The sequence below is a fragment of the Zootoca vivipara genome, chromosome 1 (genome assembly GCF_963506605.1).
Source record: "Zootoca vivipara chromosome 1, rZooViv1.1, whole genome shotgun sequence".
NCBI lineage: Eukaryota > Metazoa > Chordata > Lepidosauria > Squamata > Lacertidae > Zootoca > Zootoca vivipara.
The window spans coordinates 86,025,668-86,096,918 of NC_083276.1; the positions used below are offsets into that span (position 1 = coordinate 86,025,668).

At 44.8% G+C, this 71,251-nt stretch overlaps 3 protein-coding genes across 6 annotated transcripts; 2 read left to right on the top strand and 1 right to left on the bottom strand.

Moving 5' to 3' along the window:
• The first annotated feature begins 2,800 nt into the window (after positions 1-2,800).
• LOC118091574 (C-X-C chemokine receptor type 1-like) lies at positions 2,801-4,284 on the top strand. The gene has a single exon (XM_035128706.2). The coding sequence runs from the start codon at positions 2,810-2,812 to the stop codon at positions 3,899-3,901; it is 1,092 nt and encodes a 363-aa protein (XP_034984597.2). The 5' UTR covers positions 2,801-2,809; the 3' UTR covers positions 3,902-4,284.
• Positions 4,285-7,910: 3,626 nt separating this feature from the next.
• On the top strand, positions 7,911-14,475 carry LOC118091650 (C-X-C chemokine receptor type 1-like). The gene is made up of 2 exons (XM_035128816.2): positions 7,911-7,996; positions 11,374-14,475. Exon 2 carries the CDS (start codon positions 11,392-11,394, stop codon positions 12,487-12,489), a length of 1,098 nt encoding a protein of 365 aa, XP_034984707.1. The 5' UTR covers positions 7,911-7,996; positions 11,374-11,391; the 3' UTR covers positions 12,490-14,475.
• A 4,976-nt stretch (positions 14,476-19,451) lies between these two features.
• On the bottom strand, positions 19,452-46,116 carry RUFY4 (RUN and FYVE domain containing 4). Of its 4 annotated transcripts, none has more exons than XM_035127960.2 (12): positions 45,945-46,115; positions 42,519-42,582; positions 42,121-42,227; positions 33,679-33,807; positions 31,530-31,636; positions 30,405-30,548; positions 29,727-29,790; positions 26,816-28,816; positions 25,745-25,851; positions 25,190-25,336; positions 24,376-24,507; positions 19,452-20,827 (listed from the first exon to the last, which is right to left on the bottom strand). In XM_035127960.2, exons 2-12 carry the CDS (start codon positions 42,562-42,564, stop codon positions 20,725-20,727), a joined length of 3,087 nt encoding a protein of 1,028 aa, XP_034983851.2. In that variant the 5' UTR covers positions 42,565-42,582; positions 45,945-46,115; the 3' UTR covers positions 19,452-20,724. The 4 variants fall into 4 exon arrangements, with proteins under 4 accessions (XP_034983851.2, XP_034983842.2, XP_034983859.2 ...); XM_035127951.2 differs by having other exon boundaries at positions 45,420-46,115; XM_035127968.2 differs by having other exon boundaries at positions 44,802-46,115.
• Positions 46,117-71,251: the final 25,135 nt, after the last annotated feature.

A 71,251-nucleotide genomic window follows, 5' to 3' on the forward strand; every position in this document is an offset into this window, starting at 1 on the left:
AGACAAACAATTTCTGTTTCCTACCAAGATGTCCAAATTTATATTGAACTCAAATCCACAACATAATTTATAAATCATACAAAAAATAAGAATATTGGTGAATGTCACTATAGGTTGACTTTTCTTTGCACTTAAATGAGTTCAGCCTGGATTTTGATTATCCATTGAAAGGAGTAATCTCTCCAGTATTGGCTGTTGCCCAGCATTAAATCAGAGAACAGAGGTCAGTGCAGGAAAATATTTATGCATGATGCAGCCCATAGTTTTCAGCTACATTGGGTATTAATGCAGACCTCAGAAATGAGACTTGCATGGCAGAAAGCAAACATGCTGTGCATCTTGAGAAAGAGGTGTGCTCACACTTCCTATTGCAAGGACAGCAAAAGCAACGAAGTTATTGGCACAGATTTCCCCACATTGCCATAAAGATGAAACTTCACATACATAGTTTTGCTACACAAGCATATCCTCTCCACAGGAAGAGAGCAAAATAGCATGTGTGTTTGTTTTGCAGTGTATGACAGATGTTTCAAAATTATCACGTAGAAATAAACACTTGATCTGTTTTCACATATGATGGTGTGCAGTATATACCAGGTGTAGCCAATGTGGTGCTCTGCAGATAATGCTGGACTACAACACCCATCATCTCTGACCATTGGCCATGCTGGCTGGGGCTGATGAGAAATAGAGTCAAAGGCCAAAGAAGAGTATTATGTTGGCTTGCCCCGGTGTACACAGATATAAATTTCCCCACCACGGGTAGGTTCGTATTGCAAAGGGAATGTGTGGTAAGTGAGGTGGTCCTCACAGTAGAAAGATGGCTGTTACTTTTGGGTAGGATTCAATTACGTACTGGCAAATTCAGGTCGCACATTATGATTCATCGGGAGGTTTTGCACAATAAACCAACTTCTCAAAAAGATCTGATTTCTGTCATAAGGAAAGTGACGAGGGAAAAAAATCCTAGAAAGGGTTGAAGCAATGTCATCTCACTATGCTGCAAATGAATTGGGAGCGAATGGCCTGACATTCAAGCTACATAGCTGGGGTCTTTCTGGACTCTAGCTACCATATCTATGTTGTCATAAAGTTCCACTTTTGTATGGAAGGAAGCCTGGTTAGTTGCATCAAATCAATGCATTTTTTTTTTTGGAAAAGACAGCCAAGTATATATTCGCATAACTAAGTGAGGTGGCACCTCAGGCTCTCTGGACATTGACACTTTCCCCAGGCCACACTCTTTCCCAGTCCACACCGCTTATCCCCAAGCTGCACCCTCAGCAGTTTTCCTTTGTGCCTTTCCTCAAATGCCTTTTCCTGGCTGGAAGATGGGTTTGAGCTGCGATAATAGCTCTTGCACCCCTGGACAGGGGACAGAGAGATGCATGGGGGATTATGTCTAAACCTCTGACATTTCCCATGTAAAGGTAAGAGTCACACCTGCTGCTTCACTCACATTTTCCTCCTGTCCCGTCCATCACCAGTGAGCCAGTCATGCCTTTTCCCAGAAAACTCCGTACCATTTCCTCTTCACCCCATTTCCCACCCTACCCCCCAAAATACTCCCCAACAGAGATTTAAAGTCACAGAATGGATATATATATATATATATATATATATATATATATATATATATAGGCTGTTAGACCTTTAAAGTATGTTCTTCCAAGTGAGTTCCAACATGTCCTCTTAAAAATATTTCCAAATTCTCCCTCTTTTCCCAGTACAGGAAAAGACCAGATATTTGGTAGGTTAAAAAAACAGTTTATTTACAAACTCTCGAAAGGTCAGAATCATGTGCTTTTTCATACACCAATCAGAAAAGTTGCACAGGCAGTAAAACGTAGCTTAGTTACAAAGTGATAAAACTTCCAGAATCCTTACCAAGAGGTTGGTAAAAGCCATGAGGTTGAGCTGCAGTAACCAGCTCAAACCTCCTTACATGCTTAGTTCACAGGTAGACTAAGGCTAACAAAGACTTGATTGCCCATTTCCTCCCAAGGTAAGGGGAAGTGGCATAACTAAGTCTGACTGGACAATGTACTCTATGGTATTAACCCCTTCATGAATTAATCAGACTTAAGTATTTGGAGTATATGAGGCTGGTTATCCTATGTTCTCCTTAACATGAGAACTGTGGGAGATTATTGACTGGGAATTCAATATTAACAATGGACTACTTCGCAGGCAGAATCAGAGATGCAAGATGTATATTTTTGGTTTTAATAATGTTTCAGTGTTTCACTTTTAGTTGCATTTAACCTCTTAGGGAGAATGAATGAAGGGAAAGGTTTGGTTTCTGTGTGAGGTTCCTGTGGGCCTGCATTCTACAACCTTATGCTCTCTAAGCCATAGACAAGAAACCCTGTCTAGCCCTCAAAGTGGCACAAATGGCCCTCTAGAATGTTATTCTAAGTTTATCATGAGTTAGCCCCAGAGTGTAAAACCAGCTATCCTTGACGTTTCCTGGGAGAAAGGAGAAGTAAGGGAAGTGAGATAAAGGAAGGAATGTCAATAGCCCGATAAAGGCCTGGTTGCCAGGGCAACGGTGAAAGAAATGCGACATTTTAGACCAATGGCCTGGACACATTTAGGCCACTCCAAGGTGATTGCGGGCGTTAAGATACCAATATGGAGCCATGTGTGTTTTACTTCTGGTGAGGTGTAACTTTTTGAAGCATTTTGAAAATGACAATGATAAATTTATCCATGTATAACAGATACATTACCTCTTGATCTTAATGAACTTGTTCATGTGTCTGCTTTGGCTTCAAACTCTACGCAGGTCCACAGCAAGACCTCAAGGATGGCAAATACATATGGGCTCTCTGATTTGGATCTTTTGGACCTAGATCTAGACGCTAATTACGCTAATTACTACGGCACTTTCAACCCTAACAGCGTAGCAGCAAAAGCACCCTGCGGAATCGATGTTATGCCCCCTGTGTTCAAGTACCTAGTGGCATTCATCTATGGCTTCACATGCCTTCTGAGCCTGGTGGGAAACTCCCTGGTGGTTCTGGTGATTGCCTACAACAAAGGAAACCGTTCTGCCACAGATGTGTATCTTCTGAACCTCGCCATTGCTGATCTCCTCTTTGCACTCACCTTGCCTTTCTGGGCTGCAGATAGAGCGCATGAATGGATCTTTGGCACTCCGATGTGCAAAATCCTGTCACTCCTGAAGGAAGTCAACTTCTACAGTGGCATCCTCCTGCTGGCCTGTATCAGCATGGATCGCTACCTGGCAATAGTTCATGCTACTCGGGCAGTCACTCAGAAGAGGAGCTGGGTCAGATTCGTGTGTGTCGGCATCTGGCTGTTCTCCTTCCTCCTCTCCCTTCCTGTAATTATCTTCCATGAGGCTTTCTTGCCAACTGAGAAGATGAAATGGGTTTGTTATGAAAATATTGGAGGGAATCAGACATCTGACATTAGGGTGAAACTGAGAATCCTGCCACAAACGTTTGGCTTCATTCTTCCCTTGATCATCATGCTCTTCTGCTATGGTGTGACGGTACACAGACTCTACCACACCAAGAACAGTCAAAAAAAGAAGGCCATGAAAGTCATCTTGGCTGTGGTGCTGGTCTTCCTGGTCTGTTGGCTGCCCTACAATATTTCTCTGCTTGCTGATACCTTGATGAGGATGGCAGCTATTGGTGAAAGCTGCGGCCGCCACCGCAGCATTAATGCAGCCCTTTCAGGTACTGAAATCCTGGGATTTGCTCACAGCTGCATAAACCCCATCATATATGCCTTCATAGGGCAGAAGTTCCGGAACAACTTCCTCAAGATCCTGGTAACAAAAGGCCTCATCAGCAAAGAAGCCTTGACTCGATTTAGAAAGGGTTCCTCCTTCTCATCCACCTCTGGCATCACCTCTACAACTCTTTAATAGGCTGGGGGGCGGGGAGAAAAAAGAAAGGGAGGAAAGGACTGCTCAAGACAGAGTATGTCCCACCACTGTTATAGTGAAGGTCTTTGTAGGCTTCAAGAATCAGGTTCAAAGATGATACCTCTGAAATGCTAAAAAAAAACCACCAACCACTGTTTTCCCCAATATTAGTGGAGATTCAGTAGTGCTTATATAGAGTGCCTTATAAACAATGTCCAATCAATCTCCTGTTCTCTTACCACCATTCTGTCTAAAGCAGAATGCTGTGACAAAACTTTGAGTGGATGTAGTCATCAATTTAATATGTGGTTAAATAAAAATGTGATATATAGAGAGTAAGCAAACTACATTCCCTTTCTACCTTTAATTCATTGTTTTATAGATCTGTCTTTAGTATAAATCGAATATATTTATACATCTTGATAGAAATATGTTTCTGCTGTAAATTGCAGTGCTATGCTTAAAGTCAGTCATGGACCCTCTAGCAAATGCTTTATGTGCATCCTTTGGCACAAACAGTCCTTTTTCTACACTCACATTAATTAGAAAACAGATGTTTATGCTTTTTAACACTTTATGGTAACCCTTAATCTTGTAACAAAAAATAATTTGAATTCTGTTTTTTTCTTTCTGTGCAACTGTTATTTATACCATGCTAAAATTAAATATTGATTTCTGTTCTAATTTTTAAACACCTCTGAAAACATTAGTATGCTGCCAAGGTTTTGGTGGCAATATAGAAAATATCCTTCTGTAATAACTTAGTTCCTGAAGGACAGATCCTGCAGCTGAGGCTCCAATACTTTGGCCACCTCATGAGAAGAGAAGACTCCCTGGAAAAGACCCTGATGTTGGGAAAGATTGAGGGCACTAGGAGAAGGGGACGACAGAGGACGAGGTGGTTGGACAGTGTTCTCGAAGCTACCAACATGAGTCTGACCAAACTGTGGGAGGCAGTGGAAGAGAGGAGTGCCTGGCGTGCTATGGTCCATGGGGTCACGAAGAGTCAGACACGACTAAACGACTAAACAACAACAACAACAACAATAACTTAGTTGACCTCTGGTTTTAATTTTTCATATGGTTTTTATCACGTGGTTTTATGTATGATTGTTGTAAACTACCCTTTTTCTGAACAGAGGTTTATACATATATATTTTTATGAGTAAATAAATAAAAATCTGAGATAACTATGCTTCCACTTCTGCCAGATTGATATACAGTGGTACCTCTAGTTACGAACTTAATTCATTCCGGAGATCCGTTCTTAACCTGAAACTGTTCTTAACTAGAGGCGTGCTTTCGCTAATGGAGCCTCTTGCTGCTGCTGCACCACCGGCACACGATTTCAGTTCTCATCCTGGGACAAAGTTCTCAACTCGGGGTAACTCGGAGGTTAGCGGAGTTTGTAACCTGAAGCATTTGTAACCTGAGGCATTTGTAACTCGAGGTACCACTGTATATGTCAGAAAGGTAGCCCTGCACTGTGAACAATATTGTATGTTGTTATGTTTTTCTTATGAACTCTTAAAAGTCTTTTCTTTGTTGTTGTTTTCTGAACAAGCAATAATGTCTTGTGGCATCCGAAAGAATAAAAAATTGCATAATGGCATAAACGTAGGTGTGTGTGTGTGGATACAGGGAGGTCAGAAGAAATTAAATGCATACAGTACGGAACGGTACTTGCATCATTGAAAGTAATTTTTCACAAGAGCAGTCCCCAACAAATATAGGTTGTATTAGCAAGTGAGAAAAAATTATCCCCTCATTTCAGCTGGATGTAGGAACACTAAAGTTTCTATTTTAATTTCCAACCAATGACGTATTTGCACATTTGTTAGATTTCATGTGTTCGATTTGAATCACTTGCTCTCCATGTCTGTAGTTGATGCTTAATGTGTCATGCTTAATGACATCACTACGACCTGCCTCTGTGTGTCAGGGGTTGGACTGAGGAGGAATGGTGGGGGCTGCCCCCCTTCTTCTGAACCTTCCCAGGAACAGGAGGACAGTATAGATTTAGAACAGTGGTTTGCAGAAGGTCATAGTTCAGAGGCTGCAGAGGGGAGAAGCTGGGAAATATTAGGAGAGGAACAGCAGGAAGAAGAAACACCAGGGGAGAGAGAGTTGACAGACTCAGTGTCTTTGGAGAGCATTCCTGACCACCCCCCAACCTAGGACCACACAAGCATTGAGGATAGTGGAACAGAAAGCTCAGAGGCAGAAAGATCAGATTAGCCGACATAAGGGTGATGGAGAATAGGAGAGACGGAGGGGGTTGGACTTTACTCAGAGCAACGCCATTATCTTAGGGAGACTGCATTCCTTCATGTCTCTCTGTGAATTGTGGAATAAATTACTTGGTAAGAACTCCTCTTGTTTATCTGCTTCTTGGCTGCCACTGTGGGAGGGATCATATTCCCTAAAGCCTGACATTGTGGCATTACTAGGGCCCTTAGGTTTCAGATCTGGGCCCTGAAACCCCAACCTCGCACTCTGGCAGACCCTTCCCTGTCTCTCATGCAGGGTTTTTTATGTTTCATCCATCGCCTTCTTGTGGGTGCTCTCATTTAACCCATAGTAGAGGACCTCAAAAAACAAAACAGAAGCAAAAGTAAAGTGGATAGAACACAGGAAGTAAAGCTCATGAAAAATAAAAGGAGAAAGAGCAACGAGAAGTAAATAAATTGGACTTCTGATTCTCCGTCTGTTAATTATGTATATAAACATTATTCAAAATATTCAGCATTCAGAATAGTATCCAGCTGTAATCCTGCTTGTCAATCTGCTAGGCAGTATTCTTCCAACCTTCAACCCCAGGTATCTCATTCATTTCCCTTTCCACACAAAATGTCCAAAAGGGGCTCCTCAATTGTTATTATTGCGAAAAGTCAAGACTAGTCTTCCTCCAGTCCAGTATAATGACTTTATCTCCAAGAAATTCCAACATCCATTATTAGAATAATAATCCATAATTAATACAGAGTAATAATCCATGGTTATATACAGCTTTATTTCCAATGGATGCAGGTGCCATAGCTTTCCGCCTGTAACTTTTTGTAGCAGAATTCTGCAGTTCTTTTGTTTCACTTTTGTTGCACTATAGCATAAGAGTGCCCCTCCAGATGGCAATAATGCAGTAATTTTGGGAAAGTGTCACAGACCAACTAATAAAGTGGAATGATGCGTGGACAGTCTGGTATAAAACCACTACTATTGCACTGTTGTTGTGTCACTGACAGGCTGAAGAATATGCCTATGAGAAAACACCAGTTAGGGTGTGTGTGTATGTGTGTGCCAATAATCTAACCTCTGTGTAAGCTTTGTGCAAGCAAGTCTGAATAAATGAATAGCTCATTGGCATGAGCCCTAAGTCACTATAATTTGTTTTTACATTTAGAGAGTGAAGTTGAGAGATAAAGGCAGTGATGGAACGCAAGTCTCCAAGCTTTACATCAATCTGTGTTTCTCCTGCACAGCCCTGGTTCTCAGATGTGGATCTCACAAGTCCTGTTGTGTAGCACCAAGAATTTGCACTACATGGTTGCAGTAGGATTTTGTGGATAGGCACTTAGCCATAATTTGATGGGAGGTTGGTAAACATGATTTATGTAGGGTTTACTCCTTATCCCTTTCTTCTCCCAAAATTCCCCCCCAAGGTTTAGGAACAGGGTTTTCTTTCTCCTAGGTGAGCTACCTACCCAGGTTGACAAGCCCTATCTGCCCCTCACTTCCCTCTACAGCATGTGCAGAAACTGCCTTTTTGACCAATGAACCCACTTTTGGTCTCATTCGCTCAATCCACCAAAGCCTATCTTCGCATACAGGGGAAGTTTGCACTGCGAACTAGTATCTTGTTGCGGTAATCAAAGTGAAGGAACTGAGCAAGCCACCTACTAGTATACTTCTCATAGTTGGAGCTGTTTCCTGTTATAGTCATCCACAGACCATTCCTCACCCCCCTCTTAGGTAATGTAACAAAGGGTTTGATGTGCTCTGTGGAGGGAAGTTTTGCAAAGGCCAGTTCCTCCTAGAAAACCCGAACTTTCAGCACCTCATGTTGGTGTCCTCAAGACGATTCCCTAAAGCAAGCAGGTAAGTGGGTGACTCTGCCTAACTTTGCATAGGACTAAGGTTGAGGATGAGAATGATGATAAGGACAATACATTAATATATTGGGAACAAAGCATCGATAGGCAAAACCTGGTATTCCAGAGTGCTGAAGTTCTAGATAAATGTCTAACAAGCTAGATGATAAAAGTTAAGTTGCTGTAGCATTTTGATGGTGAGATCCTCACTGTTCATCATGATTCACCTTGTATTGCAATGCCAGTTGGCAGACTCGGACCTTACTAAATATTTTTGTGCAGAATATTAAACCATACATCTCTAAAACCCTTTTTCCATGTGATATTATAGCACTTCATAATTTATAATTGAACTGAGAGCATACTCCCAACCTTAAATAATAATTGGAAACAAAACACAAACTCGGATGTCTAATACTGTGTGCTACTGTGATGTTTAAATATTAAAGTTGTGTTATAATTGTTGTAGCCCATCCTGGGACTTCGGGATGAAATGCAGGCAAAATAATAATAGTAGTAGTAGTACTGGTAATAATAATAATAATAATAATAATAATAATAATAATAATAATAATAATAGATAACTTTGAATACAAAGTGATGCACCTGATACTGAATTGCAGCCATCTCTGATGTGGCGTAGATGGTTACAAGCAGATCACATATTTGGAACTAATACAGAATGACTTCTGAGGTGGAACAGCTATCTAGAGAAGGATCCTGCAAGTGATGATGAGCTATAGACAGTACCATCGTTTTCAACAATTGTAACAACTATTTACTACAGCTGTTGCTGCTACCCCTCATAAGCCAAAAAGACAGGTTCCTGGCCTCAGAGAGCTTACAGCATAAATTTTGACTGGGAAAACCAGAGAAAGGTGAAGGGGAAAAGATGCTGCTCTTATATTTTTGAAGGGAGCAGCTAATAGTTCAGGCCACGCACACTCTCTCTCACACTCACACTCACACATCCCGAAAGTAAAGCTGCCTCCACAGGAGAGCACCTGTTTATACAGGAAATCATTGTCAGGTATTCAACAGCAGCTGCACCTCTGCATGAGTCCCCTTATGCATTTTCTAGGACTTTGTGATTACACAGACTGGCATTGCAATGTTCCACGCAATTTTTCCCGACTCTTTGCATCAGGGATGCAGACCAAACTGTCATGTAGTGCCTGGCTATGTAGCAATTATGGGGTATTCCACTGGACCAGCGAGCAAAAGGGAGTTTACAGTGTAGTGTCAGCTCCGAGAAGCATTTAATCGCAACAGGAGGCTATCTCAGTGGCAGCTTCTGAGCCAAATCATTTCTGTTCACTCCCATGTTACAGCAGCATTTTAGAAACAGAATGTCCAGATCCACATCGAACTCGTCACCAGGCTAATTTTACAAATCATATGAAAGATAAGAATATCAGGAAATGTCACCATAGGTTGGGGTCTTTTTTTGCAAATAAATGAGTCAATCTGGATTTTGAATATATACTGAAAGGAGCCCTGTCTCCAGTGTTGGCTGTTTCCTAGCCTTAAAGCAGAGAACAAAGGTCTGTGTAGGAAAATCTTTATGTATTGGGTATTAATGCAGACCTCAGGAATGAGACTTGCATGGCAGACCTTCTAAAGCAAACATGCTGAGCATCTTGGGAAAGAGGTGTGCTCACATTTCCTATTGCAAGAACAGCAAAAGCAACCAAGTTATTGGCACAGATTTCCCCACATTGCCGTAAAGGCAAAACTTCACACATGTAGTTTTGCTACACAGACATATCCTCTCCACAGGAAGAGAGCAAAATAGCATGTGTGTATGTTTTACAGTGGTTATGACAGAGGTTATCACATAAAAATAAACATTTGATCTGTTTTCACATATGATGATGCACAGTATATGCCAGATGTAGCCAATGTGGTGCTCTGCAGATAATGCTGGACTACAATGCCCATCATCCCTGACCAGTGGGAAATGAGGAATGGAGCAAATGGGAGAGGAAGTTCAAGATAAATGGAGAGCACCATGCTGCCTGCCTCTGGTGTACACAGACATCAAATTCTTCACCACATCTAGTTTAGCCTCATAAAAGGAAAATATTGTGCATTAGTGGCTCCAGTGCTATTTTGCTAGAAAAAGATGTTCCAGAACTCACCATGAGCGCCTCCCTTCTTCTCTTATAATGACGCCCACCTGAAAGGTGCCGGAAAAGAGTTCCGCCAGGTTCTAGCTGAAAAAAGCCCTGTTTGGTCCTCAGAATAGACAATAGACTATTCTGCTATTTTAGGGAGAGACTCAATCATGTACTGGCAAATTCATGTTGGGCAATTTTTGACTTTTTGTTACAGTATAAGGAAAATGACTGTGGAAAGCACCCATAAAGCTTTGGAAGCAATGAAGCTTTGAATGCTCAGTAAACAGGTCATCTGGAAGCACCCAATATTTTCCAAATAATCCCCCGTTGCAGAAATTCCCATACGTTATTTTATTTTTTGGCTGCTTTAGTACCTATGTGAGCCCTTTGTGTGTGCAGGAATCACAGATATCCGTGATCGATTACACATTTTAAAAAATAAGCACAATAAACACTAACAGAAATGAAAAGAAGGCGTATAACTAAAACTAGAAAAAACTTTAAAGATTTTGGAAAAGGATTTGTTCTTGGGAACAAAATATGCTTTTAATAATTATATTATGTCTCTGCTGCTGCAATCTATGGCCTCCGTGGAATGATAGAAATCCCAGTCTTTGTTTTTATTAGGAAAAATAGGAGAAATGGCCATGCATTCAACCTGCATAGTTGGAATCTGTCTGGAATTGACCTATCATATATATGTTGTCAGAAAGTTCTTGTGTGGAAAGAAGCCTGGTTGGTTTTATCAAATTAATTTCACACACCAGTGATGGGGAACCTCCTCTTGCGAGAGTCAGCTGGTTCCCCCAAGAGCTCAGGACCAAAAATGGAGCATCCTGATTTTGAACAGTGAGATATTGAAGGGTATGGATAGAAAAAAGTAGATCTTTTTCCTCAGTGATCTCTCCTTGAATCAGTCTGAAGACAATTCCACTCCTGCCCCAAAGCAAACTCTTGTCACTTGTGGCAGAGTTTTCTGCACGTGGCACAGTATAATATGGATTCCAAGGGCTACTCCATTTAGCAACAGGTTTTGCATGGTAGCAGGAGATGGAATTGTTAGATGAGTGCCAGGTTCCTTTTAGCTCTACTGTTTGGTTCTTGTGTAACATCGACTGATATGCAGGATTGAAGATGCAGCAATTTTAACTTCTTTGTTAAAATGCTCAAGCACTTTGAGAATGGTTAAACTTCGATTGGGTCCATGTATAACAGATATAGAACCCCTTGATCTTAATGAACTTGTTCTTGTATCTCTACACAGATCCAGAGCAAGACCTCAATGATGGCAAACTCAGTTCTGATATCTGATCTGGATTTTTCGTACCAATATCCATATGATAATTACAGTGAATACTCCGGCACCTTTGACCTTAACGATATAGGAGCAGCAGCAGCACCTTGTGGAATTAATGTTACACCAGATTTTTTCAAGTACCTAGTGGCATTCATCTATGGCATCACATTCCTTCTGAGCCTGGTGGGAAACTCCCTGGTGGTTCTGGTGATTGCCTACAACAAAGGAAACCGTTCTGCCACAGATGTGTATCTTCTGAACCTCGCCATTGCTGATCTCCTCTTTGCACTTAGTTTGCCATTCTGGGCTGTAGAAAGAGTGCATGAATGGGTCTTTGGCACTCCCATGTGCAAAATTCTGTCGCTTCTGAAGGAAGTCAACTTCTACAGTGGCATCCTCCTGCTGGCCTGTATCAGCATGGATCGCTACCTGGCAATAGTTTATGCTACTCGGGCAGTCACTCAGAAGAGGAGCTGGGTCAAATTTATCTGTGTTGGCACCTGGCTGTTCTCCTTCCTCTTCTCCCTTCCTGGGATTATCTTCCGTGTGGCTTACCTACCACCTTATTTCTTCAAGTGTGTTTGTTATGAAAATATTGAAGGGAATCAGACATCCGAAATTAGGGTGAAACTGAGAATCCTGCCACAAACGTTTGGCTTCTTTCTTCCCTTGATCATCATGCTCTTCTGCTATGGTGTGACAGTATACAGACTCTACCAGACTAATAACAGTCAAAGAAAGAAGGCCATGAAAGTCATCTTGGCTGTGGTGCTGGTCTTCCTAGTCTGTTGGCTGCCCTACAATATCTCTCTGCTTCTTGATACGTTAATGAGGTCTGGAGCTATTGGTGAAACCTGTGACCTTCGCAACAGCATTGATGCAGCCCTTTCAGGTACTGAAATCCTGGGATTTTCTCACAGCTGCATAAACCCCATCATATATGCCTTCATAGGGCAGAAGTTCCGGAACAACTTCCTGAAGATCCTGGTAACGAAAGGCCTCATCAGCAAAGAAGCCTTGACTCGGTTTAGAAGGGGTTCCTCCTTCTCATCCACCTCTGGCATCACTTCTACAACTCTGTAATAGCTATGTTTGTAAGGAGGTCTTAGTAGGCTTCAAGAGTCAGACTAAGGTGATACTACTGAGATGCTTTTAAAAAAACCCTGTATACCTTCAGGTATAGGGTGGTGTAGAAATAATAAAATAAAATAAAATAAAAATAATCTGCCAGTATTAGCTTAGATTTGGCAATGATTATTGATGACAATCCCTGCATGCTTGTCACAAAAGCAAATACCGTATATTCCGGCGTATAAGATGACTGGGTGTATAAGATGACCCCCCAACTTTTCCAGTTAAAATATAGAGTCTGGGATATACTCGCCGTATAAGAAATACGACCCAGTGTATAAGACGACCCCCGACTTTTGAGATGATTTACTGTACCTAGGTTAAAAAGTAGTCTTATACGCAGGAATATACAGTACATCTATTTTCCTCCCAGAAAGTTTTTGTGATTCAAATAATCTGAACATTTGCACATCAGGTATTGTACACCCAGAAACATGTATAATGTTCTTAAATATAATTCTGTGCATTAAAACCAAGATGGCTGCCGGTTTATGTCCAGTGCAGATAATATACAGTTCTTTGATAAATGGTAGCCAAACAATATCCTGTTCTTCCATAGCCATTCTGTCTAAAGTAGAATCCTATGACGAAATTCTGGGTGGATTTATATGCTTAACAAAAAATAAGATATATGGAGAGAAAAGAAACTGAATTCTAAATCTATCTCGAATTCATTTTTAATCATTCTTTTGTAAATCTTTCTTTTCTTTACTTTAAAATGAATTTGTTAATACATCTTGATAGAAATATGATTTTGCTGTAAATTTGCCTGTGGAGCTATGAGTCAATGCAATGGAGAGAGGGTGGTAATAAGGAATAATGCACAATGGCCTTTAGGGAAAAGGCCTGTCTCCATAACTTTGACCTGAGGTCTCATATTTCCCTAATTGTTAGGGTATGTTCCCATTACTGCTTAGTCCAAATCCAGTGTGTCCACTGCTAGTTTTTGAAGCTGCATTCACACGTTATTTACAATTAATATTAATCCTGTAGTTTCTTGACATACTGCTGTTTGCTGCAGTTCTCTCAAAACATTTGCTGTGTTTTAAGCTGCTAATGCGAACATACCATGAATTAAGGAATAGGATGCATTGATCTGATTGCCATAATTCACTTGTGTCAAGGTAGGTTCATTGTGCACTGTTTCCGCACACATCCAGAGCCAGTGTCAGGGACTGGGCAGAGAAGGAGGAGTGGTGGAGACCCCCTCCCCATCCTGACCCTTCCAGGGAGGAGGAAGACTGTATAGATCAGGCATCCCCAAACTATGGCCCTCCGGATGTTTTGGTCCACAACTCCCATGATCCCTAGCTAACAGGACCAGTGGTCAGGGATGATGGGAATTGTAGTCCAAAACATCTGGAGGGCCGAAGTTTGGGGATGCCTGGTATAGATTCACAACAGTGGTTTGCAAGAGGTCACAGCTCAGAGGCAGATGAGGAGAAAAGTTGGGAAATAATAGGAGAGGAGGAGCAGGTAGAGCCAGAGCAGCAGCTGGCTGACACCTTGTCACTAGAAAGCATCCCAGAACCTGGTGAGCCTTAAAAGTAGGAGAGCAAAGAGCTCGAAGACAGAGGACACTTAGTGGCCCCCATAGAGGAGATGATGATGATGATGACAAATGGAGATTCACTCGGGACAACGCCATTATCCAAGAGGCTGGATTCTGTAGCCTCTCTCTGTAAAGTTTGAAATAAAAAAGGACTGTAAGAAACCTTTCCTTGTCTTTCTAATTTCCTGGGCAACCAGCCGAGAGCTGCTGACAGCACCCTGACAGCCAGAAATGGAGAACTGATGGTCTAGTGTGAGCTTTAAACAGTCTACATGGCTGTTGATGGATGATATCTCAGGGATAAAGTTTCGGCCCTTTGCAAATGTTGTAGCTAGCTGTATGAAATAAGGTCTGGCTGATGTTATGTAGATATGTATTCCTACAAATTCTAAACAGGTGACATGTTACCTTCCCTTATTATATAAGATGTTGGCCCAATAAAGAATCCTGTTTTAACTATTCCATCTCTCTTATATTTTCTACATGGACAGCACCTAGTGAAGTTGTCATTAAAACACTAACAACAAAAGACTTTTACAAGATTATACACTGATACCTTAAGTTGCATGTTTTCTAGTTGGTCACTCATTTAGAATACTTAATACCTATGCCCATTTTTGGGCATGGGTTTGGTTGTCTCTCAAGATTTCATCACTAAACCAAGTACTACAAGGGTTCCTGAGGTAGGGGCAGCAGACTTCATCACCATTTGAATACTGGGTGCCATTTTGAATCAAGATGGTGGACTGAAACATGGATTCAGGATGCCAGAGCAGCTGTTACCCAACTGGTTTTTGAGAAAAGCCCCCACATCCTCCTCACCTACTGTAAACAGCTGACATCACCCTCACCCATCACAGCTGAGAGATGCATCCTGGGAGGGTGATGCTACATTTCAGATCTCCTCAACAGGCACTTCACCTATTTTTTTGATGTGATGGTTCCAAACTCTCAGATTACACTATCCATTTAAAAATCACAATATTTTTTGTTTCTAAAAATTCCCAGGTAGCATCAGGCACTTCCCAATTGTGTGTGTGTGTGTGTGTGTGTTTGTGTGTGTATGTGTGCACATCTGTGTATGTATATGTGTGTTTGTGTGTGTATACTACACAAGAACACATCAATTGAAGCTTCCAGGCACATGAACATCCAATGGATAATACACATTTGTGCATGTAACATATGACATTCTGTGTATGGGCTTCCCACTATTTTGTCCATGGAATTGCTTTCCATACAAGTAACACATTTAACTTAGTGGGACTTACCACCATGATGGAACAGTGTAGGAGTGTTTAGAAAACCTCATGTGCTTCTGTAGGAAAGTGCTTGCTGTGAAGCACTTAAGTGTAATAATCAAATTTCCTAGAGAGCAGTTTTACGATTAATGAGTGTAGTTATAAGAATAGTAGGAATGGAGTTGTACATGTGAAACTTAAGTTGATAGATAGGTGAGTGATGGGTCTTTGAATCATTCTCAAAGAAATGATTTGGTCAGGTGTAGCTGTCTAGAAGGTCCTAGTCTTCACAAGCTGTGCACACTGAAGTTAAATGTTAATTTATTTCTCCGTACTGCATTAGAAAGAAGAGAGTGTGATGAGCAGATTAGATGTCTTTTAACTTTAGAAGTCAGTCAGTCTTTGGATGGAGATATTTTAGATATGGGGAATGTGTCTACAGACCTCCCCAGAAACAGATTTTTTAAAAGTCAATGTTCAGATGGACATGATGTCCAATGACTTTATTTTGCAACAAATCATGTTGCTATATTGACTGGAATCTTTTGACGCAACAAAAACCACAAATTTCCTTTCATGCACAAGTGTACAGCTGTTCTAGAATCCAATAAAATAATGAACTAGTGCATATTCAATGTAATCAATGTGTATATTCAGTAGGATCATGTCTGCATTTTCAATGCTGGACCTATAAGCAAAGCAGGAGCTGGCCAGTCTCTAAAATTCGGGACAAATTAGAGGCTTTGGACAAAACACAATATTTTTCTGACCCATTTACAGCTTGTTTGTGATGATTTTTTGAGTAGTTCTTTGCCTGTCCTCAATTCCAGATGATACTATCTTAAGCATTATAGAGTCCATTGGGTTTAGAGAATTGTGTTCCCTAGCTACTTTGAACAAAACTAGATGTTTTCCAGACCCATTTATCACCTTTTTGTGATGATGGTATTCTAGCTAGTACAGTGGTGCCTCGCTTAACGAATGCCCTGCTTAACGAAATTTTCGCTTAACAAAAGGATTTTTCGAGTGGAGGTTGCCTCGCTAGACGAATTCGTTTTCTGAAAAATTCATCTAGCGAATCGCGGTTTCCCATAGGAATGCATTGAAATTCAATTAATGTGTTCCTATGGGCAAAAAAAAAATTTCAAAAAAATTTCAATGCATTCCTATGGGATTCGCTAGACGAATTTTTTGTTATAAGAAAAGACCCGTGGAACGAATTAAATTTGTCTAGCGAGGCACCACTGTAGTGGCTGTCCTCTGCCCCAGAGACAGTTGCAATCCAAGGTTGTAAAGGGATTTCCCACCTTTGTACTCAAGACTGGTGCTCATGAGATGGCTGGCAGATGTCATTTCCAGGATGCCAGAGCAGCTGTTACCCAACTGGTTTTTGAGAAAAGCCCCCACATCCTCCTCACCTACTGTAAACAGCTGACATCACCCTCACCCATCACAGTTGAGAGATGCATCCTGGGAGGGTGATGCTACATTTCAGATCTCCTCAACAGGCACATTTTGGAGGCAGCCTGCTTTTTTCTCACCAAGGACAGAACACCTCTTCTGAGATGGTGCCTGCTGTCTGTGCATCATTTAAGCAAATAAATCATGCTTTGTCTCATTCTTCAGAGCTATTATTTTAAACATTTGCAAGTGCCTGTAGTTTTAATCACTTCTGTAGTTAAGCAAACAAGGCTGCAACCCTATCCACGCATTTTAAGTCAGTGGGGCTTCCTTCTGTGTAGAGATGATCCCTGCCTTTAGATTTGTTTAATCACCTGAAAGGCCTAATATGTTTACAGGTACAGACTATGCTGCCTTCAAAGGCTCTGCATTTCCTCTGCAGTTGCCACTGGGAAACCTCTTGCTTAAGAGATTTCATTGAAGCAGCCTTTTGCAATAACAGCAGGAAGCCTGCAGAGGGGAACAAATGGTTGGCTAAGAGGCATCTCCCTTGCCCACTGTTGCACCCAGTTGCCTCACAGTTGCAGACAAGAGAGAAAGAGCAGGATGGAGGACGTGCTGAATGCACATTTTCTTACTCTTCAACTCTCTAGGGCCAAGTGCTTTTACGCAATCCGTTTCAGATAAGATTGCCATATCTCTCCCCCCCCCCCCCCGCTTTAACAGCTCTTCCCATGCCTTTTTGATCGTGCTGGTCTTTATGCCATGGAAATCTCTGCAGATCCAGCTGCACAGAGGAAGAAAGGTGGTTTTCCATCCTGGTTTGAACTGTGTGAAAGGCAGTATAGAAATATTGCAGAATATAAATAAACTGGAGTAGCTGCTCCATTTTATGGGAAGAATACAACTTTTGACTGGCACTATTTAAAAAAAAATAGGGCAGGGAAAAGCTTACAGGGGTTGCCAACCTTTTCAGGACAATGGGTCCATTTTGAAATCTGAGAAAGTGTCGTGGACATAGTTCTTATTTCTAAATAAAGCAGAATCAGCCATGGCTCCCCCCAAAGAATCTTGGGAAATTTTGATGTCACTAGACCCTGCCTTGTGAGTTTTATAATTTGGATGCTGCTAACTTGGCACCGCTAGGGAAAGATCTCTTGGGCAAAATGGGATGGTAACCAAGTCATATAAATGCCTGTTTCAAGTGGTCACAAGGAGAAAGATTTGTGCGCTTCCAATCATTTATTGGGTTGATCAAATTGAAGCCCTGGTTAGGCATGTGTTTGACTCTTGCAGATTCTTTATACGAACATTAAGAGTGAGCAATAAAACTTGACATTCACATAAAGGTAAAGGTAAAGGGACCCCTGACCATTAGGTCCAGTCGTGACTGACTCTGGGGTTGCGGCGCTCATCTCTCGTTGTAATAATAATAATAATAATAATAATAATAATAATAATAATAATAATTTATTTATACCCCGTCCATCTGACTGAGCTTCCCCTGCCACTCTGGGCGGCTTCCAACAAACATTAAAATACATCAAATATCACAGATTAAAAACTTCCCTAAACAGGGCTGCCTTTAGGTATTTTCTAAATGTCAGGTAGTTGTTTATCTCTCTGACCTCTGATGGGAGGGTGTTCCACAGGGCGGGTGCCACTACCGAGAAGGCCCTCTGCCTGGTTCCCTGTAGCTTTGCTTCTCGCAGCGAGGGAACTGCCAGAAGGCCCTTGGCGCTGGACCTCAGTGTCTGGGCAGAATGATGGGGGTGGAGACGCTCCTTCAGGTATACTGGACCGAGGCCGTTATTGGCCGAGGGAGCCTGCGCACAGCTTCCAGGTCATGTGGCCAGCATGACAAAGCCGCTTCTGGCGAACCAGAGCAGCTCACACGGAAACGCTGTTTATCTCCCTGCTGTGGTGGTACCTATTTATCTACTTGCACTTTGACGTGCTTTCAAACTGCTAGGTTGGCAGGAGCTGGGACCAAGCAACAGGCGCTTACCCCGTTGCAGGGATTCGAACCGCCAACCTTCTGACCGGCAAGCCCTAGGCTCTGTGGTTTAATCCACAGCACCACCTGTGTCACATAGGTAAAGGTAAAGGGACCCTTGACAGTTAAGTCCAGTTGCGAACGACTCTGGGGTTGCGGCACTCATCTTGCTTTACAGGCTGAGGGAGCTGGCATTTGTCCGCTTCCGCTGTCAGTTTTTCCAGGTCACTAAGCCGCTTCTGGCAGTGCACGGAAACCCCATTTACCTTCCTGCTGGAGCAGTATCTATTTATCTACTTGCACTGCATGCTTTCAAACTGCTAGGTTGGCAGGAGCTGGGATCGAACAATGGGAGCTCACCCCATTGCGGGGCCTCGAACTGCTGACCTTCCGATCGGCAAGCCCAAGCGGCACAGTGGTTTAAACCACAGCGCCACCCATATCCCTCCTGACATTCACACAGAAGATATAATAGTGCATTCCAAATGCCACAGGTAGCTTGACCCACCAGCTTCTTCCCCCTAGCCACCTTGTTTGCTAAAGTAAGGCATGGGGAGAGAGAATGACTACATTTTAATGTCACCATTTCTGCAGCAGCTGACACATATTGACATTTTTGTTGTTATGGATTCCTTTGCTAATATAGAGAAACATAACACTACAAAATATGTTTTATTGCACAAAAATGGAAGGAAAAGAACTAACACAAAAACCACCCAAATGATTTTCTTTAAAATTTAATTTCTGAATGCTCCACCCCATAAATAATCATTTCTTCCACAGCAATTACATGATTCAATTATGGATTCCATTTTCCAGTAGTGATTTTCAGAGTAAAAATAAATAAAGTACAGTGAACTGGGGGCATGACACCTGCCATCCATGGTGGCGATGGGGACTCCTCCCCTCCCATAATTCTTCTTGATCAGTCATCTTCCCAGCTGCCTCAGGAGTTCCCACCACCTGCAGTAGGAAACTGTACAGTAGGAAGCAAAATGCTTCCCTGGACTAGCTTGGGAATTTGGCGTAGGCACAGCATTATCCTACAAAATTTCTCCTTCTGTGATGCTGCTGAGAGAGAACAGGGCAACTGCTCATGAAGTCGCTCACTTTCACATCCCATGTTTGCCAGCTTCCATATGCTCAACTTTAATGATCGACTGTGTCAGTTCATTTGGACGATGGCCTTATTCATGCTTCATGTGCCTGCTGTCCCCAGCACCTCCAACCAACCACAGCAACTGTTTGTTGGGTCAATGCATGGTATCCCGCAAAGGAGAAGTTTGGGAAATATTCAGTTGCAGGGGCTGAAGGCAAATGGCTGAGTGCCGGGCAACCGGGTCAGCAACCTAAGGCCTATGGGGGTCGTTTAACCAGCCCATGGACCCCTGCCACCTGCTCGGGGACCCCTGCCACCCATTTGGTCAGCTCCCGTGCGCCGTGCTACACCGGTGTGGAGCAGAGCGGGGACTGTCTTCTGCACCGCTGGCTGGCTTCCCATTGGCTGCAGGATGCTTCTGCAGCCAATGGGAAGCTGTGCACGCCTCCTTCAGGCCGGAAGAAGTGCCAGAAATAGCATTTGCACATGCATGTGTGTGCACTCCAGCCCACTGTAGCGTCTGCGGGACCGTAAACCGGCTCAAGTCACAAAAACTTTGCCGACCCCTGCCTCACAGAAATGCCAGATAAAAACAGACTTCTAACTAATAGTGTTGGATCTGGAAAGAATGAGAGATGCTGCTACACCACTGGAACCCGCTGGATATTTAGAGTCATCCCTGATACAAACTTAATTTCTAAGCTATTTCCTTGCTGTCATTGCAGTGTCTGTCATTGCAACTGCCACCATATGCTCCTCTTCATTCGGAGGAGGCTGCAACCAATGCCCAAACATAAGTCACATCCATTCCCACATGACACTCAGGGAGGGAGCCATTTTCTGGACTTGTAGTGTCTGTACCGCTGGGGGGAATGGGCTGCCTTGCTGAGCCCTCTGGTCAGGTGCCTTGTCCATTTCTCTTCTGGTAGCAGGGAAGGCAGGAGCGCTCCTTGTGCCCACTGCTCACCGAGCAGGCATGACACACGATGCTCCGACACAACCTGAGAGGGCAAAAGAGAGAGTGTGCACAGGAAACCACTTGGTTAATGTTTGTTAATGACATGCATGCTTATGCTTTATTACATATAATGCTTTTTAAAATATGGATTCTCTCTCTTAATTCTGTCCTTTTATTTTTGAAATTAAGTAAGCAGTGTTCTTAACCCTGTTGGACTGAAAAATTAAGTTGTGAGCTTTAAAGAGCAACATTTGATAAGAAATAGTTCTAGCCCTAGTGACAGCAGGGCAACCAGAATGGAACAGTTACCTTTCTGTGTGTGTCTGCATGAGAGGGATTTCCCTTAAGGAGGGCTAAGAAGCAAACAAGATTTGCTGTGCATGTGAACTGTGATGCAAGCAATCTGCATTCTGCTACTTTTAATATGCAGAAGCTGTGGGCCTATGCAAATGGAGGACATTCCCATGCAAGTGGAGAGAACAATTTCAAGACAAGTTAAACCTGGATCTTGACGGAGAAGAATGCTTTTTTTTTTTCACTGGTCAGTTGGCTTTATGGATTCTATGGGAAAGAACTTTTGTTCGCCAGCCTATGTGACTATAAAAACAGATCCCTCTCAATGCCAATTTGGAGAAGCACCAATTCTCAAAGAGGATTACAAATTTGGAAAATAATTGCACAACAGAGATTTCAAAAGGCAAGGTGTAGGGGTCAAGGAAGGCTAACCAGCACCCGGGGCAGGGCGGAGGGCAGCAAACCGCCCAGCAGTGCTTGCACCGTATGGCGCACGCACCATATGTACAGTGCATGCATGACAATGCTACGTGCTGTGCATGCACCGATGGGCAGTTTGCCGACAGCGGCGCTCAAGCACAGTACAGGCGGCGGCGGGATCCTCTGCTCGTGGCTGTAGCTCTGAGAGAGCTGGAGCTGCAAAGCCACGCTCCCCCCTTTTCCCTTTTCACTGTAGGCTTGGGAGTCGTGGGCAGGGGGGGGGGAGGGCAGAATGTCACCCCCATCAAGATGGCACCTGGAGCACACTGCACTCACCTTGCTCTGCCCCTGGCAAAATGTGACCATGGCACTTCTTTCTCCCACCTTACTTATTTTTCCTAATTTTATGAGTCTCCTTTGCCAGGACACTCTTTTCTGTCTGTACTTCCTCACTCCTTGGTGTGTGTGTATGTATTAGGGTTAGTGTGCTAGGTTGAGTAATACCTTCACTTTATTCTCTATTTCTCCTTTTCAGTGTTTTTCTTCACAAGGGTGAGAACACCTAAAGCTGTGTAACATTTTGTTAGGCAACCAAGTTTTGGACTTTCATTTTTGGTCCGGTTCTTTGTCCATATATTCCCTTGCAAAGGAAGACCTCAGGTTTTGGTCTGGTTGTTTATCTTTATACCCTTGCATTCCTTTTCCCAAAGAAAGCATCTTATGCTGTGCGTTTCAGGCCTGATCAATTTTGGCAAGCAGAGCAAAGCTGTTATTTAAAGTTCATTATCCAGTTCCATCCCCAAACTGTAACAACCTGACATAAAATTCAGATCTGCCCTGAAGTCACGATAATGCCCTACACACATTATGGCTAGGGGTCTCAAAAGCTGGAAGCGGCCTGGTTCTCTTGGATCCTTGAAAGGGCCTGTCTATAGATGCCTCTAGCCACAATCAGATGGCAGGTGGCTGGCATGTCACCAGCACAGAACTTGCAGAGCATCCAGCTGCCCTGTAAACAAAGAGTTTATGAAAGTTTTTAAAGGCAAGGGCAGGAGATTTAAAAAGCAGAGAGAAGAAAGATCTGATTGGGGATGTGTCCCATCAAGTTAGGCCCTGCCCCTGCATCACCCCTTTTCTACTGCTAGGGAGCTGGAGACCCTTCATTCGTAAACAACAGCTGCAGAAAGGAGAAGTCATGATCCAAAACAAGACATTGTGGTTTTCACAAGCAAGTGAGCATGGGAAGAACTGACGAGAAATGGGAAACATCACGCGAGACACAGCCTGGGCACCTGAAATTGTTGACAGCTAGCTTTCTCACACTATGGGATGATGACACAAGGAAAAAGATACAAAAAGAGGCTTTTGAGATGGAGAGGATATGAGAGTGTGGTTTTAGGGTAAAGGTAAAGGGACCCCTGACCATTAGGTCCAGTTGTGACTGTCTCTGGGGTTGCGGCGCTCATTTCGCATTATTGGCCGAGAGAGCCGGCACACAGCTTCCGGGTCATGTGGCCAGCATGACAAAGCCGCTTCTGGCGAATCACAGCAGCACACAGAAACACCGTTTACCTTCCCGCTGTAGCGGTACCTATTTATCTACTTGCACTTTGATGTGCTAGGTTGGCAGGAGCTGGGACCGAGCATTGGGAGCTCACCCCATTGCGGGGATTCGAACCGCCGACCTTCTGATCAGCAAGCCCTAGGCTCTATGGTTTAACCCACAGCACCACCTGCATCCTTGTGGTTTTAGGGTATTGACACTTAATTTATGATGTGCTTGTTCACTTGTTTCGGGTGAAAAGTCCAAGTTGATCAGAAACTGAATATGAGCTGTGGTGCAGCTGCCTAAAAAGCTAATGCAAATTGAGGCTGTACTAACAGAAGCATGGTGCCTAAATCTCGAAAAGTGATCAGCCCTTTTTGCATCTGAGTGCCCTTCAACGATATGCATAACTGATCTAATTACCAACGGAGATATACGTCAGCTCTCTCCAGAGGTCCCTGCATGCAAAAGGACACACTGGGAAGTTCTGTCACTGGGTGGTGTCACATTCTCACCTAGACCAAAGAGACCCATCTGTACCCATCTGCAGGGGTATTCTTCACTGGGGAGGGCCATTCTCTGGTTCAGCCTCCTTTTCCCACATGCTGTGGGATCCAGTAGGGCAGAAAAACAGAACAGGTGGAAGGAAAAGCATACTCCCTGGCTAAAGTTCTGTTTCTCCTTGACACACTTGCAGTGCCCGATTTACCTATAAGCTAAACAAGCTATAGCTTAGAGCCCCACTCTCTTGGGGGCCCCAAAAAATTTAAAGAAAAAAACCCACTTGATGTACATTTGCAAAATGTAAGATAAAAACAAATAAAACCTACATACAGCAACAGTGGCAAATGGCTTTAGATACCTATTAGGTCCATAAATTACCATATAGCATAATTTACCAACAGCGGCAATTTGTTGTTGACAAAGGACAGCTGGACATATAAAGGGCCCCAATACCTTCAGTAGCTTAGGGCCTCATCAAACCTAAATCTGGCCTTGCACACTTGGTCCTCCTCACTGAACACAAGTTCTGCAGTGGCTCCCCGTTTGTGGAATGCTCTCCCTGGGAAGGCTCGCCTGGCGCCTTCATTACATTGAACCAGGCAAAAATACAGCTCTTCTCCCAGGCCTTTGGCTAATTAGGCAGCCTATGTCATTTTAAATGTGTTTGCGGGAGAGGGGCTATTGGTTTGCTCTTGTTCTTACCAGGTATTTTGTGTTCTCATTTTGTATTTTTATGTTTTGAACTGCCCTGTGATCTTCGGGTGATATGGGCAGTATATAAATTTAATTAACAACAACAACAACAATAACAACAGGACAGACATTACCTGCACTGGTATCGGCGTGACATGAGCCTGAAATCCTTTTTGCACTGAACACACACCCCTGGGTTCTGAGGAGCTGGAGATACTGTTGTGGAGGCAATGCCTTCTGTCTTTTGCCACAGGGCATCTTTTTCCCTGAAGAAAAGGGAGGACAGAGAAGAGTCATTTACTTTTTCTAGCTCTATAGGCAGCTAATGACAGTAAGAGCTGTTCGACAGTGGAACTTGCTGCCAAGGAGTGTGGTGGAGTCTCCTTCTTTGGAGGTCTTTAAGTGGAGGCTGGACAGCCATCTGTCAGGAATGCTTTGATGGTGTTTCCTGCTTGGCAGGGGGTTGGACTGGATGGCCCTTGTGGTCTCTTCCAACTCTATGATTCTATGATCGCCACCAGCCCATGACAAAAGATGGAGCCTTTGAAGAATCACAGATCATCCCTTTGTAGCCCCTTGTCAATGCAAGAAGTGCACTCAATGTGTTTTACAAGTTGACCCTATGCAGTCTGAAGTAAGCACCAGTGCAACTCACTCCCAGGAACCTATACATAAGATTGCAGCTGTATTGATCTTCATGAACTGAATACTATGCTTTGTATTGCTATTCTGTGGTGCTTGGATGTCTGTTGCTCTTTATCACTGCGCTGCAGCTGAGGTTTCCAGCTGGGAAGATGAGACTCTGGCTGGCCTCTAGCTTATCTAGTGTGTTTTGATCTTTGTGGGGGTCCCCCCCCCCCGGTTCCCCAGTCTGCATTTCCAAAGCCAGCAGCACAGAGGGAGTGCGGCTCCCTTCTCCTCTGCGCCTCATGGACTCAGTTTACTCACCGTAGTAACTCCAGCAGTTTTCCTTTCATGTTGCAAATGATCTCCCCCTGTTCTGACAGCTCCCCTTTGTACCTCTTCTCCTTCTCCTCCGATTCCTGTTGGCTTTTCTCCAGCAAAAGCAGCAACTGTTCCTTTTCCTGCTGAGACCTAAGCAGGAGGAAAGGAAACTACTGCATACATACACACTGTGAACATCTGTTGTTTCGAACCACTTTAATTGCAATGGCCTGTTTCAAAGAATCCTGGAGTTTGATAATATATGATTTCTTCAGCATTTCCTTAACACAGGACCTGGAGCACACCAAGGGCACTCACAATTCTTTCTTTGCAGCTGAATCACTTGACATTTTATGACATCGGGTGATTGACAAGTGACTGGCCAGATCTAGTTCTCTACCCCTGCTTTATAGGAGCATAGGAGACTGACTTACACCAGGGTTTGAGGCTACCAGAGATGGGATATGAACTCTTCTCCATGCAAAGCACCTGCTCTCTCCCTGAGCTACAACCCTTCCCTTAAACCTACCATCCAATGAAAGAGACTCATGCTCTCACCGGCTCAGCTGCTCCATCAGATGCATCATTCTTTGTTCCTTTGCAACAAACATTTGCTTTGCTTGCTGCACGTCAGCCGTCATTTTCTTCAGATGGTAAGTTAGACACTGAGGGGAATCAGGTAAGGGGTGGGGAAGCACAACAGAAAATCAGTGGGTCCCAGTTAGAGAGATCACACAGACCCAGGAGCAAACAAGGGTGGGGGTATTGCCAAGGTTTCAAATTCGACAGCTGCATTTTCAAGGCTGTGGCAGCATCTGCAAAATGTAGTTGCTGGGGCAGCACTCCTTCAGAAGATGCCATTGGTAATGGACTGCTAAACTCCAGAACTTACTTAGCTCCCCCCCCCCCCTTGCACTCTAAATGAGCCTATATTTTTGCTCACAATACTTTCTGGCCTGGAGCTTCACCAGTACGCCAGGACTTTATATAGAAAAAATGGTTTTACTTTTTATGATACACACACTGTTGTTCCTGTCTCCAGTGTTTGTTTTCCCCCCCTTGAAATAATGTTACAGAAAAACATAGTTTTTAAGTCAACGGCTTGATGTTATGTTTTAGAAAATAATTAAGAATTAGAGGATTTTTAGAGATCAAATGTTTAGTTTCAGTTTCCAGATTTGTGTATTGAAATTCAAGTTTTGTCACATAAATTTGAGGATTGCCTAAAACCTGAGTCCCAGATGAAACTCAAGATTCACCCCAAATTTAAGAGTTCAGCACCTGACATATAAAACGCAAACTTCATAGTTAATTTTTTCTTTACGTTCAAATTCAAAATGGTTTTGTAGTTCAGACTTGCCCTACATGTGAGCTAGTCAACATGGCGCCCACCATATGTGGTTGGACTCCAACTTCCAGCATCCCTGGCCACTGGCTACACTGGCTGGGACTGATGGGAGTTGGAGTCCAACAGCTTCTGGAGGCCACCACATTGGCTACTCCTTCCACAGACCTCCTCTCACTGGAGAAGAGGGATGCCAGTTGCAGGCAGTGCCTCCATATGGTCAGGATCAGTAGTACACTATTTCTCAACTGTCATGTATCAGTACATGGAACATGAGTCCTTACCTTCCCATGGGCTTCTGCACAAGGCTTAGCACCGGCCCCTTTCTTGACAGGACTTGCTGCATCTTGTAGCACATCGACCTGAAGAAGCTCTGTGTTCATTGGCGGTGACCCTGCTCCTCCATGGCTGTTTTCCTCAGTGATGCCCCTCTTCCTGACCAGGTCCCTGCCTTTTTCATCTCTGGCTCCACAGGTTGAGTCCAGCACAGGGACAGAAGGAAGCCATGTCCTCTCTAGAGCACCTTCTTCCCTGGGCCATTCCCAGCCCTGCTCCAAGTCTTCACTCAGCTGCTCCGCCATGTTTGTGGCCTGCATCTTCTCCTGCTCCAGTTGCTCCAGTTGATTTCTCAGCTGCAGGCACTCTCCCCTGAGGGCTGAGGCCACTACTTCATTTGTCTCCTGCAAGGATGTCTGTTGTGCTTTGCTGGTGGCCTTGAGCTCCTCCAGCTCTTTCCGAAGCTGTGTAGCCTCCTGGGTCCGTCCATCCAGAGCAGAAGCCATGCTCTCAGCTTGAGTCGCCAAGGCCTCTCTTTCTTTGAGGGCTTGCTGCAAGGTGGCCCGCAGCTGCTGCCTCTCCTCTTGCAGTGTGGCCAACTCCTTTTCAAAAGCTCCCAGCTGGTTCCCTAGTTCCTGCAAAGTGCTTTCACACCTGGCCTGCTCCTCAACAGCTTGAGCTTCCAGCTGAGACTTCTTGCTGGCCGCTTCCTCTAAACGAGCCTCCAGCATAGTGTTTTTCTCCAGGGCGTCCCGTAGCTGGGCCAACTGGTCATTCAACTCTCTTTGCAAACCTTGAGCTGCTTCTTCCTTGACCCTCAGGGCCTTACCCTGCTCCTCCAGAGATGTCCGGAGAGTGGCAACATGCTCCTGACATGCCGACAGCTCCTTCTGAAGGTCCTGAACCTCTAGTTTTGAAAACACCAGACTTTTCTCCTGGGACACCAGAGTTTCCATAAGAGTCTCCTTCTCCCTCTCTAGTACCTGTATCTCAGCAAGGCTCCTCTCCAGTTTCCCCCTTAGAGGACCCCATTCCAACATGGCTGGATGTTCTTCCCTTTCTGCTGGCCTGCAGCTCATGCCTTCTGACTGCTCCTCATTCATTCCCAGCTGGCCACCTTGGCTTTTCATACCTTGGGCTTCCCACTTCTCCAAGCTCTCTTCGCATGCCTTCAGCTTCTCCTGCAGGCTCTGACACCGAGAGGCCAGATGCTGGCGCCTTAACTCTTGGGCCTCAATGTCTGCCAAGTGCTTCCTCCTCTCTGCCTCCTGAGAACTCAGCCTTTGCTCTGCCTCCTCTAGAGACCTCTCGGCGGCATCTCTCTTGGACCAGGCCTCCTGGCATTCGCCAGTCAGGTTGGCAACCTTGTCCTCTGCCTCCCTGAGGGCCTTGATGGCTTTGGCCAACTCCTGCTGCTGTTTTTCCTGCTCATCCATCTTCTCCTTGTGTTGCTGCTCATGTTTTGCCTGCTCCTCTTTCAGAAGCTGGTTTTCCTCCAAAAGGGTTAGCCTCAGAGATGCATTCTCCTCTTGCTGCTGGGCCAACTTTTGCCGCAAAGCAGCAAGCTCCCACATCAGCGTTTTGAAGTCCTGCTTCCACCTGGTGTCACCTTCAGTAGGTGGGCTCTCCATCTTTCCACACAGGCAATGATCTGCCTGATGAAGCAGGGAACATCGTTCCTTGGTGGAAGAGATGCTTCCTGGCTGCTCCTTGCTCAGCTTCTCCACTTGGGCCTGCAGCTCACCATTTCCCTTCTGCACCTCCCTGTCAGCAGTTGGATCCACTTCCATAAAATGACTCAGCTTCAAGAGAGCACCTATCTGCAGCAGACTGTTCTTCCTGCTTCTCCAGATCCCAACCCATTTCTCCATTGAGTTTTCCAGCCCAGCACTGAGTCGATCATCAGCAATTGGCTCAACAGCATGTTGGTCACTAGCGGTTCTTGGTGAGCTCTCGTGAACTTTGGTGGCCCCTTGGTGGTTTGCGCAGTTTCTGTTTGGGTTCCCAACCTATGGTCAACAAACACATAAATTGCTTGGTATGGAGTGATGGAATCAGGCTGGAACAAAGGCCTCTAAACTACTGTGAATGAAAAAAAGTGAACAAGAGGCTGAACAACAATCTTTTAATGTGAGGTAAGATAAGACAGACACAACATTTGTAAAGTAATGAGGACAGGTGGCGCTGTGGGCTAAACCACTGAGCCTAGGGCTTGCTGATCAGAAGGTCGGCAGTTCAAATCCCCACAACGGGGTGAGCTCCCGTTGCTTGGTCCCAGCTCCTGCCAACCTAGCAGTTCGAAAGCACATCAAAATGCAAGTAGATAAATAGGAACCGCTATAGCGGGAAGGTAAACGGCGTTTCCATGTGCTGCTCTGGTTTGCCAGAAGCGGCTTTGTCATGCTGGCCACATGACCTGGAAGCTATACACCGGCTCCCTCGGTCAATAATGCGAGATGAGCGCGCAACCCCAGAGTCGGTCACGACTGAACCTAATGGTCAGGGGTCCCTTTACCTTTACCTAAGATAAGACAGACACAACATTTGTAAAGTAATGAGGACAGGTTTTGCAGTGCCCCCAGAGTGTTTAATACAAATGTGCTCTTTCCTCTCTTAGTGTGAGCTCCACAAAACTGGCTCTGCACATCTGAGGTGAGGAAAAGCCAGCTGTGGAGAGTGTTGGTTGGCTATTGCCCACACCACCACCAAGACAAGTCTCCCAAATCCAGGAATGGGGAACGAGTGACCACCACAGCCCTCCTGTGTTTGGGCTGGGAAGGGATTGCAGGTTCTAGATCCATTTTCATGACAGGGAAAGGAAAAGCTCTCAAGGTACACCAGTGATCCAAAGTCATTGCGGGGGTCTTTGGGCAGGAAGTATTTTGCAGTGGGATAGGCAAGGAAGTGATGAATATGTACCTCAGAGGATGCTGCCTTCTGCTGGGAGTGCATAGCAGCTGGGTTGGAACATCGTGGCAAAGCCCTGGAAGAGATCAAAGCAACGGATTTGCAAGGATGCTGATGATACCAGTATTAGCATCCAGAGATGCACTTAGCCTGTACTAGAAAGTGGACTTTTGGCAGCTCCAGCTCTCTGGGATCAATTACTAGCCAAAATCAGACAGGTGTCTCCCATGATGATATTTAGGTGCCTAAATGAAGACATTTTTGTTCAGGAAGGCTTTTCCAGAGGTGTAGCCCAGTCATTTATGGAAGGCCAATTTTATGAAATTGTTTTGTTATTTTTAGCATTCGTATGGATGTTTTCACTGTTTTAGTTTGCTGAACTGATTCTATTAGTGCAGAGCTCACGTCTCAGTGCTTTATTCTGTTTCCACCAGGTTTACCACTTCCGTGGCTTTATGCTGTGAAGCCGCCTGCAAAATAACAGAAGCTTAGCAGTAGCAGAACAAGACCTAAACCAGAGGCTCTGGTGTGAAAAATTTTGAGGAGGGAAGAGCGCCTTCTGCTGGTGACAACATGCAACAAAGCCCCTCCCCTCGCCTACTTCCTTTGACTGCCTTGCTCAGAAAGCTCAGAGTGGAGAGGCTGCATCTGAATCCATGGAAAATTTGCAGCAGCGCGCCTGCTACTCACTCAGAGACCACGGGCCAGGCAGCATCCAGGTCTACTCTGCGCAGGGCCAGGTGAAAGGCTATGCCATCCAGCTCATAGAGGAAGCCCAAGATGTCCGTCCACAACTTTCGATCCAAGAAAGGGCTGCGTGCATAATACCACTCACTGCAAAGAGCAAACCATACATACATAGCAGAGACTTTAAACAAACTCATTGTGCTGGGGGGCTCTAAACTTTTGGGGCCCAGGAGCATATTTGGAAATCTAAGAAAGTGTCCTGGGTGCCACAAAATGCTCATTTCACAGAGGAAAACTGGTGATGCTCAAACCTTCCCCCACCCCAAACCAAACCAAACGACGACAGCAACAATGGGGAAAAATACCTACATGAACCTCAAAACAAATAACACAGAGACAGAAAAGCAGCTGGCCCATATAAATGCATACACAATTTTATAATGCACTTCTCTTATCATAGAATCATAGAGTTGGAAGAGACCACAAGGGCCATCCAGTCCAACCCCCTGCCAAGCAGGAAACACCATCAAAGCATTCTTGACATATGCCTGTCAAGCCTCTGCTTAAAGACCTCCAAAGAAGGAGACTCCACCACACTCCTTGGTAGCAAATTCCACTGCCGAACAGCTCTTACTGTCAGGAAGTTCTTCCTAATGTTTAGGTGGAATCTTCTTAGGTGGAATCTCTTAAAGTTTGTTTTTGGTTTTTTTTTATAAAAAATGTTTTATATACAGTATTCCATTTTTACTATGCATTGTTAAAAGATTTGTTGCATACTGTTTCAGAAACATTTATTGGAAGGCAGTTTATAAATCCTTAAATGAATGAATGAATGGAAAAATAATAACAACAACCACCTGTCAACTTTCTCTAAGCCATAGAAGTCTTACTATTTTGAAAAATAAAAAACTGGGAGGGACAGAGAGCCTTGGCAGCTACCAGGAGTGTGTGTGTGTGCATGTCAGGGCACCGTGGTGCCCACAGGTGTCACGTTGGGGATCCCTGTGCTATCCCAACTTCCCCATCTGCCCTTTTCCCATCTGTGAGGATAGTGTGCAACCTTCTTTTCCTGTATCACAAGCTTCCTCTCCCACTGCTAAGCCACTTTTACCTCCAAGCTCTTCTTACCTGATGACTTCTGGCTCCATGAAACAAAGCTGCAAGGTCTCCGCCAGCTGCCGATGGACCAGGCAATAACGAATGAAAGCACGGCCCTTCCCCATGGCTGTTTTCAGCTACCAAGGGAAACAGATTCACATTCACAGGTGGGAAAGCCTCCAAGAGTTGCCCTATTCATTAGGTGATTCTTTATTGACACCATCTCTACCCCATCTGGCCTGGAATAAATTCTGGGTTAGGGGTTCAAGAGGAACAACCAAAAGGGCTATGCCCACTGCCCCTCTGCATTTGCTGCCTGAGGCGGTCACCACACTCTGCTCAATGCTAGGGCTGGCCCTGAAAATATGGCATGATTTCCCTGTGATTATTCAGCAGTTAGCAGTTCTTTTATATACTATTTATACTAATATCTATGCTCCTATGCAATCCTTAGTGGTTCATTAAAAACAGCCCGCTAAGAAATACATGTCCATATGCTTAATTGTAGATAACAAACATAGATTCATAGAATCAGAGAGCTGTAGAGTTGGAAGGGACGGCAAGGGTCATTCAATCCAGCCGCCTGCAATGCAAGAAACTTTTGCCCAATGTGGGGCTCAGACCCATAACTGTGATTAAGAGTCTAATGCTCTGCCAACTGAGCTATCCCAGTACCAACTGAGCTACAGTGGTACCTCTACTTACAAATAACTCTACTTACGAATGTTTCTACTTACGTACGGAGCTCCGTCCGCTATTTTGGAAGCGGTTTGGATAAGATTTTTTCTACTTACGAATTTTTAGATAGGATTGCTTTGACTTACGAATTTTTTCTCCCAATGCATTCCTATGGGATTCGACTTACAATTTTTTTCAACTTACGAATGTGCGTTCGGAACGCATTAAATTCGTAAGTAGAGGTACCACTGTATCCTGTTATGGGTGTATGGCTCTTAACATTGCAAAACAGTGCTGTATTCTTAAATTATTTTTGCATAAAGCACAGTAAGATGTGAAAGAATATGTGAACAGCCCAGGTGTAAGGCACACTCGAGCCTTCCCCAACCTGGTGCCCTCCAAATATTTTGCACTACAACTCACATCAGCCACACCCAGCCCAAGGCACCAGATTTAGGGGAAGCTTCCTTATCAAATAACCCCCTAAGGGCTGTTTGCCCTTGTTTCCCTCAGGAAACAAGAGACAGTGCCATCACATCGTACCTCTGGGTGGGGAGCGTAGCCAGGATTTATTTTGAGGGCAGGAATGGGTACATGTGAAGAACTGGGGAAGGAGAAAGGGAGACATGGGCATAGCCGGGGGGCAGGATTTATGTTAGGGGGGCAGAACCAAGTTATCTGTGAGGCAATTGGTCAGTTTGTTAAGTATTTTTCTTTATTTACCATATTTTTTGCTCCATAAGACACACTTTTTTCCTCCTAAAAAGTAAGGGGAACTGTCTGTGTGTCTTATGGAGTGAATGTGTGGTCGATTGCTGGCTCCCTTTCCAGCCCCGCCCCCTTGCCCAGGTCTCAATTGTTGAATGTTCTGCAGACTGAGGCTGTTTGTTGCCCCAGCAACATGTGACTGGCTGATTAGATTATCTGTCTGAAAACTGTAGAAACAGCTCCCTTTTCTTTCCTAAAGAAGCTGCAGAACTGTGAGTTGAACCCCATAAAAACAGGATTTTTTCCCTTTGCAAAGTAAGCTCAACAACTTTGAGCTGATCCTCAAAAAAGGGGCTTTCCCCCTTTCCTCCTCTAAAAACTAGGTGTGTCTTATGGTAAGGTGTGTCTTATGGAGCGAAAAAATACGGTGCTTGATTGGGGGGCAGCTGCCCCCCTGGCTATGTCCATGTCTCCCTTTCTCCTTCCCCATTCTTTCCCATGTACCCATTCCTGCCCCCAACGCTCACAAGTTGTGGAAATTTATCCCCACAGAGATGCATATGGAACATTTATTGTGTAGTTTTTGTCATACACTGAAGGTGCAGCTCTGGCCTCTGACAACGCAAGGTGCAAATTTGAGGATCCACCCTATTCTCTTGACTGTTTTAACCATTTTTCGCATTTTATTTTAAAATGGTTGTAACCTGCCCTGGAACCACATAGTGAAGGATGAGTAATTTAAAATAAATAAATAATAGTGGTTGATACTATTAATAGCATCAGCCAATCTTACTTTGTCGAGGGAGGTGACGTGTTGCACCCCTGCATGCACACCACTGTGTAGCCTGGTCAGGATTCGGCTCAGGAAGTCCCAGTAATCTTTCCTTTGCCCAAAGAGGTTTCTCTTTTCCTTCAGATCATACTATAATGACCAAGCGGAGTGGCGGGGAAAGCAATGACAATGGCATTGTTAATTTTTTTTTTTGATGTTTACGAATCATATTTCAAAACATTCATGACAAAAAAAGAGAAATCTTTAATCAAAGAATATAGACAATTTATATAGATAAACACAGAAAAGTAGAAAGAAGGAGAGAAAAGAAAGAGAAAAAGTAAAGAGCAGAAAAATTAGAGAAGGCAAAGAAAGAAAAAAAAGAAGAAAAGAAAAGAAAAGAAATAGTATTGGCTTCCACCGCTTCGTCATACAGTAAGTAAATTAATGCGTTCTTAACTTAACTGTCTTTTTGTCCTTTTGTCAACACTAAAATCAATTTTTCTTGTTTTCATCCTATAAACCTTTCATTTCATCAATGACAGGGTTAGTCCAAGCATAGCCAGATTTTAGTTCCCAGACCTTGTTTACCTAGGTAATCATTTAAATATCCCCATTGTTTCCTTATCAAAGCTTTAGGTTTGTTGTTAATTACATCCGTCAGTTTTGCTAGTTCCAGATATTCGCAAATTTTATTAATCCATTCACCCTTTGTCGGGATATCTGTGCTTTTCCATTTACTCGCGACTAGCATTCTGGCAGCAGTTGAAGCGTACATAAAGATATTCCTCCTCTCGCCTGGGATTTCATTATATAGAATGCCTAATAAATACATTTCGGCCTTTTTAGGAAAAGACATTTTTATCATTTTTTTAATCTCTTCATGGATTAATTCCCAAAATTGTCACATCTCCAGCATTTGTTACTGCACGAATTATTCATTTTTGCCAGTTTTTTTTAAAAAATTTTTTAAATTTTTTTATTTACTCATCTGCGGTAGTATTTGTATCCCACACCCAACAATTAAAATGCAACAAGCTGAAAACGCTGGCCGCATTAAGATAAATTCAACAGTGTAAGCAAGTTTGGATGGATGCAATAATATGTAAAAATCTGTAAAATATGTAAAAATCTGCAGGGATTTATGATATGAAAAATGAACCGTGGAAAGAGAAGAAAGGAAGTCACTGATATCTTAAGGATGTAAAGTGAGTACTTTAAATTGTAAAACAGAAAACTTAATAAAGTTATATCCAATGGTGCCTTGGTTTTCAAATGCCTTGGTACTCAAACAACTTGGAACCCCTAAACACTGCAAACCCTAGTAAGTATTTCAGGTTGCAAACTTTTATCGGAAGCTGAACGTGCTCAGTTTTGAGTGTTATGCTACTGTTTTGAGTGCCACACTTCTGTTTTGAGTGCCACACTTCCGCTTTGAGTGTTACGCTGAGGTCTGTCTGTTTTTGCGTCTCTTTTTTTTTGTGAGTTACTGTGTGGAACCCAGTTCAGCCACTGACTGACTGATTGATGGTGTGACTGCAGTACATTGTTTATTTTATGGATCAATGGTCTCGTTAGATAGCAAAATTCATGTTAAATTGCTGTTTAGGGATTGTTTTTAAAAGTCTGGAAGGGATTAATCCATTTTGCATTACTTTCTATGCGAAAGCGAGCCTTGGTTTTGGAACACTTTGGTTTTGGAACGGACTTCCGGAACAGATTAAGTTTGAGAACCAAGGTACCACTGTATATATATATATAAAAACATATTAAAATGCAACACCAATCAATAAAGCAACAAGAAGTTACACAAATGTTTCAGTTGCCACCAGTAAAACAACAGAAGAGGATACACAGCAACACCACTGTGAGGTTCCATGGATTAAAAGTGTAGGGATCCAAGAAGCCTGAGAAAAGGAAGAAGACTTCACCTGCCACTGGAAAGAGCAGGCTCCCTCAACCTCGGCCCTCCAGATGTTTTGAGACTACAATTCCCATCATCCCTGACCACTGGTCCTGCTAGCTAGGGATCATGGGAGTTGTAGGCTGTGACAAATTGAAGCACTTTTAAAATGTTTATTTCTGCCCGGCTGGCAAAGAGTTAACCCACCTCCAGCCTGACTGGCATAGAACTCTGATGGGGGCGGGACTGTGCCCGGTTTGAAAGGAGGGAGTGTCGGTTTTGGTGAGTTAGGAGGGAGAGGGAGGAAGGTGTGGTGTGATGTTATGAGGTGGCTTGTATGAAGACAGTTAAGAGGCTAGGAAAACTTAAAGTTAAATGTTTGACTGAGTTTATTTTGTACAACTGGAACAAAGCTATTTAATAAATGACACGTTAAAGAATCACTTATGTTTTTAACACAATAAAACTTCATCTCTGTTTTTGCCAACAAGAGGTCCGTCTGTATTTTTCCAGCGAGGTACCAGGACTCACAGCCGTGGTGACTCAAGAGAGGACAAAACTCACCTCAGGCAGGGAGATAGTGGTTTGTGTCCTGTAGTTACACGGAGGAGGCTTAGAAGGGTAACCTGAGGTGCCAAGAAGTTGCCAGAGTGCATAGGGCAAACTTCTACAGTGGGGAAATCCAACTGAGGGAGACCCTTTACTGGAGGCAAGAGGTTATTCCTGGGGGACAGCCTAGAGTTTCTTAAGGTACCAGGCCACGCAAGCTGGAAGGCTCTCCTTACTAAGAATCCCATTAGTAAAAGGGGGTTTATTTTTGAGGCGGCAGGACCAGAGGGTGGGTGTTTTCCCCTCTGGATTCCTGTGTCGCAGTGATAGTAAGGCAGAGTGGGACCAGGGTCGTCACATTTTTGGTGGCAGCGTCGTGATCGAAATTCAAAGCTCACGCGCTTAGTTTGGTTTGAGTCTGTCAGGATTTTCCTGTGAGGAAAATGACTCACGTAAGAAAACCCAGAGAGGCAAAAGGAGATGAAAGAACGGAAGGGGCTGAGGGAAGCCCAGGTTCTGAGGTAGAACTGATGAAACTACGAATTGAGATGGCCCGAATTGAAGCTGAGAGGGAAAAGATAGCAGCTGAAAGTGAGAGAGAAAAAGCCAGAATTGAAGCTGAGAGGGAAAAGATAGCAGCTGAAAGTGAGAGAGAAAAAGCTAGGATTGAAGCTGAAAGTGAGAGGGAAAAAGCTAGAATTGAAAGTGAGAGAGAAAGAGCTAGGATTGAAGCTGAAAGTGAGAGGGAAAAAGCTCGAATGGAAGCTGAGGAGAGAATGCAGTCCGAGAGGTTAAGGGTTCAATTAGAACAGGACAGAATGAAGCTTGAAGAGATACGTTTGCGATCAGAATTAACTAGTAGCCCAGTTAACAATGATAGTACCGCAATTAATTTAAAAAGGTTCCCCAAATTTGGAAAAGACGATAATGTCGAATCGTTTCTATTTACCTTCGAACGCGTTTGTGTGGAATTTCAAATACCTGAGGAGAACTGGATGCTTTATTTAAGACCTCAAATTTGTGGGATACTAAGTGAAATTTATGCTGACCTGAGGGAAGAAGAGCTGTCAAGTTACCAAGTATTTAAGCAAAGGGTCAGGGTTCGATGTGGACTCACGGCTGAACAAAGCAGAAAGGCTTTTCGTGAGGCAAAAAAGGAACATAAAGAGACTTATGCCCAACTAGCTAGCCGCTTAGATAAATTACTTGACAGATGGATTCAAGGGAGTGGAGTGAAGGACTTTGATGAGTTAAAACAATTAATTTGTTTAGAACAATTTTTTAAGCAAATCCCTAGCAATTTACGTTGGTTCTTGAGGGATAAAAAACTGAAAACTGTGGCACAGGTTGCTGAGGTCTTAGACGAACTACAAGGAGATTTCAATGAAATAGCATTCCCAAAACACTCACAGAAGGGTAATCCATGGAGAAACAGAGAAAATAAAGACAGGCAAGAAAATTTTCCTGTCAGGGAATCAGTTTCTGACAAGACAGGGTCTAAGAAAATCACTTGTTTTTTCTGTAATCGTGAGGGCCATGTACGTGCCAGGTGCCCCCTGCTGGTTAAGTCGCAAACTACACCTTCTGCAGCTAAACAAGTAAAACTGGTAATGCAGTCTCAGGAAAATAGCTCGCCTCAGACAGAAGGCTCAGAGAAAGCGGACAGTCCAGCTGAGACTACTTCTAAGGTCTTGCAGGTCTGGAGGGCTGAGCAGGAGTGCAACCAAGATTACATGGAGCCAATTGAATTAAATGGTCAGTCTTGTTTAGGTTTGAGGGACACAGGAGCAGAAGTCTCACTTGTTAAATCACAATTTGTTCCAAGGGAGCAGTACCTCAAGGGTCAGTCCTATAGTTTAAAAGGCATATGGGGCCCACATTTTGAAGTACAGTGGTACCTCGGTTTATGAACACAATTGGTTCCGGAAGTCTGTTCATAAACTGAAGCGTTCATAAACTGAAGCGAACTTTCCCATTGAAAGTAATGGAAAGTGGATTAATCTGTTCCAGACAGTCCGCGGAGTTCTTAAACTGAAGCGTTCATAAACTGAAGTGAACTTTCCCATTGAAAGTAATGGAAAGTGGATTAATCCGTTCCAGACGGGTCCGCGGAGTACTTAAACTGAAGCGTTCATAAACTGAAGCATGGGTGTAATTGGTTCCGGAAGTCTGTTCATAAACTGAAGCGTTCATAAACTGAAGCGACCTTTCTCATTGAAAGTAATGGAAAATGAATTAATCCATTCCAGATGGGTCCGCAGCGTTCATAAACCGAAAATTCATAAACCGAGGTGTTCATAAACCGAGGTTCCACTGTACCATTAGCTGAAGTTGATATTACCTACAAAGGATTTTGTGGCAAGTGGAGAGTAGGAATCCTAAATGAGTTGGAGGTACCCTTTTTAATAGGGAATGACCTAGCTAGTCAGAAGCACCGTATTCAAGTGATAACTAGGTCACAGTCTCAAGTCACTGAGAGTAATCCCCCTGCAGTTATAGAGACACCCATAGAGCCTGGTGAGGATGAAGGGCTGATTAGCGTGCCAGTGGTCCAGGAGCACGGTGCCCAATTCTTGAGTGATCAAAAAGAGGATGAAACTATAAAAGAGCTGTGGGGTAAAGCACAAAGTCCTACTGCAGAAGTAACTGTGGAGAACCCCTGCTCATTTACCACCATTGAGGGAAGACTGTATAGAATTTCTAGGAGGAGGAAAACTGCTGCTGTTTGGGAAAGGAAGAAACAGTTAGTGTTGCCAAGAGCTTACCGGTTGCAAGTGCTACAAATGGCACACGACGCACCCTCAGCAGCGCATCTAGGCATTAGAAAGACTAGTGATAGAATCCAAGCAAGATTTTACTGGCCTGGGATGGGCAAAGACATCAAAGAGTATTGCAAGTCCTGTGTGATCTGCCAGAAAGCAGGCAAAAGAGCGGACAAAACGCGAGGCTTGTTACAGTCTATTCCGGTAATTACTGAGCCCTTTTCCAGAGTAGGAGTGGACATCCTCGGGCCTATCTCCAGAGTTACGAAAAGGGGGAATAAATTTATTTTATGCCTAGTGGATTATGCTACGCGCTATCCAGAAGCAATACCTCTAAAGGACATTGACTCAAAGACTGTAGCAAAAGCCCTCATGTCGGTGTTCTTAAGGCTGGGATTCCCCAAGGAAATTATAACAGATTTAGGGACATCCTTCACGTCCAAGACTATGGAAGAACTTTTAACTCTTTGTGGAATTAAGCATGTTAAAACTACGGCTTATCATCCACAGTCGAACGGCTTGACGGAGAAATTTAATTCGACCCTGAGCCGGATGCTAAAAACCTATTCCATCAATCATCCTAACGACTGGGATGAGAGGCTGCAACACTTCTTATTTGGTTATCGCGAAGTGCCGCAGGAGAGCACAGGGTTCAGTCCTTTTGAACTCCTATTTGGACGACAGCCACGAGGACCCCTAGACTTGATGAAAGCAGCGTGGTCGGGGGAGGAGCAGATCGACAGCCCTGATGTTGTGACGTATCTACAGGAGCTGCAGAGCGACCTTCAAGAGCTACGGGAGCAAGCTGCTCACAACTTGCAGCAGGCACAGCGTCGACAGAAGCAGTGGTATGATGCACACGCAAGAGACAGAACTTTCCAGCCTGGTGACAGTGTGCTCGTGTTAAGAACAAGACGTCGAAAGAAGTTGGAGATGTCGTGGGACGGTCCCTTCAAAGTGGTCGAGAAGATATCTGCGGTGAACTATTTGGTAGAGTTAGATGGGGAAGGGAACCGATGTAAAAATTTTCATGTAAACTTACTTAAGCCTTATTTTGACAGAAATAAGTTGGTGTTGCAAGTAAAGGGGAAGGTGACCCAAGGAATTCATTTAACTGGGTGGGGAGAGCTGAGTAAGGGCACAACTCTAGCAGAAGTGCCATTCGATGAAAGTCTGACCCCAGAGCAAAAGGAGCAGTTAAAATTAGTCCTTGCTCAGTTTGCTCAGATCTTCTCAAACATCCCAGGGAGGACCAGCCTAGCAACTCATAAAATAGACACAGGGTAAGCACATAAGTGGGAAGGAAAACATCATAGCGGACGCTTTGTCTAGGTATATTTTTGAGAGGTATAGAATGGTGCAAAGTATTATATGAAACGGTGGTAACCCTAGCAAAACATTTGTGCTTAGGCGTTATAATCTAACACATGCCAAACATGGTTTATTTGTGTACAAGTTTATGAGATGTTAATTTAGTTGACTTTGTAATATGAGTGTTATAGAATGCATTGAAGGATTTATAACCCCAAGCCCATTGCTTTGGCATTGCTCTAGTTAGTTAAGAGCAAGCCGACGCAATGTCTTTGTGGTGGGGGAGATATGTGACAAATTGAAGCACTTTTAAAATGTTTATTTCTGCCCGGCTGGCAAAGAGTTAACCCACCTCCAGCCTGACTGGCATAGAACTCTGATGGGGGCGGGACTGTGCCCGGTTTGAAAGGAGGGAGTGTCGGTTTTGGTGAGTTAGGAGGGAGAGGGAGGAAGGTGTGGTGTGATGTTATGAGGTGGCTTGTATGAAGACAGTTAAGAGGCTAGGAAAACTTAAAGTTAAATGTTTGACTGAGTTTATTTTGTACAACTGGAACAAAGCTATTTAATAAATGACACGTTAAAGAATCACTTATGTTTTTAACACAATAAAACTTCATCTCTGTTTTTGCCAACAAGAGGTCCGTCTGTATTTTTCCAGCGAGGTACCAGGACTCACAGCCGTGGTGACTCAAGAGAGGACAAAACTCACCTCAGGCAGGGAGATAGTGGTTTGTGTCCTGTAGTTACACGGAGGAGGCTTAGAAGGGTAACCTGAGGTGCCAAGAAGTTGCCAGAGTGCATAGGGCAAACTTCTACAGTGGGGAAATCCAACTGAGGGAGACCCTTTACTGGAGGCAAGAGGTTATTCCTGGGGGACAGCCTAGAGTTTCTTAAGGTACCAGGCCACGCAAGCTGGAAGGCTCTCCTTACTAAGAATCCCATTAGTAAAAGGGGGTTTATTTTTGAGGCGGCAGGACCAGAGGGTGGGTGTTTTCCCCTCTGGATTCCTGTGTCGCAGTGATAGTAAGGCAGAGTGGGACCAGGGTCGTCACAAGGCCAAAACATCTGGAGGGCAGAGGTTGAGGAAGCCTGGGAAAGAGGCTAAGGAAGGCTCAAGGCCAGCCTCTCTAGGGAGGGGCATCCACCAAAAAGGCCCTTTTCACAGTAGCCGCCCATCACACTTTCAAGCCTCCCAAGATCTTAGGGTCCAGGTTTGTTCATCTGGATCAGGCATAGGCAACCTTGGCTCTCAAGATGTTTCGGAACTACAGCTCCCATGATCCCTAGCTAACAGGGCCAGTGGTCAGGGATCATGGGAGTTGTAGTTCCAAAACATCTGGAGAGCCAAGGTTGCCTATGCCTGATGTGGATGTTTTACTGCTTTAAATTGTTGACTTGCCTCTGAATACCAGCTGCTGGGAATTGCAAGCAGGGTGATTGCTGCTGCGTACTGGTCCCGCCTGCAGGTCTCCCATGGGCATCAGGTTGCCTATGGTCAGAAGAAGTTGCTGGACTGGATGGACCTTTGCCCTGATCCAGCAGGGCTTGCCTTGTGCTCTTACCTTCTTGTAAGCTGCTCTGAGCATTGTGACTACACTGTGTGGGCAGGGCATACATTTGCTTTTGAAAGAACAATAATAATAGCTAACCAAGTTAGGCGCTTTGGGTTTGTATTAATGGGCTGCACTTGCAGCACAGAAAAAATAGAAACGAACGAAAAACCTGCCCTCTCGGATGTTCATCCCGCAGCTTAAGGTGACACAACCTCGGGGATCACCCGCACTTTGCTGCAGGATGCAGAAAAGGTTCGTGGGAAGAGCAGCACCAGAGCAGGGCAGCATGAGTCACACGCTGCAGACTTTGTGGGTGCACACCACCTTAAGCTGCAGTTTGCACAATGTCTGCATCATCAACCCAAGTCTGTTAGAGGTGCCTTACCTGCAACAGGAACTCCAGCTGGGCACAGAACTGCTGCAACTCCCGACTCCCGTCCGTCACCGGTAGTCCCTGCTCCCGGTAGTTTTTGTTTAACTCGGTCACGGTATCTAGATAAAGAAATGGGTGCAATTAAGCCACATTCCAAAGCATTAAATGTTCCAGCCCTGCTACCCTACTATGCCCTGCAATGCAGGGCGTGCCAGTAGCTTTACTGTATAGCCAAAATAGCACTTCTGAGAAACAAGAGGGAGATATCTGCATGCATTGAGGAACCCCGAGATTTGGAGGTGAACATGATAGTTAATATAAGAGGGGTAACGCCCCAAAATCATGCTTTGCATGCATGCGCTCGCATGGAGGGAAGGGAAGAAGCACATAAGAAAATCATGTGTGCTTACTCTTTAAGTCCTTGACCACACGAAGAATCTCTTTGTTGCTGGCCATAGCTCTGCCTCAGCTTGCCTACAAAGGAAACAACCATTCATGAGGAGAGGGGTGGAGTGCCTTTTTTGTCCTCTGAGCCCAAGGGTAGCAAGGTAAAAGGTAAAGGACCCCTGGACAGTTAAGTCCAGTCAAAGGCGACTATGGGGTTGTGGCGCTCATTTTGCTTTCAGGCTGAGGGAGCCGGCATTTGTCCACAGAAAGCTTTCCTGGTCATGTGGCCAGCAGGACTAAACCACTTCTGGCGCAACGGAACACCATGATGGAAACCAGAGCGCACGGAAGCGGTACTGATTTATCTACTTGCACTGGCATGTTTTCGAACTGCTAGGTTGACAGGAGCTGGGACGGAGCAATGGGAGCTCACTCCATCATGGGGATTCAAACCACCGACCTTCCGACTGGCAAGCACAAGAGGCTCAGTGGTTTAGACCACAGCGCCACCCTGGGCAACAAACAAATGGGGAAATATGCACATAGTTGGCTATTACTTGCAGCAATGCTCCACCATGTTCATGGGAAGGCAACATATCATGCAAAAGACATTTGATGGTGACTAGCACTACTGCAATGCTAAAGGAAAAACCTGGTGTGCGCTTTCCCTGCACCCAGAAAGGACCCAAGATTCTGAGCAATCATTCCTTCCCTAAATACACAAGGAACTAAAGCAACTAGTTTCAAGTGGCCAGAACTGACCAGGCTAGGCCTTTCACAAGGATGTCATCTGCAACTGTAGTGGTATTTTCTGTAGCTTTACCCAGCCCACAATACAGCCATTTGCTTACAGCTAACACTGCTTCTGCTTATTTCTCCACACATTGCCCCCATTTCCCAGGCTGTGTATGCTCCATACATTTAAAGAACCCCCTTAAAAAATCATGGGAGCTTTAGTTACATAGCTACATTTCCCAGGATTCAGCGGGGGGGGGGAATGCTTTACATGTAGGCATACACTTTTCTGAGGCATCTCTGTGGGTTCACCCATTAAGCCCACCCACCAGGGATGTTGTGAGGAGGTGGACTAGGGGACCAGAGCCTTGGATCTTTTGTGCTGGGGCCCAGACCTCCTGCCCCCTGCCTCCTCCCCACACTTTTGAAAATTATTTTTTAAAAAACATTGCTTACAGGACAGCTAAGAACACTATGACAAAGCAGACTGCTGGTGAAACCCAGTCACTCACCCTTGCACATTTTAATAATTGAATGGAGTGGGGAAGGAAATTGTGTGTGTGTGTGTGTGTGAGAGAGAGAGAGAGAGAGAGAGAGAACAACAACAGCAACTTCTACCTGTTTCTCTCCTTTGCCAAAACAGTTGGTACTAAAACGAGTCTTGTGTGCAAATACATGAATTTCCATATGCTTGCATGCAAAAGTTGAATAGGTCCCAGCGCTAAAGATTCTCATACATCTAAGCTGAACATTCCCCACTTCCTGAATCCATTGGGGGGGGGAGTGTTGTCTCTAGCCTGAACACACTGTGCCATGGTGGGCCCTGCCTCACAGACACCCCTTTGACTTTTTGTTTTTCCTGCAAAGAATTGAAAATATAATGCTTCAAGAAACTTGAGAACTGGCCAGGGCTGTCTTAAGCCCATCCAGCGCCCTGGCACTAAGGTCCCCCCAGCGCCCCCCTCCAGAGCCTCTCCAAGGGAGTGCCAAGAGGACCGCGGCAGCAGCGGGAGGCCACCTCCAAGGACTCCGCGCTGCGCTTCCTTCTCGTTTCCCCAGCGCTGGGTTCCGCTCAGTCAAGCTTCGCCACCAGCGCGCGCACCGCGGGACCAGCAAGAGCTGCTTGGGCACTGTACGCACGCTGGTGGCGAAGCTCGACTGAGCGGAACCCAGCGCTGGGGAAACAAGAAGGAGGCACAGCGCGGAGTCCTCGGAGAAGGAGAGAGACGCGGCGCAGCCTCTCAGCTCGTGGAGCACAGTCCTGGCCAGATCGCTGGAACCCTGCGCTCACTTGGCGCCCTTCCAGCGCCCTCCAGCGCCCGGCGCCATGGTTCTCCGCGCCACTAGCCTCTATGGCTAGGACGGGCCTGGAACTGGCCATGGTGTCTGTGTGAGATCTCCAGCTTGATATATCAAGGCAGATTTGAGAGTTTTATGCAGATGAAGCCTGCCTCCTGGCACCCCTCGTCACTTTCCCTGATTTCTCTGCCCTCCTTGGACTAAATCCCACCACTGAGCTCTGCTACCTATGTCCTTCTGTGCGGCCAGAGGACTGGAGCTCCCACACATACCTGGTCTGAGAGGCTGGATCTCAGCTGAGCACACCATTAAGCGCTGGCCTCTGTCCTGGTGCCTCAGGACTCATCTGTTTGAGCTGATGGGCATCTGCTGGCAGCTTCCTCTTTCCTCTGCAAGTCATTGCTTCCCAAAGGCAAAGCATATGAGGAAACCCCCCTGGATTCCAGGCAAGGCAGCAGGGGAAGAGGCCTCATCCAGCAGCGCCCTGCCCACAAGCCACTGTTTCTGGAGTTTAGCCTTGCAAGCAGTGCCGGATTTAGGTATAAGCTAAACAAGCTATAGTTTAGGGACCCACTCTCTTGGGAGCCCCCCAAAAATTTAAAGGAGAAAAAACTGGATGTAAATTTCCAAAAAAATATGATAAAAATTATAAATAATAGTGAAATAATTATAATAAATATGGTAATCATAATTATTTCACTATTAATATACTTCTTCTTAATTATATTTCAGTTCAACAATTACTTTGATAAAATGCATATTTTGTTATGTGAAAATGGCTTTAGATACCTATTAGGTCCATAAATTACCATATAGCATATATTCAACACAAAAAACAGCAACAATTAGTTGTTGACAAGTACAGCTGGACATATAAAGGGCCCCATTACCTTTAGAAGCTTAGGGCATCATCAAACCTAAATCCGGCCCTGCTTGCAAGCCCCGATTCAAATGCCACAGCGCGGCATTCAGCCCTCGACGGGCAATCTTGCAGAGAGGAAAGTGAGCAAGAGACGCCAGGACCGAAAGAAGGGCAAAGTCCTACTGATCTTTCTCTTTCTCTCTCTGTTCACACACACGCTTTCTCTTTCTCTCTCAAAGCCGGATGACTTGTACCCTTGTGCCAAAGAGGGGGAGCATTTATCCGGTGCTCAAAATTGCACAGGAACCGAAACTGACTACACCGGAGATACAAACTTCAGAGAAGCCTCTTGCAATTTCAGTGAAGGAGTCCCAACGGTGCAAGATTATTTGCGGGGCGAGCGAGTTGTGTGAAAGCGACAGGGGGCTCCACTCTCCCGTGTAAACTTTCTCCCGAGCGCAAGCGTTAGAGTCACAATATGGGGCCGGCACTTCGCGACGGCGCGTTGTGTGAGTGTCCCTCGTCTAGGGCAAAGCCTGGCTGCGAGACTCACCCTCCTGCCTTCGCTCTCCAATCCTTGGCACAGGAGAGGAAAAAGCAGCCTCCGCCTCTCCCGATCTGTACCTGAGGACGGAAACCAGGAAGCAACACGCACCTTGGCGCAAGGCGTTCCAGCCAGCGCCTTTTCCGCATCTGGCGCTGCGGGCGCGCAGCCACCAAGAGGAAGGGCCAAGTCAAAGAGCCGTGTGTGTGTGTGCGCGCGCGCGCCTGAGCTGGCAAAACTGAGGCTCTCCACAATGCCGAAGTTGGTTACTGTACTAGTTCCCAATTCCTCATTTGCTCCAAATCTAAAAAAAGAAGGAAAAGTTCATTACGTCATTGAGCTACAAAATCAGCTTTGGGGTTCCCCCAAATCATATATCTCTACGACTGGGGGACCCTCGACTTCGAGCCCATGGGCGTAGCCACAGCCATGTGATGGGGAGAGGGACAGCTGCCCCCCCTCCCCCAGTGCCAGATTTAAGTATAAGCTAAAAAAGTTTTTTGGGGGCTCCAAAAAAATGTAAAGGGAAGAAAAACTGGATACTACTTCTTAATTGTATTTCAGTTCAACAATTACTTTGATAAGTATATAAAAAAATAAAAAAGTCCAGTAGCACCTTAGAGACCAACTAAGTTTGTTGTTGGTGTAAGCTTTCGTGTGCATGCATTTATCTGAAGAAGTGTGCATGCACAAGGAAGCTTATACCAAGAACAAACTTAGTTGGTCTCCAAGGTGCCACTGGACATTTTTTTTAATTTTTTTTATATATTTCGACTGCATCAGACCAACACGGCTACCTACCTGAATCTAGAACTTTGATAAAATACATATTTTGTTATGTGTAAATGGCTTTAGATACCTATTAGGTCCATAAATTACCATATAGCATATATTCAACACAAAAAAACAGTGACAATTTGTTGTTGGCAAAGGACAGCTGGACATATAAAGGGCCCCATTACCTTCAGTAGCTTAGGGCATCACACCTAAATCTGGCCTGCTCCCCCCCCCACAATTATTATTGAAAAGCATTGAAAGTACTCAAATATCTGAGGTTCTGTGTCTCCTTCCCCCGCAGAAGCCTGCCCCCTGCAATGTCCTATTTACAGGGTATTTTCACCCACGATTTCCCAAGAAAAGGTCAACAACTTGATTTCCTTAAGAAAGCTCACGTTCAAGCCCAGCAATAATGCTCTTCATTCCAAATTCTGCTTCTGCAACACTCATGAATGTGTGGGGACATCGTAATAAAAAAGTAAAATCTGGAATTCCCGTCCCAAAATACGCTTCTGGTTGCTACAGATCATACACACCTGCATCCTAGAGAGACTCTTCTTCGTAATGGTGTTCAATTCTCCCAAGTCCATAGCTTCCTTTGTGCACAAGGCATGGTCAAGCACATCTATGTACACCAAAACTTGCCAAGAAATATACCAAAAATACCCCAGAGGACTGGGGGAAGCCTACTCCAAGGTATGCTTTGGGGCACAATAAATCATGCACTCTCCCATCCAGAAAAGTGTCCTCTGCAAGATAGCACTGCAAGATAGCACTGCACCCCCAGTGTTTCCTCCAGGAGGAAAGCACAGTCAACTACAGTTCCCATCATCCCTGTCTATCGTCCCTGCTGGCTCAGGCTGGTGGGAGTTAGAGTACCAACAATATTTCAAGGGCAGCTGGTTTCCTAATAGTGGCCTAAAACCTTAAACTCCTAACAATGTTGCTGTTTAAAGGCTGCCAGAGCATAAAAGCGGACTCTATGCAAGCATGCTCACACATCCGATGAAGAGGACTGTCATCCACCAAAAGCTTATCTGACTATATTATAATATTACAAGGCTGTCATCATGCTGCAATTTGTGTGGCAACAACTCCAGTGTGATGAGAGACTAGCAGGCATAGGAGCAAGCAAACAATGTGAGTGGCAGGCAGCCTAGGGTAGGGGCAGGTTGTGAGGGAAGGGTAGGGCTGGATTTAGATGAAGAGAGGCCCTAGACTACTCCACTTGTGAGGCCCCTCCCCACCCCCACCCTCACAACTAGAAGAAAATGGAAGAGTGTTATAAACAAAATTGAGTGAAGCAAAGGATGATGATGGGTATTCAAAATTCTGCAATTCACAATTTCTCCTTTAAAGAACAAACAATATTATTGTTAAATACCATGGTGATTTAGGCCTGGGCAGGCCGGGTCTTCCTGTTATATACCTGCTGGGATTGACAAGGCATCTGACCCTCACCTGAATCTCATAGCTCTCCTGACGAGTGCTTTGGTCTGCCCACCAGATACCAGACACTCTACTTTTCAAATTAGGCCCCAGTGTTTTTGTTACAATCCCTTCTCAATTAAGTAATCAATTTTAATCTAGAATTTAAACTTTCAACACTTTCTTATTTGTTAATTCGAGCAAATAAACTACTGCTCTTACTTCATTACGGTACAAACAATATTTCTACCTGCAACAAACTTGAGCAAACCTGCTCCTTTTCCTTTCACAGATATTTTGTTTGCCATTTGCAACTGTAGCTGCCTCTGATTGGTTATCATTTAACTTTTGGGGGAAATAATTAGCATCACACGTCATGTGCATGGAAGTTGCCGAACCAATTAACCCACTAGAAGGATTACTGTTAATAGCACCAGTTTTCCTATAACATGATATTGCTGGATAGTTTTGATGAACTGCAAAAGCATTTTTAGTTTGCTTTCGGATGCCACCCTGGAACTCTTCTTTATTAGTGTTACTTTGTTTTGTACAATTCCTTGCAAATGAAGGAAAACAACTTTTCTGCTTGGTATCTGAAGAACTTTGCATGCACACAAAAGCTCATACCAATAACAAACTTAGTTGGTCTCTAAGGTGTTACTGGAAGGATTTTTTAAAAAAATTTGTTTCGACTACGGCAGACCAACACAGCTACTTACCTGTAACTAGAACTTTTCTGCTTGTATATGTTGATAATATAATTCTGGTTACTGAGGACAAACAAGAATTGTAGGGGGGGGAATTGGGTGCAGGCCTGCCCAGGACATATGTGTCCTGACTGTGACAAAGGTGCTTTCAGCAATAGGGGTCGCTGTTTGGTAGTACCCAATTGATTAGCTGTCAGATTTTAGAGCTCCCTATTGGTGGCTCTTGGGTAATTCACAAAGACAGAGTCCATTCATAAACACAGTGTTCATTCATAAAGCAGTAACATAAATCTCTATTGCTACATATTGGGTGTACTGTATATTTAAGTGGTTGAATGTACAGGTTTATGGCCATGCTGTAGTGTAGCTTAGGCGACTGTGAATAAAAGGTGGCTGGGCTCATTGTCTTTGGGTTGGGGGGGGGGGAAAGGTGACAAAACTGATTTCCAATAAGTGCCCCCCCTTTATTTCCATAACAAGTCCTTGAGTCTGTACTCTGAATGGTGAGACCAGGGACCTAGAAGGTGCAGGGCTTGCACAGTCTCATCAGGGCTGACCTTAAGGCAATTGGAGCAACTGGGCCAAATTGGGCCCTGCATGCCGCTCCTAAGGGGCCCCCCATATGGGAATGTTAGGGATGTGGATTAGGATATATTATTAGATAGATCCTATCCAAGCTTGTGTTAGCAAGCTTCCAATATCAGCCGAGTGACATTCCCCTTTTGTGCGCAGCAAAGCATGTGCGTTAGATTCGCTAGAATCTCTATAACAATATTACACTTTATAGTTCAATATTACACTTCCTGGCAAAGGTCCCCTTTGTCCCTCTTAAAAGAAATACACAACACAGTGTTTATAAAATAAGATAGAGTTTACTTACAGTTTCATCCTGAGTTACAGCATAATCTCAGAAAGGCAGGCTTGCTTAGAAAAGTTACAAGTATATATACATCTAGAGACTACTTAGTAAAGTAAGACTCCATTTGGTCTCACTCTTGGCTGCAGGCCTAGAGTGAGAACCATGCTAACTGGAGATTCTCTGGAGATGTGTTCCCATCGAGGGAGGAAGTAGCTAAGAGAGAGAGTGATTGCAGGCTAGGGCTTTTGTCTAATCCAACTCATTTGCATGTCTGAGGGAACAGGAACTGACCTGTAGTCAGGTGTCCCTCCAGGTGAGTTCCTGTTAGTGGACACTCTAGGAACTGTTGTGACTTGTCTGCCCCAGTGTTCCATCCCACAAACCCCTTCTCAGGCAATTCACAACATTCATTACATACAAAACAAAACATAAGCAACTTTATTCAACCACCCAAGAGTCCCAGCTTGACACGCAGGTTCTGGAAACTCTGTCTTGGCAGGGGTTTTGTTAGGATGTCTGCTGTCATCTCCGATGTGCAGCAGTACGACAGTTCGACAAGTCCATCCTGTATCATCTGGCGAACGTAGTGGTACCTGACCCCAATGTGTTTTGAGCGTGCTAGGAACTTCTCATTCTGCGCCAGCTTTAGACAGCTTTGGTTGTCCTCCAGCAGGCTTATAGGTTCCTTTCTCTCCACGCCAAAGTCTGTTAGGAGTTGGTCCAGCCAGGAAATCTCTCTGCACGCTTCTGTAGCCGCAACATATTCCGATTCTGTAGACGATAAAGCTATACATTTCTGTTTATAACTGCCCCATGTAATAGCTCCGCCCCCATACATAAAGACATGCCCGCTTGTGGATTTATAATCAGAATTATCACCCGCCCAGTCAGCATCAGTGTACCCAATGAGCTTAGGGTCACTGACAGCTGGTAACTTTAATTTACAATCCATTGTACCCTTAAGATATCGAACCACCCTCTTCACACCAACCCAATCATGCTCAGTGGGACTACTCACTTTCCTGCTGAGAATCCCTACTGCATTGGCTAAATCAGGTCTGCATGTGGTAACTAAATACAAAAGTTTACCAATTGCTGAACGATACTCTGTGTTGTTTGGCAGCAGCTTCGAATCCTCTTGGTTCTTTAAGAAGTCTGTAGCCATCGGGGTGTCGACGGGTTTTGCATCCTGCAATTGCATACTCTCCAACAGTTCAATTATCTTTTGCTTCTGATTAAGTAGAAATGAACCATCCTGTTCTCTTTCCACTTGAATCCCAAGATAATACTCAACTGGTCCTAATTCCTTCACTTGCACTTCCTTGTTGAGGTGCTGGACTACATTTTTATAATCCCTGTCATTTGACGTTGCGATTAAAAGGTCGTCAACGAAGGCAAGAATATAAGAAAATTGTCCATTACTCTGCTTAGTGTACAAACACTTGTCAGCTTCACCTTGCTTGTACCCAAGTTTCACCAGCATTCCATGCAATTTCAAGTTCCAGGCTCTGGCTGCTTGTTTTAAACCATACAGTCCCTTTTGAAGCTTGCAAACCAAATGTGCCTCATTTGGCTTTATAAAACCTTTAGGCTGCTTCATGTAAATTTCTTCAGAAATTTCCCCATGCAAAAACGCAGTAGCTATATCGATGTGTTTCACCTCCATCCCTTTTGATGCTGCGATGCTTAAAAGTAATCTTACGCTACTGTATCTTACTGTCGGTGCAAAGACTTGGTCATAGTCGTGGCCATATTGCTGTGAAAAACCTTGTGCCACTAGTCTTGCTTTGTAACGTTGCACCTCCCCTTCTGAACCCCTTTTAACCTTGAACACCCATTTGCTCCCAATTGCTTTCTTACCAGCAGGTAATTCTGTGAGTGTCCAGGTCTTGTTCTTGTGCAGTGCGTCAATCTCCTCCTGCGCGGCTTTCCTCCAGAGACTGGCTTCGGTGGTTGGCATCTGCTCTACCTCTTCCCAAGTGGAAGGTTCTGGTGGGGACGCTGACCCTGCAAAGTAGGACAGTCGTAGTGGCGGAACGCCCTTGTTGGTTCTGGATGAGCATCTGACCTCTGGTTGTGCAACCGCATCAGCATCCTCATCCTCCTCCAACGCTGGCATGTCCACGTACAGCTCCTCCTCTTCGTCTCTGGTGCCGCCAGGGGTCTGGACCTCTGCGTCTTCTGGGGTGTCGCCTGTAGGGGGTGTTGTGACACTAGGAGGTATATTAGTTCCTTGTGCTAAAGGAAAACTTATAAACTCTTCATCTGGTGACTCTCTAGAACAGTCAATAACAGTGTTCTTTGTATCAAACTTTCCTAGTTCATCAAAATGAACCACATGGTGTGGGTCTACTCTGCCACTCTTTGGATCTAGAACTCTATATCCCTTTCCTCCAGGAGCATATCCAACCAGGATACCTGCTTTTGCTCTGGAGTCAAGCTTGTGTCTGCGCTCTTTGGGCACGTGGTAATAACAGACACTTCCAAACACACGTATGTGCTGCAGACTTGGGACTCTCCCGTGCCAAAGTTCAAATGGTGTGCGTTCTGCACCCTTTGTAGGCAATCTGTTCTGCAGATAAATCGCCGTATTCGCCGCTTCAGCCCATAGCTTCTGTGACAAGTTGGCCTCTTTTAACATGCACCTTGTCATCTCCATAATAGACCTAAACTTTCTCTCAGCAATGGAGTTCTGTTGAGGCGTGTAAGCAACTGTAGTTACATGTGCTATGCCTTCTTGTGCCATGATGGCCTTCATCTGCCGTGAGCAAAACTCTCCACCATTATCCGAAATTAGGGTGGAAGGAGCTCTCTGGAATTTGTTCTTCACCATGTTTAAGTACAGTTTGAACAATTCCGGTGTCTGACTCTTTTCTTCTAGAAAATATCCAACACAATATCTTGAGAAGTCATCTATAAATATCAGAATGTACTTATTGTTTCCTAGGGAAGGTACATTCAGCGGACCACATAGGTCAGTATGAACAGTGTCCATGACTTTTGTGCTTCTCTTCTCTGTACAACGTGGGAAGGAAGGCTTGACTGCCTTTTCAGTTATGCAAGTTGTACAGTTTGGCATTGGTGTACTGCAATTCTTTACCTGTAGACCTTTTACCAGATTTTCCTTCTGCATTTTCAGGATAAGGTTGGTATCCCTGTGTCCAAGCCTTTTGTGCCAGAGTTCCAGATCTGGTTGATCCTTTCTGCTGGGTTGTGCAACCCTTGCAGACTCATTCTCTGAAATATCAATCTCATACACATCATTGATTAGTTTGGCTTGAATAAACACTTCACCATCTTTTATCACATTGCATTGTCCATTTTTAAATATAATTTCAAAACCTTTCTTGTCCAAGCTAGACACACTTATTAGATTACAGTTCAGCTTTGGTGCGTACTTAACATTACTCACTGTAGTATCAAAAGACTCATTGTTCACTTTGAAATTCAAGTTCAAAGATCCTGCACCTATTGACTTTATAACATTTCCATCAGCAATTTCACTCTCAGACTGTTTATTATTGTCTATTTCATTGAAATATTCCCTTTTATAACAGAAATGGCTGCTTGCTGCACTGTCCAGAAGCCACTTATTGCGCTTTCCTTCACAGCTCTGGAAGGCTACATTTCTTTCTTGCAATATCATTGCACGCCCACGACCCCCCTTCTTTTCGCCTTTTGGTGGAAAGGGGCGGGATTCATTCTTTGTAGATGCTCCATACTTGCGCTCAATATCCTTTAAGATTTGCGCTGCATCATCTCTGCTATTAATTGACGTTAGATGCTTATTGCGAAGTCCACTCAAAATTATGTGTCTCGCCTCGCTGTTCATGCGTTTCCAAGTTGCTATCTTTGCTAAATCCTCTTCTGTTTCGCCAGTAGGCATAGGATTTTCAATGGCATCCAAAACATTCCTTGCATCTAAAAATGCTATCAGGCGTTGTTTCCAAAATACATAATTGTCATCATCTAGAGCCATGAATCCTGGCTTAACTCCACTATCAAAATCTGCAAAAGCCATCTTGGAATCTCAAAATTCTAAAAATTTCTCAAAATTCAAAAATTTGCCAAAAATTCCAAAATCAAAATCTCTAAAAATATCTCAAAATGCAAAATAATCTTCACTGCCTCTGAGTTCTCAGTGCTGTAAACTCTGAGGGAGGGGAGGGGTAGCTAATCCCCTAGGCACACTGGAGAACAATAGACCATGTGCTCACCAGGAAGTTCTAACTGAAAAATCCTACTCAGTTCAAAATCACAACCCAAAGCAATCCTTCAAAAATACACAAAAATACGCAGTCCTGGGCCGTAATAACCCTTTATGGGAATGTTAGGGATGTGGATTAGGATATATTATTAGATAGATCCTATCCAAGCTTGTGTTAGCAAGCTTCCAATATCAGCAGAGTGACATTCCCCTTTTGTGCGCAGCAAAGCATGTGCGTTAGATTCACTAGAATCTCTATAACAATATTACACTTTATAGTTCAATATTACACTTCCTGGCAAAGGTCCCCTTTGTCCCTCTTAAAAGAAATACACAACACAGTGTTTATAAAATAAGATAGAGTTTACTTACAGTTTCATCCTGAGTTACAGCATAATCTCAGAAAGGCAGGCTTGCTTAGAAAAGTTACAAGTATATATACATCTTGTTGTTGTTTAGTCGTTTAGTCGTGTCCGACTCTTCGTGACCCCATGGACCATAGCACGCCAGGCACTCCTGTCTTGCACTGCCTCCCGCAGTTTGGTCAAACTCATGTTCGTAGCTTCGAGAACACTGTCCAACCATCTCGTCCTCTGTCGTCCCCTTCTCCTAGTGCCCTCCATCTTTCCCAACATCAGGGTCTTTTCCAAGGATTCTTCTCTTCTCATGAGGTGGCCAAAGTATTGGAGCCTCAGCTTCACGATCTGTCCTTCCAGGGAGCACTCAGGGCTGATTTCCTTAAGAATGGATAGGTTTGATCTTCTAGCAGTCCATGGGACTCTCAAGAGTCTCCTCCAGCACCATAATTCAAAAGCATCAATTCTTCGACGATCAGCCTTCTTTATGGTCCAGCTCTCACTTCCATACATCACTACTGGGAAAACCATAGCTTTAACTATACGGACCTTTGTCGGCAAGGTGATGTCTCTGCTTTTTAAGATGCTGTCTAGGTTTGTCATTGCTTTTCTCCCAAGAAGCAGGCGTCTTTTAATTTCGTGACTGCTGTCACCATCTGCAATGATCAAGGAGCCCAAGAAAGTAAAATCTCTCACTGCCTCCATTTCTTCCCCTTCTATTTGCCAGGAGGTGATGGGACCAGTGGCCATGATCTTGGTTTTTTTGATGTTGAGCTTCAGACCATATTTTGCGCTCTCCTCTTTCACCCTCATTAAAAGGTTCTTTAATTCCTCCTCGCTTTCTGCCATCAAGGTTGTGTCATCTGCATATCTGAGGTTGTTGATATTTCTTCCGGCAATCTTAATTCCGGCTTGGGATTCATCTAGTCCAGCCTTTCGCATGATGAATTCTGCATATAAGTTAAATAAGCAGGGAGACAATATACAACCTTGTCGTACTCCTTTCCCAATTTTGAACCAATCAGTTGTTCCATATCCAGTTCTAACTGTAGCTTCTTGTCCCACATAGAGATTTCTCAGGAGACAGATGAGGTGATCAGGCACTCCCATTTCTTTAAGAACTTGCCATAGTTTGCTGTGGTCGACACAGTCGAAGGCTTTTGCATAGTCAATGAAGCAGAAGTAGACGTTTTTCTGGAACTCTCTAGCTTTCTCCATAATCCAGCGCATGTTTGCTATTTGGTCTCTGGTTCCTCTGCCCTTTCGAAATCCAGCTTGCACTTCTGGGAGTTCTCGGTCCACATACTGCCTAAGCCTGCCTTGTAGAATTTTAAGCATAACCTTGCTAGCGTGTGAAATGAGCGCAATTGTGCGGTAGTTGGAGCATTCTTTGGCACTGCCCTTCTTTGGAATTGGGATGTAGACTGATCTTCTCCAATCCTCTGGCCATTGCTGAGTTTTCCAAACTTGCTGGCATATTGGGTGTAGCACCTTAACAGCATCATCTTTTAAAATTTTAAATAGTTCAGCTGGAATATCATCACTTCCACTGGCCTTGTTATTAGCAGTGCTTTCTAAGGCCCATTTGACTTCACTCTCCAAGATGTCTGGCTCAAGGTCAGCAACCACACTACCTGGGGTGTACGAGACCTCCATATCTTTCTGGTATAATTCCTCTGTGTATTCCTGCCACCTCTTCTTGATGTCTTCTGCTTCTGTTAGGTCCTTACCACTTTTGTCCTTGATTATGGTAATCTTTGTACGAAATGTTCCTTTCATATCTCCAATTTTCTTGAACAGATCTCTGGTTTTCCCCATTCTATTGTTTTCCTCTATTTCTTTGCATTGCTCATTTAAGAAGACCCTCTTGTCTCTCCTTGCTGTTTTTTGGAAATCTGCATTCAGTTTCCTGTATCTTTCCCTATCTCCCTTGCATTTTGCTTGCCTCCTCTCCTCCGCTATTTGTAAGGCCTCGTTGGATAGCCATTTTGCTTTCTTGCATTTCCTTTTCCTTGGGATGGTTTTCGTTGCTGCCTCCTGTATAATGTTACGAGCCTCCATCCATAGTTCTTCAGGCACTCTGTCCACCAAATCTAAATCCTTAAACCTGTTCCTCACTTCCACTGTGTATTCATAAGGGATTTGATTCAGATTGTATCTTACTGGCCCAGTGCTTTTTCCTACTTTCTTCAGTTTAAGCTGGAATTTTGCTATAAGAAGCTGATGATCTGAGTTACAGTCAGCTCCAGGTCTTGTTTTTGCTGACTGTATAGAGCTTCTCCATCTTTGGCTGCAGAGAATATAATCAATCTGATTTCGATGCTGCCCATTTGGTGATATCCATGTGTAGAGTCGTCTCTTGTGTTGTTGGAAGAGAGTGTTTGTGATGACCAGCTTGTTCTCTTGACAGAACTCTATTAGCCTTTGCCCTGCTTCATTTTGAACTCCAAGGCCAAACTTGCCAGTTGTTCCTTTTATCTCTTGATTCCCTACTTTAGCATTCCAATCCCCTGTAATGAGAAGAACATCCTTCTTTGGTGTCATTTCTAGAAGTTGTTGTAGGTCTTCATAGAATTGGTCAATTTCACTTTCTTCAGCACCGGTAGTTGGTGCATAAACTTGGATTACTGTGATGTTAAAAGGTCTGCCTTGGATTCGTATCGAGATCATTCTGTCATTTTTGAGATTGCATCCCATTACAGCTTTTGCCACTCTTTTGTTGACTATGAGGGCCACTCCATTTCTGCTACAGGATTCTTGCCCACAGTAGTAGATATGATAGTCACCCGAACTGAATTCGCCCATTCCCTTCCATTTTAGTTCACTGATGCCCAGGATGTCGATATTTATTCTTGTCATCTCATTTTTGACCACATCCAGCTTACCTCCACTCATGGTTCTTACATTCCAGGTTCCTATGCAATATTTTTCTTTACAGCATCGGACTTTCCTTTCGCTTCCAGGCATATCCGCAACTGAGCATCCTTTCGGCTTTGGCCCAGCCGCTTCATCAGCTCTGAATCTACTTGTACTTGTCCTCCGCTCTTCCTCAGTAGCATGTTGGACGCCTTCCGACCTGAGGGGCTCATCTTCCAGCGTCATAACTTTTATATGCCTGTTGTCTTTGTCCATGGAGTTTTCTTGGCAGGGATACTGGAGTGGCTTGCCAGTTCCTTCTCCAGGTGGATCACGTTTAGTCAAAACTCTCCACTATGACCTGTCCATCTTGGGTGGCCCTGCATGGCATAGCTCATAGCTTCTCCGAGTTATTCAAGCCCCTTCGCCACGACAAGGCATTGATCCATGAAGGGGATATATACATCTAGAGACTACTTAGTAAAGTAAGACTCCATTTGGTCTCACTCTTGGCTGCAGGCCTAGAGTGAGAACCATGCTAACTGGAGATTCTCTGGAGATGTGTTCCCATCGAGGGAGGAAGTAGCTAAGAGAGAGAGTGATTGCAGGCTAGGGCTTTTGTCTAATCCAACTCATTTGCATGTCTGAGGGAACAGGAACTGACCTGTAGTCAGGTGTCCCTCCAGGTGAGTTCCTGTTAGTGGACACTCTAGGAACTGTTGTGACTTGTCTGCCCCAGTGTTCCATCCCACACCCCATACCAAGGCAATCTAGATGGATTTTATTTATATCTATAATATTTTGCAGACTTTGGCTGTGAACTGGGGCCCCTACCCCCCCCCCCAAATTCAAGTTGCGCCCCACTGCTTCAAACGGCTCCACTGGCTAGCCCTAATAGTTGCTGGGCCGGAGTTGCCCTGCCCTTGCATGAAGTCTTGGATTTACAATTTTGGGAGAGGGGAGACTGCGGCACTGGGGAGAAGGCAGGCTGGTGAAGCCCCCTAGATTTAGAGGCCCTAGGCTTCAGCCTACTTAGCCCATACATAAATCCAGCACTGGGGAAGGGGGTGGTTTGGGGCGAGCTGTGAGGGAGTAGAGGCAGGGCAAGCTGTGAGGAGGAGACAGGAAGTCTGTGTAAGCTGCGAGGGTTGCCCAGGTGTAAAAGAAGGGGGTTGGCAAAGTGGTTGGCAGGTAGGCAGGGTTGGCCACTGTGAGAATAGGATGCTGGACTAGATGTGCCATTGACCTGATCTGTCATGGCTCTTTCTATGTTCTTTATTGCTTGTACTGCACATTAAAGTGAGTTATTTGTGCATGGTATGGTAGCACCATCTTCTGGGCATAGAGGGAAAAACAGAAGACCATCTTTCAAAAAGACAAGCCTGGAATCTGCTTAGTTCAGAGCCAATGAAAAAGAGGGAGGTAACCCCTCTGGCTAGACTCCTCTTACAAAGAAGATAAAAGTCCAGGCCTCAATAGAGGGGAATTTTAAATATTACAGAAGTGAAGTGTGATTGTGCCACTTAGTACAGTAAGAGCAAGTGAGCCCCAGGGCCCATTTGGCAATCTAAGGAACTGTTGTGGCCACCACAAAATACAAAAGAAAAATTGAGGGTATTCAGACACAGGCATGGAAATCCAGACAAATCACCTATACTTCACAAAACGTAGACAAAAACCAAACAAACAGACAATCCCCCCAATAGAAAATAAAATAAAATTTTATTTTGGGTAGTTAGTTTTTGTGGGCACCCAAGGGGGTGTCTGGGGGTGCTTTGTTGGAGACCATGTGGTTAGAGCAGCAGACTAGAACTAAGGATATCTGGATACAATCCCATTTGGCCAGGAAAGGCACCCTGGGTGACCTTGATCCAGTTGGAAAACTTGTTTTTGAACCAAGTGCTGCTTTCACTTCTGGACAACTTCCAGGGATCATGTGCCATTGTTGAAGAGGGTCAGGGACAAAGATGGGTGAAGCAACCTATGTCAGCCTTTGTCCAGTAGGCTGGCTTTCTTTTATACTTTCTGGACTTGGTGATGCATGTGACCCTCACCTGTTCTGAGCCTACTCCAGCTGAGAAATCACATGCCTCCTCCCCAAGCTAGAGAGCCCCACCTGGGCTGTGGGTCCTTGCCTGCCTTCCCTGTTTTCCTAAAGTAGCAAGCAACTCCTCTTTCAGGCCGGCCCGCCAGACAGCTGGGTTGCTCCCTACAGATCGCTTCCCTCCTGGCCTCCCAAATCATTGCTGCAGCCAAGTTGCCTTTTACGACTTGGCCAGTGTGTTTGTGTAATGGTTGTTTGCAGGACAGTGCCTAAAACACTCCCACTGCTCTGGCTTCATTGCACAACCCCTTTGTGCCTTGACAAGTGAAAACGTGTCACCCAGCAGAGGCTGCCAGCGCATATCAGAGACGGGACAGTGCTTGATTGCTGAGAAGCCAGAGGTATTTTGCCAAGACAAGAGCTCCATTGAACATCCCAGGGAGCCTTTGAAGGCGATTGTCTAGGGGGGAAGCAGTGCTTTTACAGGACCAAGGGGGTGGGTGGCAACCCTGAATCTACCAGCCCCACTCTCCCACGTTGCGTTTGCTGCCCGATAAATGTGCTTCCGGCCCATTCTGGCTGCAGCTAGGAATGCTTATTAATAATTGACCAGACTAAGATGGTTCTTTTGTGCCAATCCTTCTTTCAGACAAATATTTCCAAGTCTCAGCAGGCCCCATTGCTGGAATGACGTCCTGTTGCCAGTGCGGCAGGGCTGTGGGGCAAAGAGAAAGTTTGTTTGTTTGCTGGTTGGCACGAGCGACACTTAAAATACCCCGTATCTTCACTCTGTGTGTTGCAGCAAGAATGTGGCTGCTCTCCAGGCAGGCCATGCGCAGATGGAGAACACACTTTCTTTGCAGAAGGTCCAGTCCCTAACATCTCCACAATGACCTTGTGTCAAGGTCTCTGGACCAAAGGATCAGGCAGCAAGATGCTCCTCCGTTTCAAACTCATGGTTTCAAACTTTTCATAATGATGAGAACGAGAAGATTTACTGCAGGAAAGATGATTGTGTCCAAGATTCTCACATGCCACCAGGAGGCCAAAAGCAAGTGCTTCAAGTTGCTCTGTGCAGCCTGCAGGCACTGCAGGACTCCTCGAACTGCCAAAAAGTGTTAGCTGTAACAGAATTAAACAACTGATAACATGCCTGCCTCCCTTTCGCGCAAACACTGTGAATGATTTAATTAGTGACAAGTGCTTCTTAAAAGGCATTGATCTTCTGAGCTCGGATACCTGGGTAGCCATTAGTATCTTTCTCGATCAAAGATGACATTGCCTCTTGACACAAGGCTTTCAATTGCCCATCCATTTTTAATGGTCTGGCAGGCTCTGCCCACAAAAAGTGAAGGATGTGCCAGAACCAAAGGTGAAAATAAAGGGGTTCTCCTCTCACACATATAGGAAGCTGCCTTGTACTGAGTTAGGCCATTGGTCCATACAGCTCAGTATTGACTATAGTGATTCCATGATGTCAGGTAGGGGTCTTCCCTAGTCTTACTTGGAGGCAGTCCAGGGATTGGACCAATGCAAAGCATGCAAAGCAGAGGCTCTATCATTGAGCTGCAGCCCTTCCACATGACATTGCAGGATAGGCTTAAAGGACAGGAGGGTTGTTGTTGTTGTTGTTGTTGTTGTTACAAAATGACCACATTGGTTCCCTCTCTTCATTTCTGGGACTGCTAATTGCATGGTTAGCACAGGCCTCTGTAGCAGATGGTCATTCTCCTTGGCAATAAAGGGACCCTCTAAATGTTGCAATTCTTTTTTATATTGGCCAGGTGGTGTTGTGAATTATAGGTTGCAATGTGTGCAGTGATGGACCGATAAGGGGCTGACAGTCGCGTACAATATTGGGCTAGTGAATGACTCTATTTCTTTGGGGAAGGAGCGTTTTCTGTGTTTGGTCAGCTGGGCAACTTCCTTGCCAATTAAGATAGGGAGATGTCTTGTTTCCGTCCTCCAAAGAGCCCTGAATTAGGATGCCTTTTTCAATTCCCCTTAATGCTCAACATTTTAATTAAAAATCCACCAAGGGACTTTGCCTTACGTAATTCTGTCTTATTGGACAGACACCAACCATATTGAGGGGAGCAAAGTCATCAGCTAAAGGGAAGCTTGCAACGATCTCTACTTTCCTTGGGGAATTGTGTCTCCTCCTCCTCCTGCCCCCATTTTACCTACAAATTTGAGATATTGTGAGTGTGTCTTGGATTAGACTCTGGTTTGAGACTTAGGCTGCACAGACACAATACATTTAAAGTACATCCCGCCGCAAAGAATCCTGGGAACTGTAGTCTACCCCTCACAGAGTTAAAATTCCCAGCACCCTTAACAAACTACAATTCCCAGGATTCTTGTGGGAGGAGTGCTTTAAATGTATGGAGCATACCCTGTTGCTGCTTTTCCATATGGAGCTGTCCAGCTATGGAATGTTGCTGAAACCAAACTGCCTGAAGGGCTGGGAGAGAGAGATTCTAGATTCAAACTGTCTGATCCAATCTCACAAGTCAGAGGTAAATCTACTCCTTTAGAAGCTTGAAGCTAGTGCGAGTTCTCTAGGGAGCTTGGCTTGTGTAAGAAACTAAATCCACTTTCTTTTTAATTGCCTGCTTATAGGTATATAATCACAACCTCTTCTCTAGGAGTACTTTAACATTGGCAACCAAACATGCCACCTAAAGTTGTCCATCTTCAGGAGTCATGAATAGTTTATTCTGCAAAATGGGAGTAAGGAAGGAAAGGAGAAAATGAAAATGTGGCTGTTATTGTCTTTTTTTATTGCATTAGGTTTCTATATCTTACTGTATTATGAAAAACTTCAATAAAAATCTTAATGCCAATAATTCATTCTGCAAAATGAAGCTGGACCATTATGGGGTGTGTAATTAAACAGAACACCAGTACTTTTGACTGTTGTTTTCTGAGGGTGGTGCAGCTGGTGCAGCCACCTTACTAAAGCCAAACAGGTCTGGATTTGGTCGGTGCCTGGAATGGAAATTGCCTGGGAACCCCAGGTATGCCATCTTGAATTCCATGATACAAGAAAGGTGTAAAGGGGTGTAAAGGCACTAAATAAAAATAAAATAATAGCTTTGCATATCTTTTTGGCACAGAGTGGGGAATGATCTAGTTTGGATTATAACTGATTTCTCAACTATGTAACCCACCTTCAACCATAGGATCATTAGTAGGAACCAATATGTTCTATGTGTGGTTGGACAGGAGGGACATATTTCTTGGGAACACCACATAAGACACAGTCTAGGTTCTATTATCACCATACATGTTAGCACGGTTCAAATGAAAGTTCCTTTAAGGACACTCTAGTCTCCTGCTTACAAAGTCTGCAACAGGAAACTTCTCCCTCCAAGTTCCACGAGGTTATCCCATATCTCTTGTCATCACATTAGGTAGGATGGGAAATGGTGACTTGTCCAAAGCAAGCGAGCTTCATGGTGGACTGGTTTATAGGTCTGAGTTCAACAATCTGTCCACTATTAGGTTTTGTAGATTTCAAGCTGCATTTTCCCCAAAGTAGTGACCAGTGCTTGGATCCATAGTTGCCAAGTTATCCCCCTTTTTAAAGGGATTTTCCCTTATGCTGAATAGGCTTCCTCGCGAGAAAAGGGAAAACTTGTCAGCTATGCTTGGATCACCCCTTATTGATCAACTTCAATCTCCTCAGATCACCTCCCAACCAGAAATGCATGGATGATATCTACAAAAACATCATGCCCAGATTTGCACTCATGCAGATTTACATGTGTGCAGACACTTTCAAATGCACAAACGCATTCAGCTTGCCAATGTTAGGATTAGTGCAGAGAAAAGTCAGATGTAATAAACTCCAGATGAGAACATTGCATTTAATTAACTATCCCTGTTAATGTTTAAATGGGGGGGGGGCATCTCAGAAAAGTTCACCATTCTTCAAGGCAATTTGTTTCCTATGGTAACTCTGACATCATCTCTCTCTTTCATGCTAATGTGTATTCACACACACACACACACACACACACACACACACACAAAACAATGTAGCAGAATATATACATGAGTAAGGGGGTGCTGACTAAGAATTCCCTCTGTAAATCTTACAGTTTCTGGTGCGGAGGTCAAAAGAGAGAAGCATTTTGCTAGTGAGATTTGCAGAGCTCTTCCCAAAGTGATTGCTTCCCACTGGTGAGATTCGCAGAGAGGTAGAATTATGCCTATTTTCCAGAGATAGAAAATGCATGCATTCCTGGCCATCTGCATGGTCATAGATAAAACAAGCTCAGTGTAGACATCCAGAGCTTTGCTTAGTTCTGATGAATGCTCCTTCCACAGGGCAGAGAGTGGGCCAGATGCCCTCTGCAATCAGAACATTCCATCTCATCCATCTATGGCTGCATACACCCCCCTACATTTAAAGCACATGACTTGCCCCCCAAAGAATCTTGGGAACTGTAGTTTGTTACAGGTTCTGGGAAGCATAGTTCTGTGAGGGGCAAACTACAGCTCCAGCAGTTATTTGGGGAAGCAATGTGCTTTAAATGTATGGTGTGCAGGCAGTCTATGATTCATTGTCCCAGCTGTGCTCCTTCTTGTCTCATCTGATTAATATAATTTGCGGGTAATATTCACCATGCCTCTGCTTTGCTCAGCCATTGCCCTCTCCCTTTCTTCTCTGTTTGAATGGCACAGCACAGTCACACAAGGAGGGAGAGGCAGGCAACCTCAAATCAATAGTCTCATGGATTGGGAAACACACACCATAGCTGCCAAGTTCTCCCTTTTTTTAAGGAAAATTCCCTTATGCTGAATAGGCTTCCTCGCAAGAAAAGGGAAAACTTGGCAGCTATGACACACACCAGCTAAAAAGTAGTGGTGGAGTGTCGAATATTTAGGATAAAATCACGAACTGCAGCACCTCCTGTTGGTTCCATGCAAGACCTTCAGGAGAATTGTGAAGTTCCTTTGTCACACACGCTTAAGCTAGATCCGCACTCTTAGGCACAACATGAATTCAGAGAGTTGGATCTCTCCAGCAAACCCCACCCGCCCCAGCTCCATTCCCATGCCCTGTGGTGACTGTCAACTCCTGATTTCAATTAGTTGAGATATGGCAGGAATGTAACCCCCCCCAGCAGGGGACTGACCTGGACTTTCACTCTATGAAGGAAATTGATGGTGTAATGGTGAATGCTGCTGGAGAGGGAAGGCATGAGGTCAAACTCCATCTGAATTCGACTAACTCCCTCCCCTGGCTGCATTCTTGCCTCTAGACATTTGAAGGCCATTAAGGTTGGATCAGCAGATCAGGACTTTATTGTTTTATTTGGCAATTTTCATTTCCACCTGGGACAGCTTGGGGGAGACATCAACAAAGCAACAACTTAGGTCCTATGCTTACACAATACACATGAAGTGGAGGTTGGGGTTGTGTCCATAGGCTCTGAGCCCTCCCCTGCCCCTTGATCCCCCGGTATCCTGCTCTCCTGTCTGCGCTCTCCATCCCATCTGCACCAACTGACAAAACAGGTCTAGTCTGCCATCAAGTAGCCTTGTAGCTCAGGTAATCGGGCTGAGTCCAGGTGAAGGCCAAGAAGTACACATACTTCCTGATGGTGTAAGTCTTTGCCATTCAAAGCTATTGCAGGAAGAGCTGGAGACCATATACATCATCTTACGCATTGCTATTCATTCAAAACCTCATCAAAAATCTGACAGGTCTATCTGAAGCAGGGGTGGCGGAACCTGCAAGCCTCCAGGTGCTTCTGGACTCCAACGTTCATCTGTCCCTGTCAGCATGACTGAAAACCAGGGATGATGGGAATTGTGGCCCAGTAATATCAGGAGAGCTGCAGGCTCCCCATCCCTGATCTAAATAGTGAGATTTTCCTTGGGTGCTTTTGCGTGTTCTACTTCTTTCACCATGATTTACCTGCATAGGATATGCAGGTCTGCTATGAGTCTTTGGCTCTAGGAAGCGCCTGATTTAATCATTGGTTTCACTAGCTGTGGGGGAATCCTCTCTCTGTGTTGCAGATCCTGTGATATTTGAAGTAGTTGCACTTGAAGGACTGAAGCCTGAAAGAGGCTGAGTTCCAAGTTGTCCTCCACTCATGAAAGAGTGACACAGCAGTCATCTTCCTCCCTGCTTTGTCAGTGATCAGGGTCACAGCCTCTGTCCCTACACACAGTCCCAAAAGAAGGCAACCATTGACTTATGCAGTTGCAATCCCATCTTGTTCCTCTTCCAGACTTTCATCTGTTTTTTCCTGCTGTTGCTGACCCAGTCCTCTTGCCTCAGTTCCAGTTCTTCCAGCTACACCAAAAATAACTTCTAAGGGCTGCAGGCCCTGAACTTCCAGTTGTAATTTTCAAACAGAGATTTATTTTTAAAAGCTAATCAACTTTTGCCTGGGATTTGCCTAGCAACAAGTGAGATCTGGGCACAGGACAAAAGCGTGTGGGCTTATTGCCTAGATCTTAAGGATGGAGATTCCTCCCCACTCTGCCATACCCCACACGAAATCCAAGAGCAGTATAAACATCCATGTGGTGATAGAAAGAGTTTGGTGAAGCCCCACAATGGGACATATGCCTGTGTAATTAGATGCCAAAATTGCCACCTCTCATTTAAGAACAGGTACCCCTTCAAACTGGTGTTTTGCTTGTGTGTGTGTGTGTGTGTATTTGTTGGTTTTTTTGTGGGTGTGTTCTTGATGCAATAGTAGTGTATTACTAGTGGCTTTATACTGGACTGTCTGTTCATACCTCATTCTGCCTTATGAATTGTTCTGCAATGCTTCCCCAATATTATTGCATTATTGCTGCCTTTAGGGGCACACTTGTGCTATAGTGCAACAGAAGTGGGCCAAAAGGTATACCAGAACATTTGTGGTATAAAAAGAGGATTTCAGCAGGAAGTTAAGGGGCATGTACAAATTGGAAGCAAAGCAGCATGCCCCCCCCAACAAAAACTTGTGCAGGTAAAAACAGTTTTGAAAGCAGGATTGAGTATACCCAGCCAGATACCACAAAGAATGCAGAATAGAAAGGCCAGGGTGGAGGGTGGGGGCTAGGTCCACACACAGCCTGTTTTGCTGCTTTTGACCCCCACCACTGTTGTGTAATGCTTTTTGCATTTGTTCAATATATCTGTGTACAGATGAGCAGAGGAACAAAGAGGGGTGTGGCGCAACAAGGGACAAATGTGATGTGTTAAGCCAGGTGGATTTACTTCCAAATAAATCCACCTGGAAGCATCCACTTAAACTGACAGGATGGATGGCCTCTTCCAAGTGTAAACAACATAAGAGCCATGGTAGCCTTTCATAAGCAGAGAGAAAGAAATGTGTTCAATGGCACATTGAGACTAACTTTTTTTGGAAGGCTTTTATCTTCATAAGTGACCATCTTACTTTAGCAGATACTCAGCTGAAACTGGGATAAGTATGGTTCAAGTATGTTTAGGTCACTGCCCAAGGCTGCTGCTTCAAATTGCAAGAGCATTTACTGATGGGTAAACACGCCAGCCAAACAGTATATACTAGACTCTTGCTTATAATTTCAATTTCAATGACAAGCTTAAAGCAGGTCAGTATCCCTCCTGATGTCTGTTCTGACATAGTGAGGGACTTTATGGGGAGGGGGGGGATTAGAACCTCTTTAAAGACGCAACGATTTTCCCAGTGCAAAATGTAGAACCGGAACTATAATAATAGACAAATAAGGGTCAGGCCACCCCAGCTGTTTCCAGTTATGTTTTGGGACATATTTGGGAGTGGGGGGTGGGACAGGTTAGAGCTGGAGCAGGCAGTGTTCAGAAAAGCAGAGGTCTCTTTCCTTTGCTTGACACAACCAACAACTGGACAGGCATCCCTTTTCAAAATCTCTGGTGAGAATTGTGAAATTGCACGCCCACGCAAGAGGAAATTATGCCTGCTTGTAAACATGTCTCTTTTTATTTCCTATGTTATTTCTCACCATGGAGACTATGGGGAATTCTCTAACGGAGCAGTGCTGTTTCACACAGTGTAATAGAAATAAAACTAACCCCCAACCCTAACCCTGGCTATTTGCAAATGTAAAAAGAAGGAAGGAGGAAGGAGGGTGGGAGGGAGACTATCTTATATTGGGTTGGTGCACTGGCTGGTGAGAGCTCTTTGGTGTCTTGAATGAGAGCCTTTAGCTATTGGGATCCTTTGCAGCAGTGGTTGGTTCAGAAATGCAGAAATGATAGTTGCAGCCATGCCTGCTCACAGCCACGCCCATTCTAAGATTACGCAAACTTCTAAAATTATGCAATGATCTTATAATTATACAACAATAATAATTAAAATGCAATGCAGCAGTCAGTGCGGATCTCCATGTGCTGCCTCTCAGCTGAATCTACACTTTTCTGTGCATGCATGGGGAAAATGGTTTAGAGGGCTGCTGTAATTTCATACATGGTGGCTTAAGTTCCATTAAAGTTTCACTGTACGTAACAAAACTTGCATGCCATTCTCTTAGAAGTGAAGCAGCTCTCTCCAAGTTTTAAAGAAGATTGTTGCTAACATGGTTAAGTTTTCAATTGTAATCAATCCTATATGTTTGGCGTTTATAGATATATTTTCCCCAAAGTGTGTAATGAGGACTTATATAACTACTTTTGTCCATCCATCCCCACATGCTTGCCCCCAAATTGTAGTCCCTGGCAAATTACTACCCGGCCCAAGGGACCTAGATCAACTACCATAGCAACACTGCATCTATGATGGTGCTTTATGATTTAAAGCAGGGGCAAGGAACCTTAGGCTTGGGGGCCAAATGCAGCCCTCCATGCCTCTCTGTCAGGCCCTCAGGACTCTCTCCAGGTCACACCCTTCACTAGCTCTGCTCCCTGCTCAAATGCATTTGCCCAGCTGGAATGTGTTCTTCCTTGAGCAAAGGTAGGTAATAACTTGCTTGTCTAGCTAGAAGATGGAGAAATGGGAGTCTGGGCATAGAAACCTCTGACTTTTGTGCTGCTGGCATGTAGCCTAGCCTACAGTGCAAAAGTAAGAGCCGCAGCCATTGCCCCAACCCTTTTGCCTTTGGCCCCACACACTCCAGTGTGTGGCCCCTGAGGAATGTGGCCCCTAGGGCTGAAAAAGCTCCCCAGCTCCTGATTCCAAAGAGATGGACAATGTCATCTGCCCTGTTGCTCAGTCTAGGAAGCGACAGCTGTTTCCATCCAGAGGAAGCGGCAGCTCAGTACATCACGGATCTATTCGGTACATAGAGGGATCCCCATACCTATGAAGGTCGTGAAGTGAACATTATGGGCACTCTGCTGCACGGGCATATATCCCATGGGAAGCAACTTGTGCAGGCAGGCATAACATAGGTGCGAGTTCTGCGGGTCTCTGTGACAGGCTGTGAGGGATCCAGCCAGGGCACTTTTGGAATTGGAGGAGTTTACTGCTCTTTCTCGCCCTGCCCCTGCGCCTTTCCTTCTCCTGCGTGCCCGTTCCAGTGTCAGGGTGCCCTGTCCCACTGTGCCATCTCCCTCCCTCTCCCTCGCTTTCTTTCTTTCTTTCACAGCCCTGCACAGTTTCCCCATTGTTCTTTCCTGAGGAGAGAGGATCGTGTGTGCGTGCCTGTGCCAGCTTTCCCTGAGCTTTCTCTCTCCCCTCTTTCTGGGACACCGTCCCTGCGCTAGCAAATGGGTCCGTCTGCCTCCATAGGCGACACCCACACACACACCCCAATCGCCCCCCTCTCTCTAGGCAGGGTGCCACCTGACTCTGAGAAATTCCTCGGGCCGGGTGAGCTTTCCCTCCCTCCGCCCCCCCCCAAGCGAGTTGTGTGTTTGTGGAGGGGGGAGGCTTCGCCCCTCCCGCGTCCCCTTTGGAGAGAGGCGCAGAAGCGGGGAGAAGTTCGTTTGAGCGCGCGCGTGTGCGTGTGAGGTAGGGGGGAAGGTACCTTGACCCAACCTCAGGGAGGAGAAGGGGAGGAGGAGCAGCAGCAGCCCAGCGGGTTGAGCGAGGCAGCCCTTTCCACACTTAGGCAACTCTCCCCTCTACGCACCTGCAAGGTTGCCCTGAGCTGCCCCCTTCTCCGGGCAGCTGGAGCTCTCGAAGCCTGGAGCGCAGGGGGTTCTTCGCTGCCTCAGTCCCCTCCCCTCCCCCTGGTACGCTTTGCGCGGGAACCGGGTTGAATGGGATGTACCGTGAGCCTGGTGTGCTGTGAGGGGACCCCTCGGCCCGTTCCCTTGCCCGGGCCACTGAGGCACCGAGGGACAGCGGCGGCGGCGGCGCCTCAGAGAAGGAAGCAGCTGCCAAGGGTGAGTAATGAGTCCCTGAGGCAAGAAGCAGGGAAGTGGGAAGGGAGAGAGGCACCTTAGAAGAGTCAGAAACTTTTTTTAAAGGGAGGGGAGGAATAAAAGGGAAGCAGGGAGAGGAAGGGGGCTTAGAAGGAGCTGGGTGGTGGCAGGTGTGTGCAGGACTCTGGGGGGACAACTGCAGCCATTTCAGGAGCTGGCCCATTAGGGTGAAGGGGTCTCTGTCCCACCCAGCTCAGTCCCCTGCCAGCCAGACCCCAAACTGCTTGTGCCAAAGGGTGCCCAGGCCTGTCAGCTTGATTAACAGGATGCATGTTGCCCTAGCAGGGAGAGGAAGAACAGGAAGGAGACTGGCTTTCCTTGGCTCTGCCTGGCCTATACTTGGCCCCCAGCTCCTGTTGGGTAAGGTTACCAGATTTCCGTTTCCGGGGACAGTCCCCAGATTTACAAATCAGTCCCCATACAAAATCCATTGAAGTTGAAAAGTGTCTGGTAACCTTACTGTTGGGCTTCTTGGCTTCTGCCCTCCTAGTCCCAATGGGCCCCAGCCGCCCCGGAAGGAACGGAGATAAAGGGAAGGAGAGGTGGGTCAGTCAAAGCAAACTCAGTCAAGTGGATCATCCTCAGGATTTGTCACAAGGGCCCACTGACATATGGCTTGTGCGGTTTAAGCAGTGCTGTGCTGCCACACACACACACACACAGCTGTTTGGGCAACTTACTTGCTACGTGCTTAGCACAGTCTTGGTTAGAGAGGCAGGGAGGGTTTCTGCTGGCTATGTGTAGCATGACCATGTGAACTTGCCCTCACTTTCTGTGGTGTGGTGAGAAATAGACTGAAGCCTGTGATTTTTAACAGAAGAAAAGAGGCATCACTGTGGGGAAAGGAAATGTGTTTTGGGGGTCTGAAATCAATTAAGAAATGCTCAGGCTAGAGGCTGTCAGTCCTGTTCTCCAATTCAGAGCTCACACAACCTTTTCTATGAAACTTTGGACAACTGAAGACTTTTATTTTCCCATTTACCTTTGATAGAGCTGAATGACCATGGCTTTGGATCTGCTACTTTTGTGTTTCTTTTCTTTGTGTATTCCCCCCCCCCCCCCCGGCCAAGTATTTCATTCCTATAGTGGCCAAGCTTTGGCCACCTATGGCTTCCAAAGGGAAGTCCACAAGCAAGACATGAGCATAATAACCCTCTTTCACAACTGATCCCCAGCAACTGCCGTATCAGAGGTAATATAGCTATTGAGACGGAAAGTCTCATCCACCATGAACTTACTTAATCTCCTTTTACTGCTATCCACATCTGTGGCTACCACTACATCTTCTGGTAGTGAATTCCATAACTTAACTGTGCACTGTGTGAAGAAGTACATAAAGTCCTGGGAGATGAGGGTGAATTTGAGGGAAGGTCCGAAGGGAATGTTGGGTGAATGAGAGTGGGCAAACTGGTAGTTAGATGAAAGGACTGGGGACCTTACAGTAGCTGGGTTAGGCATCTGAAAGATGGGGCACCCCATCAAATTTAAGTCATTTATGAGAGATTGATCCTGATGTTCATGGTACAACATGGAACGTGCCAGAAAAAAAGGGGGGAAATAATTGTTTGGCCTATTTGTTGATGATCTGAACAACAGGGTTAAACCATAGAGAGGTATATTGAAGTTAAATATCTGGAGAAATGTCCCAGCTATTGCAGCAGTCAGTCTGCCTAAGGAAGTTGTGGCATATCATAGCTCGGAGGTCTTTGAGGAGAGGCTGTACAGGTATCTATCAAAGAT

Excerpts from the sequence above, each read along its gene's own strand:
- RUFY4 (XM_035127960.2), bottom strand. The coding sequence starts at position 42,564 with ATGGCCAGCAACAAAGAGATTCTTCGTGTGGTCAAGGACTTAAAGA. Across the intron at positions 31,637-33,678 it reads ACGTCACCTCCCTCGACAAA|CTGAAAACAGCCATGGGGAA; the intron begins GTAAGATTGGCT and ends TTCCCTTGGTAG. Across the intron at positions 29,791-30,404 it reads GCCTGGCCCGTGGTCTCTGA|GGCTTTGCCACGATGTTCCA; the intron begins GTGAGTAGCAGG and ends GATCTCTTCCAG.
- LOC118091650 (XM_035128816.2), top strand. The coding sequence starts at position 11,392 with ATGATGGCAAACTCAGTTCTGATATCTGATCTGGATTTTTCGTACCAA.
- LOC118091574 (XM_035128706.2), top strand. The coding sequence starts at position 2,810 with ATGGCAAATACATATGGGCTCTCTGATTTGGATCTTTTGGACCTAGAT.